Genomic DNA, 71,438 nt, shown 5'->3' on the forward strand with positions numbered 1-71,438 from the left:
GGATTCCACGTCGGCGTCATGGCACCTGTGCGTTTTCTGGTGAATCTTGCGGGTTCCTTCCTACCCTTGCTCGCCGGACCGCGGCAGGCTCGAACTCACATGCCTTGCCTGTGAAAGATGGACGGGAAAAGGGAGGTCTACTGCAGCTACTTGCCTTGGAGATGGCCTTATGGAACCAATGGACAAGACGGGATTGGATTTGACATTGAGGGGTTCGCCTTGCCATTGTGTTGTCTTAATCAAGTCATTATTTCGCCCAAGCAATCGAATGCATGCACGGTCACCTGTTGGCACGGCCATCTCTCTCTCACAGACACAAGAGAGACAGCTTTTGATAGGTACACGGGAGGAAAGCGTGCGTGACCCCGGCATGGCGGCATCTGTATGCTCAGCTGCGCACAAGGCCTCGCTCTTACCACCACTGGATCAGCAGAGTCACTGGAGTATTCTTCAACACAAAAGTTCCGAATGCGACCGATCAAAGGCAGGTAATTAACCTCGTCGGTCCAGCGGGCAAGCCGAAACAGACGGCGAACACGACGCAGTCGGTCTGTGTTCTCCTTGGAGTAGTTGGCTCCTTCTGCAACGGCGGCACGGGGACAGGCTAGCGGGCGCATGCGCGCACCTGCGCCGAGCTTGTTGCCATCCGCGCCTGATAGGCTGGTGACAACCGACAAGTGACAAGCGCGCGATGTGATGAAGCCAAACATGCAATTGACTAATCGTGAGTAAGGTGCCAAACAAACCAGAGCTCCCCGATCGAGGTGCATGTCGCTCTCCCGTTCACTGCTCCCTCTTAGTCTCTTACTCCCATCGTCCCATGCACTGCACCACCTTGCTACTAGTTTGTGTCAACGATTCATTCCAATAGGTTATGAAATAAGGAGCCGATGCATTGCATATTTGATGGTAATGCGATCGCTCAAATCAAATGCAAATGCAAATCCAAAATGTTTTTTTTTTAGCGCTTCCTCACGATGCGATCTTTGTTGAAGACTTAAGGTACGGGATAAGTGCTCAAACCCATCAGCTCGGCTCTATCCGAAAGTGTTTTTACCTAGGTCCATACTAATGCTTTTCAGTCAGTGTTACAAGCTTAGTGCTTCAATGGAATGATATTTATTCCTGAAAGACGGGCACTTTGTACAAGCTAGTAGTAGCAGGCAGTGCCGACCATTGATCCTAGGCTAGAATTCAGATGGCTAGGAGAGGAGGCAGGGAGAAATTATGGCAATCATGAGGAGGAGCGAATGGAGACAAGGCAGGGTGTCTTTATGCCATGCATCGAGAACAGAGCGAGTGGGGGCGCTGAAATCTGCTGCGGTTCTGTTTGTGCACGAGTAAATAATGACCGGTCGGTGTACCACTGTACTTGTACTCTTCTTTCGTACCGTGGCAAAAAAAAAAAAAAGATGCTCTAACACAAGGAAGGTGATTATTAAGACACGTATAGCAATCAATTCATTTAAAAATCTAAACTGATGAAGAAATATAAGAAATTTATTTAAATTTTAACACTCCTCCTTACATGAAGAGCTCTCAAACCTTAAATATAGAAATAGGAATCAACTATTTTTTTTTTTTTAATTACGCTCGCTAGAACTCGAACGTGAGATATCTAGCTCTGAGATGCATACACTAACCAGTTTAATAAAATCCTAAGTTGATAGGAAAAGATGTTCATTTATATTTCAACAGTGATCAAACTATAGGAGTATATATTTTACATTACTTTTGCAAGATTCTTCTTTAACAATGAAAAGTTCAATTTCAGCAGAACTCAAAAAAAAAAAAAAAAAAACTAGCGCAATCCAGACGTTGCCGACTTGCTGTATCTTGAAAGGCCTGACCGTAGAATCTCATGGATCAGTTGTACATCTTATGGGAATGCAAGAGCAGATAAGAGGGCGTGTTCTCTGAAGATTTGTCGACAGAGGCCGATGGGGGAAAAAGATGCAAAAACAATCTGACAGCTTGCTGTTGACGACACTCAATAGGTTGCTCTTGGAGGCGGCAACAATAATTTGATTTGTGACCATTCACTTGGCGCTTGTTTGTTTACTTCAAAATAGGAGCAACTTGCCGGTTGCATGCACAATGATTCATGAGGTTGCTACATTGGCGCCACTGTGTTATAGACAAAACGTACGACCCTGCTTTTTTAAAATCTCGCTGTGATCTTGATGATGCATGGAGACACTTGGTCAGTGCACTATTCTAGATTTGTGAAGAAATGGGTCACTCCACATGCACTTGTTTTCTTGTAGGGTCTTCGTAGAAGTAAAAAAGTGGTGTCATCTCCTTGTTGCCAGCCAAGATGAATGAGTCCAGAAATGGCGTACCCAAGAAGTTTACTATAGAACAGGAAACTGCAGTAACATCTTGTGTTATTATAAGCACGATTGTTACTGCAGAAGAAGCTTCACGATGAGGCTGTGACAAAGCACGAGTCATTCTTACGATTAACTATATAATCCCTGATTTTTCCTCCGTTTAAATCCCATCAAGTATGATTGAACATGGTAAATGACATGAGAATTTAAACTCTGTTACCTCGTGCTACACATATACTGCTACCAGCTCCAGCTGTTCCCAATAGTAGTTCATTTTCTTCCCCTCAAGGCTAGCGATGGTTCATATTGTGCATGGTGGTTTCATCGCACTGCAGCCGGTCAGCCACCAGACACGAAGTATTGTGATATGAAGGATCGTCCCAGGAAGAGCAAGAGCCTATCTCTTCTGAACTAAAAGGGCACAGCCAATTTGTCTGGGCCCAAAGGCCCAATGATTTCTATAGTTGAGCCAATACGTTGATCCAAATCAAAGTGCGAAAGCCCGAATTGATCAAATATCGTCCGAGTCACGAGTCCACGTCCAAATAGATGTGAAGTTAGTCATGGAGGATTATAGCCTTTCACAATACCCAACGAGTAGAATTCGAGACTTGACGAAGCAGTGTTAGACTGTCAGTGCTTCTTAGATTTCTTAAATCTTGAGAGAGCCAAGCATGGGTTAGGTTCTGCCTCGGCCTAATGGGCTACTTTGGTCGAGCTAATAAGGTTGAGCCGTTGAGCACACTCCTATAGCCGGCATTTTCAAGTCTTGTTTGGAACGCATGAATTTCATAGAATTTTGATAGCTAACAGTACAATTTTGATAGCTAATAGGAAGGTGGTAAATACCGCACGTTTCAAACCTGACCTCAAGTGGTTAGCGTAGCAGCTCGCTCTCTCACAAACATAAACAGCTTGCTCGTTTGGTTTTGATCCTACAATCCGATGGAGCGTATCACTTCATTGCTCGAAGCTAGCTGGTATTTCATGTCTTCGTAGCTTATGTAATGTCTGGCTGCCCTTTCCTTGTTCAGGAATTCCTGGCCATGGACGGTATTCACTTTATATCACGTTCACAAGCTTCTTCTGGCGTATGTAATGTGAGGTATTTTCTTCGTTCTGCTACTAATTCTCCTGGGCCAAGATTGATCTGAGGCATCATGTTCAATTGTGAGTTGGACAATTCGAGCGTCTATACAACACTTGGGTGTTGTAGGTGTACGGTGGCGGCATTCATTTGGAGCAAAGCAGATAAAAAGGGAAAAAGAAAAGGAGAAAAGGGAAAGAAAAAGAAAAAAAGGGAAAAAAAGAAAAGAAAAGGGGCGGATCCTTCTTGGGCCACAACGGCCTGCTGGCCCTCCTTTTCTTTTTTTCCTTCTTTTTTCCTCCTCCTCGTTGGGTCGGCCCTCCTCCTCACTGGGCTATATATATCTGGGGAAGGGCTTGTGGCGGGGATAGATTGGAGACCGAGCTGAAGCCCTGCCGCACTGTCGATTCGCCGCTACTGCCATCAAGATTTGGCTGTCGCTTTGGCCTTCATCCTCGCGCCGTCGCCGACTAGAGTTGCGCCGATGGCTGGCCTAAGCCCTGCTGCCATTTCTGATCACGAGGGTGAGTCCCAGTTCTTTCCCCTCCTCCTCTAATGCAAGCTAGGCTTGTCAATGTTTTGTGTTATCGCCGGTGTGAGTGCGGCGCTGCCATGTCGCTGCGTGCCGTACATCCATGCTGCCGTTGTCGCTGGCCCCTGCTGCTACCGAGATCATCTCGACCTCTTGTTGTCCTTGGACGGCAAAGTCGGGGAGCCTCCCTTGCCGCAAGTCTACTGATGACGCCGTCGTGTCGCCTCTGCTGCTGGCACGGCGTGTGTGTGCTTCGTTGCTGTGTTGCCGCTTTGGACGCTCTTCGCAGACCTCCTGTGTCGTGCTTCCACCGTCGTGCCGTTTATGATGCTAATGCGGCGTGTTTGTGCCCACCTATTGCTGTGGTGCCGCTCCAGATGCTTCCGCTGGTGCCGGCCGATGATGTACTTGAGGCACGCTGCTCGACGTTGTGCTGCTTGTTCCGTCACCATTTTGGCCCTATGGCTCAGGTCCGTTGCTCGCTGGCACCGCGCATCGCCATGGTGCCGCTTGCCCTCTGACCAGTGATGCTGTCGTGCCGCTTACGCCATCGCTGCTCTGTCCCTGTTGCTGAGATCCGGTGCTCGCTGGCGCCTCGCGTTGCAATTCAATGAGTCCAACCTGACGATGTTTAGCTGCTGGTTAAGGCTACTGTCGCCGTGATGCCCTGCTCTGCCGTTTGATGCTAGTCTTCTTGCTCCTCTGTGCTGCTGACGACGCTGGTGATTTGGCCTTGCTTCTCTGTGGTGGCCACTCCTCTGTGCTGCTGATGATCTCTTACTGTCTGTAGGATCGAGATAGTCGATTAGATTAGAGGGGGGGGGTAAATATAGATTTTATATTATTTTACGAAATGGATAATCTACTCTATGTTCACCTAATATTTTTCAAAAATGTACAAATAGAAGCATAAATTTTAGACAAACAAAACGAAAAAAAAAAGTTACAATACAACATGACTCTACAAATAGAATATGAACCATATACTTTATTTAAGATTATTCCATATGTTTTTAACATAAAAGCTTGAAACTTGAATGAAGAACAAAGCAAAAAGATAGAAATCGAAAGAAGCAATTCTATAAATTGATAGTCTAGAGGCAAAAGGATTCAAGGCTATCTCAAATATATGAGTATATGAACATTTATGCCTCTAGCAATAATAAGAATAACTTCCTAGGGTTGACAAATTACAGCTCAAAGACAAAAACGAAAATCAACAAGAAAATCAAAAAACTTGCACCGAAGGTAAAAGAACCAAAAGAAGGAGACTAAAAGAAGATAAACACAAACTCATGCGAGAAAATAAACTACATTAAACACAAAAACAGTCCTATTTTTAACAGATTATAAAGTTATTTCTCTCAAAAAACTCAGTCTATCACAAAGACTAAGTTTATCCTCTTGTCTCCTCAAAGACCTATCACTAGGCTCTCAAATGGCTGGTTTAAGATTCTCTCATAGCTCTACCCCTCTATTTATAGCTATTGGAAGATTTCTTGACCCTTAAGTTTCCTTGTTCCTAAAATACCCTTCACCGATAGTGCACTCCTACCTACCAGTTAAAACCCTGATGATTTGTGCTAAAAAAATTAGGGTTTAGGGTGCAAGTTGAGTCTAGAACCCTTTATACAGTGTATATGTATGTTTATGTAGGATAAATTTAACATACGAGTTGAATCGGTCGAGGAAAATCATCGAGAGGCTCAAGTCTGCCCAACTCGGAGGTTCCAGGTAATTCGGATGTTTTTAACTGAGCACCCCCGCTTTGAGCCTCACTCGGACATTCCGGCCTAACTCAGAATATCCGGACTCAGCCCGGACCTTCGAGTAAATTCAGAAATGGCTAATCAAGAACCCCCATCTGGAGTACAACCTGAATGTTCTAGAACCCGGATGTTCCGAGTTCAACTCGGAGTCTCCAACCTCCTGTTAGCTTTTCAAAGTTGTTTAGATCGCAAAGTTTGCTAATATTTTGCATGTCTTGCACTTTTAGCTTGTTGTTATGCATATTGTAGCATACATTATTGCACTTCATTCATACTCATCATTGCATGTATCCTTCTTTAGTGAACGAAGATCCGGAACGTGATGCGGGTGTGGTTGAAGGTAACACCGAGCCACACGGGTTCTGTGAATTCTGTGTGGTTAGCATCAGGCAGCCACCGGAGTAGCAAGACAAGCATCTAAGCATGTTTCTCTCATTAATTTGAAGCATATGTGTCTAATGTGATAAAATATGTTTTATGTATGTTATACATGCTTTTGAGTCGATGTCGGGTCTTCTATGGGTAGAACCTATATTGATGCATTGCACCCCCCGTCTTGAGTTATTGATGATCCATATCCTTATAACCGGGGTTTAGATTGTTGTTGTCTAAATTGAAGGTCAATCGAAATTCTTAGCCATGCAAAGATTCTTTGGTAGAAATCGAGCGGTGGTTCAACCCCCGTTCGTGAGCTATAAGCTTAATTACTTTCTCAATGATAACAATATTGGGTTTATGGTGTGGGTTGGATGAGTAGTGAGGATGATACGGGGGTGGTGTTAGGGGTGTTTTCTCCTTCCCCGATGTGGAGTTCCCCGGAGAAGGTCGGGAGAGGAGTCTGGACACTGTAGGCCGCTTGCATCGTTTAAGCACCAATCGTTATTGTAGTTGACTCTAGCACTTTTCGTACTAACCACATATCGATTTATTGGTAAGACAAGCCGATTTTCTTATGCCATGTTGACCCTTGCTTTGCGACCCTATGACTCATAAAAGAAAAAGGAATAGGAGAAGCAAGGTGGCGGGGAGCCATATGTGTCCAGGACATGCTCGCGGTAACCACAGAGAACATCAGAGAGAAAGATACGCCCGGTTCTAGGTATGAAAAAGGTTGACATGAGTACCCCTTCTGTGAATTTGTGTGGTCGCACGAGCCGTATGGTCCTGAAGTCATGTGGGTAAAGTTGTGTCCCCCTGCAGGGTATAAACATATTTTGAAATATCACGCTTTCAGTCATGAGCATGATTTTGTCCATTTGCAGCAGTCATGGAGCTACGAATATGGACTGAGATGGTTGATGGGTTGAGATGGTTCTTTACAGATATTATTATTGTTGTTGGTTTTACATATATGTTCAGTTGAGGTTTATAGTCTAGAATGTTACTTTGGTCTAGCATAGATGCTCACACATGTTCATGTCAAATTTGCTTTCGCGTATGATTTTTTTTTAACCATGTGGTCGTATTCTTGCTAATATTCAAATACATAATCCTTGGAGTCGAGTTATCTATAAGTACTCATTATGGTTTAAGTCTTGTGAGTATCTTCATACTCATGCTGCTCTTTCAGGTGCTACTGGCGGGGAGGGGTTGGTTTTTAGCTACTTCACGCACGCCGAGGGTGATGGTGGGCATGAGTAGGTAACTGCTCGGAGGTCCTGTTTTTGTGATAGAGCCTAAGGGCATGGCTCCATCCTTCCTTTATTGTATAGTCTTTGATCTTCCGCTGCATAGTTTTCTTTTGTTGGTTAGGAGTTGAGTTGTTTTTTTATCTCCTCCTAGCTCTCTTTTGCTAGAAATTGTAAAAAGTTATTGATGCTTAAGAACTTGTAATATAAGTTTAATTCTCGCTCTTTATTAAGATGTATTGTGATGTTAAACGTTAGAAAGGCATGTGTACTGATCTTGGGTACAAAACATGTGCTGAGACTATCGAAATGGTATTCCAAATAATTATTGTAGACGTGACTAAGTAAATGATTGTCATAATGATTAATTGGAATACTTTTTGGACAGTTCCTCACAAGAAAACTCAAAAAAATCAACTCCAAAAACTCTCACAACTCTAGAAATCTTGCAAATCAAAGCGCCAGAAGAATCAAGGACTCGGGAAGTATTGCGCTTGAAGCGCACTTCCAACAACTGAGATACAGAAAGTAAGTTGTATCCCAGATACTCAACCAAAACCACATCTTTGAGAATGAAACTCTCATTTACCTTTATCGTTCCTTTGGCCTTCACTCTACCTTTTTGATCATCCCTAAAAGTGATGTACTCGTGATGCTTCATCGGGATGAGGCTAGAAAATCATGATGAATCTCCGATCATGTGACACAAACAACCAAAGTCGATGAGTCACTTGTTCTCTAGACCTCCGCCTGCCACCTACATATAAGAAGAATAGAATGTGGATGGCTCAATACTAAGGTTAGTCAAAACCCTCCTTGGAATCCAGTACTGGGTCATCCCCCCATAAAGCAGAAATAGTATGTGCATGCAATTCAACACCAACACGCTAGGGACGAGTACCATGATAGGGAACACGTGGTCTGCCAAAGCGCTGGGACTCAAAACCTCTTACACGTAGACCTAAATCATATGAGTCATGGTAAAATTCACGTCGGGTAACGCCTTCAAGAAGAGACTGAAAAGCACTAGAAACTAGTGGGTAGGAGCGAGAAAAACGTTGATATATACCAATAGAAGGGTGGTTCATGACCCGGGTACTCCACTCCCACTCACGCCTCTCATCTCTCCTAGGCAAAAGCAAAAATCAACCAAGTGACCCTCCCTCTGACAGTAGGTGTAATGGTAAAGTCTCTCAGGAGCTCAACTAATGGTCACTCTAGGCTCTCTCACAGGAGCTCTCCCCTTTGGTTGTGGAGCTTTCTTGAGCTACGATGTGGGTTTCTTCTTGATGGGTTGTGGTATGAGCTTCTTCTTGATGGGTGGTGGTGTGACATTGATTTCAGACTTCTCAGCATCTAGAGTAATAGGTGTGGTGAACACAGTCTTACTCCCCCTATTGTACGCCACCCTTTCAAAACCTAACCCAGGAGCCAAACCCGTCTTGTCAACACACATCTTGGTCTTGGTCAATATTAAATTCATTTTTCCTTTACCATTTGAGTACTTCTCCACTAGAGAGAGGTACTCATTTTTAGTCAAAAACTTTTGAACTTGCCCTCTAACTCAGCTGAGCTTGTCCTAAAAGATAATGCAGGTGGAACAACTCAACTCTACATCCTTCGAGCACCCAGCACTCTCTAATCTAGTTTCTAACTCCTTAAGATGTTTGTCTTTCAATTCAACATTCTTTGCAAGCAAAGGGTAATTTTTGCAAGCATCCAAGAGAGTAGACCTAGACTTCTCCTCAAGGAGTTTTTTCTTGACATTCTCAAGCCCGATTGATGACTTGAGTATGCACATTCCGAAGTTTAGCCATGATAATAAAAAAACTCTCACATTTCTCAACATCCGAACTAGACCTAAGCAATGTAAATTCAGAAGGCACGAACTCATCTTAGGCCTAAGATCCTTCAACTTATGTACAACTTTCTTAAGTAACCTATCCTGACTAATAAGGGTATCATTTAAGGTATCAATTTGGATGAAAAGCTGGTCGTAGGAAGACAATACCTAGGAAGGATCAAGCTATAGATCGCGATCATTGCTGTTGTCATCCACCAAGAAGCAGAGGCCGGTGAAGTTCTTGACCTTCTTCTTGTTCTTCACTTGCAGTTCCTCCTCCTTCGAGCTTTCCTCTCCGCTTGATGAGGTGTCGATGTCGCTGAGAGCTACCACAAATACCCTAGATGCCTTCTTGGCCACCTTATCGCAGTTCTTCTTAAATAAGGGTTTCTTGTTCTTTCTTCTTGTGCGTGTTGTAGTTGTGGTCATTGTCCTTCCTTTTCTTGAGCACCTCACTCAAAGCAGGCTCGAGAGCCACTCCTCCTCCGATCTCGGTGGTTGTTGTAGAAGCAAGGTACTCATCATTAAGTACCTTCACCTGATCCTCTGTGATAGAGACAAGGATGACAAAGTAAATCCACAAAATAAAGTGTTAGCACAAGAAACACCATCGCCAGACTGGTTATCACCACTAAGTCTAGAAATCAACACCATGTTCTGAGACAGGGGCTTTTTCCATGACCAATCAGAGTCGCCTTGGCTATCTCAGTGGACTTGAGCTTGCTAAAGAGTTTATCACAAATTAACATGTCATAACTTGGTGACTCTTTAATACTCGAGATCTTCACTTCCCATATGTTACGATAGAGAGTAGAGAAGCTTGATCGTCCTCTTATAACCAGAGTAGGTAAAAGCACCAGTGGATCTAAGGTTGCTTATAATTTCATCAAAATGAGCAAATATAGCATCTAGAGATTGACCAGGCCCTTGCACACATATTTGATATTCTTGGTTGTATGTACTTTGATGTCTGGCCTTAATCTGATTAGTGCATTCATGTAAGACACTTAGAGTTGTCTAGATCTCTCAGGCAGTACGGAGGTGTTGGATCCTGTCAAACTCATTCCGACTCAGGCTAATTAACAAAATATTTCTAGTCTTGTTGTTGACCTCATATTGCTCGATTTGAACCTGAGTCGTGTGAGCAGCAGGGATCTCGTAGCTGGAATCAACTACTTCCCATATTGCACTTCCTTGGCTTAAAAGATAAGTCTCCATACGCAACTTCCATTACGAAAAGTTCGGTCCATCGAATAACAGAATCTTTCCACTTCTCACCATATCGCATATGGATCACAAAACCAGTTAAAGTCAACTATTGATCAAATCAGCTCTGATACCAATTGTAGAATCGAGATAGAGACTAAAGAGAGGTAAACAAACGTCTTACAAGTTTCTTATGAAATAGATGTTCTACTACTTGTTCGCCCAATACTCCTCAAAAACATATAAATGGAAGCATAAACTTTAGAGAGACAAATCGAGAAAGAAAATTCCAAGGTAACATGACTCCACGAATGAAATATGCATCATATGCTCTATTCAAGATCATTCTATGTGTCTTTGAGTACACAAAGCTTGAAACTTGAACAAATAACAAAGCAAAAAGACAAACATCAAAAGAAGCAACTATCTAAGTTGATGGTCTAGAGATAAGAAGATTCAAAACCCTCTCAAATATATGAGTATATAAACATTTGTGCCTCTAGAAAAAATAAGAACAACTTCCCAAGGTTGAAAAATTACAGCTCAAAGGTAAAAACGAAAATAAACAAGAAAATCACAAAAAATGCACCGGAGGCAAGGGAACCAAAAGAAGGAGGCTAGAAAGAGATGAACACAAGCTCATGTGAGAAAATAAACTTCATTAAGTACAAAGGCCAGTCATATTTTTGATAGATTATAAAGTTGTTTCTCACAAAAGCTCTAACATATTACAAAGACTAAGTTTATCCTCTCATCGCCTCCAAAATCTATCACTAGACTCTCAAATATCTAGCTCAAGCCTCTCTCATAGCTCCACTACTCTATTTATAGTCCTTAAGAGCTTCTATAGCCCTTATGTTTCCTTGTTCCTAAAATACCCTTCACCGGTAGTGCACTACTACCTATCATCAGGATATTTTAGTCTAAATTTTGCTCCTTCCATCGAATGGCAACAGATTCTTCATAACTTAGTTTTGCCTCAATGCAAGCTTCACAATGGTGCCACGTGACCCTTCAACCCTCCCGCGGTTTTGTGGCCAAACGGCAAAACCCTAGCATACTTCTCAAGGTGTGACGAACTGTCACTTGCTTTGCCTCAAGCAAGTGCTCCGGTGTCAACATATGTCATCCGTCTTACGATCTTGACCGTCGGTAAGTCTCTCTCGCTCCCGATCCATCGGGTCATCTTGTCATTTGCACGAACATCCCCTTCGTTTGACTTTGTCACATGCCGTCTTCATCTTTCATCCTCTCCATGCTTTGCTTGAACTCCACATGTACCGCTAAGATCACCCTTGATTCTGCCTGATCTTCTTGATTGTCTGGCACCAAGCACCCGCTTGGCCCTCATCATACCGCCGTCGACTGTCAAGTTGCATCCATCACCTGCACACTATGAAACAAGCAAACACATATCTTCAAATTCTAAGGATATCTCTAGTTAGCCCATAACAATAATCCTTATATCAGAACTCATTCTGCAGAAAACATGAGCATTGGATGTTCTAACGTGTTCACTCACTGAGCACCGAAACATCCGATGAGTGTGTTCCCATTTAGCACACTGAAAAATGCTCTGTGCATTAGTCTGGTGTGAAGCTATCTCCGCCATACTCTCCTTCTGCAACCTCTCTGCAAAAATTAGTCTAGTGTATTATCCGATGTTCACAAACTCGCACATCGACCGATGACTTCTTCAAATTTGGCATCAAACTCGAATTTCAATTTTTTTTCACGCACTGGAAAATACTCCGACGCTATCAGCATTGCATCACCGGATCATCTGGTGAGATCTTCCACTTTTCACCAAAAATTTCTTCTCTGCAGGAAATGGTCTGGTGCTCTCTAAGCCCATAACCGGACAATCTGATGACTCTTTCGGATTTGCTTGAGCACAAAATTGCTCTAGCGTCAGATTTTGCACCACACCGAACCATCTAGTGAAGCCAACTTCCCAGACACTGGATATTCTGGTAAGTTTATTTTTCCTAAACCCGAAATAGAAACTACAACTCCAATTTGGGTTAGCCATAAACAAAATCACGCACAACCAAGTTCATACCAACCAAGTTCAATTCAAATCCAACGTTGTCAATGACTCATCACAATCAAACTAAGACACATATCAACTTGGTTTCTCATTGTCTGTAGCTGATCTCTTAGTAGCGTGAGGCCTATTTCCTACCCTCAAGGTCTTGTTGTCGGATGACTTCTCCCTGTCTACTTCTGATAGCTTGGCAACGGTATCTTCTATTGCCAGTCTGATTGCCAATGTGGTTGGCCTACGGTCTTCACGTAAAGTGGCTAATGTTGGTGATGCTTTGTGCCTGTGAACTGATGATGGCAGATGATGAAGGGTCTGTTCTCAGGACGCTGGAATTTTTGTGATGGCTGCTGTAATGCTATGGGCCTACTTTGATATATCACTTGTTGTCGGTTCGGCTCTATGGCTAGCGCATGTTGCCCTATTTCCTGTTGCTGGATGAGGGATTGCGAGTCGGTGCTCCGTGTATTGCTATGGTGCCCCTATTGCCTATTCCTTTGTTGTCTCGGAAATGGCCAATGACCTTCGTTAAGGCTTAAGGTTGCTTGTTGCCTCTTGATGGCCGATGAAGTTTATATTGAGGTTGAGGTGACTAGTGAGCTAAGCATGATGTTGAGCTCCCGGTCGTAGCCTAGCTACTACACCGGTTGAAGCTACGCATCGTGTTGTGCTCCTAGTATACCTCTGTTGCCTTTCGCTTTGCTAAGGTCGATGATATGAGACTGATGATGCTCCGGGTTGCCTTCGGTCGATGATGCAATGCTGAGACCAACATTTACTTATTCCTTAACGCTATCACTCTATTGTTGATTGTCTTTGTTATAGCCTTGCAGATTCGAAGACGACCATCACACGCAGCCTAATCGGAGGTAGCCCGAGGAGACAGACGTAATTAATCAGAGAGCTTCGTGAAGAGCTGAGAACCAAGAAGACGTAGTCGCCAGATGATCAGCTAGTCAGAGTCAGAGTGCGTGTGTGAAGCAACATGATGTAGCGAGAGAAACTTTGTATTTTGTGAATTCGACGATGAATGAATAAAGATCATTGTTTCCGTGACATCATTCTCCTTTACTTGTATACTTTATGTATACTGGCACACCCCATAGTTTATTCTTTTCTAAGTTACACGATGTCGAGAGCAAGTTTCTCGTTCGCGAAACAGTAGGGCCTTTGACACCTGAATTTTTATTACAACATCATTACTTGAAAATTAAAAAAAGAAGTTATTGTAACTCTATTTAAAGTAATTATAATTATAATATAAACTAATTTTAACTAAGGTATAAAAATAAGGTGCTAGAAGGCCAACGATCGATGATGCAACGCTGAGATCAACCTTTACTTATTCCTTAACGCTATCACTTTATTGTTGCTTGTCTTTGTTATAGCCTTGCATACTCGAGGACTTCCATCACGCGCAGCCTAATCGGAGGTAGCCCAAGGATACATACATAATTAATCGGAGAGCTTCGTGAAGCCCCGAGAACCAAGAAGACGCAGTCGCCAAATGATCAGCCAGTTAGAGTCAGTGTGCGTGTGTGAAGCAACATGATGTAGCGAGAGAAACTTTGTATTTTGTGAATTCGATGATGAATGAATAAAGATCATTATTTCTGTTACATCATTCTCCTTTACTTGTATACTTTATGTATACTAGCACACCCCATAGTTTACTCTTTTCTAAGTCGAGAGCAAGTTTCTCGTTCGTGAAACAATACGGGCTCTGACACCCGAATTTTTACTACAACATCATTACTCAAAAATTTAAAAAGTTATTGTAACTCTATTTAAAGTAATTATAATTATAATATAAACTAATTGTGACTAAGGTATAAAAAAAAGGTGCTAGAAGGCTTTAAAACACATGATTTTTTTATCTCATATATCCACTATCCCTAAAGCACAAATCTAAGGCACCAAAATTGACATGTTGTATCCCTCTAAAATACCTGGTTGAGATTTAGGCCATATTTGGTAAAGCCCTGAATCTCAGGTCCACTTCAGATCAGAAGTTTTTAGACTAATATAAAGTGGATTAAACCTCTACCTATAGCCTAGAATAAAATAAGATGGCTCACCCATACACCATGCACGTACTATCAAGTTCAGTTTCACAAATTTTTAAAGCTAAAAATACTTAACTCTAAAAAAATTAAAACTAAAGCTCTATGAAACAAATCCTTACCATTCTCTTACAAAAACATTTAACCAGATCAAGAAATATATGAGAACGGATCTACGGAACAAGCAAAGCCGGTGATCTTCCGCCGACAGCTCTCTAGCAATCACCTACAGAGAAAACAGAGAGAAGAAAACAGAAAATGAGATTCATGATTCGCTTGCATCCATTGGTGGCATGCATGCGTCCACGCTCTTGCACGGGACTTGGGCAAACCTGGTCACAGAACGTCAAGTTGTTCGCGTGCGCAGCGACGACGTTGCACCCCGCCACTCGCGCGCACTCCTTCTCGAACACGCGTGCGACGGGCGCCTCGTCCTTGAACGCCCGCGGCCCTGTGCGGAACAGAAGCGTGGTCCGCAGGGCCAAAGGGTCGCCGCCTCTGGCTTTCGACGCGTCCATGCCGCAGTAAGCCCTGGCTTGCACTGCATGAAGTCGGCCGCTCGGAGCATCCGCTCTTTGTCCATGCCTGCCAAGTTCGCCCTGAACACCACCGCTTCCTCGAAGCACACCGGGCTGGGCGTGTGAAACGTCTCGATGACCACCTCGACGCCCGTCGTCGCCTCTGCCAGCGTCGCCAGCCACCTGCTCATCTCCGTCCTCACCTCACTGCGGTGGAGCAGCGCCCACCTCGCCGGCGCGAGCGGGACGAGCGACGTGAGCCCGTGCCAGATGTTGGTGTGGTCGTAGGCCGTCTCGGACACGAACGCGAGCCCGGTCAGGAGCGCCGCGCCGTGCGGGAGCGCGTCGCGCCACGCGAGCGCGTAGGCGTTCTTGGCACCGTCGCGGCGAGAAGGCGCCGCCAGGCAGAGTAGGCGGCCGGAGGACGCCGCTGACGGGAAGACCAGGTTCCTGGCCTCGCCCTCCGACTCGGCGGTGGCGTTGAGTGCTGATGAACCAGGTCTCTGCGCTCTCGCGCGTGTCCTTCAGCGCATTGGGAATCTGAATTACGAAACTTGAGTTGGCGTATTTTAAGTCAGACCGGGTTATCCGTGGTACATGTGAAGATTTGAAGTAGAAACAAAGCAAAGCTGCATTGTGATCGGGCATGTAGATCGAAGCTGAATCAAGCACACTATTTCGAACTCAGAACCAATTTGCAGGCTGATCTTCCGTATAAGGTAGTCTGCTGCAACCTGCAAATCTGCCCTTTGGTCTTTCAGTAGTGCACGTAGTACTCGTTTGCTTTTGCTTGCTGCGAGATGGCCATGGCGACGGAGCAGGCCCGCGACGAGGACCGGGCTGCAGGAAGAGACGGCGCTCTGCTGAGAGCCTGAGACAGCGAGCGGCCGGGAAATGAGGACGTGCGCTCGGCCCTGATGGCGAGCAGCACCTTGTGCAGGGCGTGCAGCGCTCTCGGCCTTGATGGCGAGCAGCACCTGGTGCTGAGCGTGCAGCGCTCTCGGCCTTGATGGCGAGCAGCACCTGGTGCTGAGCGTGCAGCGCGCGCGACAGACCGGCGGGAGCACGTCGCTGCCTCGGGGTGGTCAGTAACCGAAATAACGACCAACCCGTCCACCTCCAGATCCCAATTTTCCGGCGGCACAGAGGCGCAAAATCCCGAAAAAACTACATGGAGATGGGGAATGCAGTTACGCAGCGTCTGTTGGAATAACCACGCCATGGCGTGTGTGTCTAGCGCGTGTGTGCGTGAGTTTGTTCTTGTCAAGTTGGAAGTCCAGGATAGGTCCTAGGATTGTGCGTGAGAATAGGCAGGAGAAGGGCATGCATGGTGCCGGTTAGCACGGGAGGAGGCCGAGTCGTCCGTGAACGAGCGTGTGGTGCTCGGGACGTTGAAGACCGAATCATGCGAATCATGGCGAGCTTGCCGGGCAGGGAGTTCGTGGCTCCGAGGTGTGCGTCCCCTGGCTGTTAAATAGCCCTTGTACTCCACCGTTCTTTGTCGTCAAGTCCAGTGAATAAGATAGCCGAGATACAGGCGAGTTCGTCGCCGCGGCGTTCGTCGCCGGAAAATCACTGTTCATCTTCTTCCTCGCGCTGCCGTCGTGAGTGAGAGAGAGAGCAAGCTATCCTAGCGTTCCTGGGCGCCAACAGCGTCACAAAAAAAATCGGAGTCAGATATGATCTATAGGGGTAGAAACAAAAAGGAGAAATTTCTGCATTTGGTGGTCGGTGAATGAAACAACGACCACCCTCTCGCGCCACAAGAAGTGAACGACGCATCGGGCCCAGCTGAGAAGGCGTCGAACCAGCCCAGGACGACGCAGCTCCTCATATCTTCTTCTGAGTTGGCCTTGGCTGCAAGTGAATCTGTGAATGGCATCTCAAAGGTGTGTATGCTTGCACCAGAGGAATTCTGATTCTCTGTGGGGGCCTTCTTCCCACTTAGATATTTGCCATCCATGGGGTGCAAGATATCGTAGTCGCCGGGACAAAATGCACAGCTTCTCTTGTAGGGGCAAAGTGTCTCTTCTGTTGTTGACATCGATCATATAACAGATGGGGAAAAGAGTTAGTAACTTGCTGCTTAAGTGGTTGGTTGTATATATTTAGAATAGATGGATCAATGGAGCATGACGAATAAATAAAGTGACTAGTCCAGTCCAGTCCAGTCTAGTGAAGAAGGAAGGAAGAAAGAAGACGCCGTCGGCGGCCGCGGGTGGCAGAAGACAGCCGGTGGGCCAGGTCGGGGTGAGGGTGAGCGTAGAGCCAGGTTAGCACGGTGAGCGGTGGACGTAGATCCGGCGGCGGGGACGCCCTCTAGAGTGGGGTGGGGCAGAGGAGCGTGTTGCGGCAGCGCTGGCTGAAGAAGAACAGCCGGTCGAGAGAAAGAAGAAAGAAGGAACATCCTCCGATCGTCTTCGTCGACTGTAAAGAAACCCATTTTCATGCAACTGTAAATTAGCATCTCCCTTACATTTACTAGCTACTGCATTACTGGCGCATCAGACGCGTTCAGGGCTATACGGCCTCTTGGTTCAATTATTAGCAGTAGTAATCGGATTTCTTTAAAACATAAGTAATAATAAGAAATTAGACGATGAGAGCATGTATGTTGCATTGCACTATAGATACAAGAGGACCTGCTCTTGCAAAAGACTGAGGAACAACTTATGCTGCCATCCTCGTGCTAGAACAAGCTGATCTCGGCGTCAGAGAACTTTGCAAAGCTGACAAGCAAGAAGTCAGGCAACCAGCCGACCGATGCCACCCCCATCGATGGCAGTGGGAGCAGCTAGCAGTCCCACGACACTGCCGGTGCTCGCGTCATCGCCGCTGAACCCTGATGGGGACTTGACCGTCGCCACCGCTGAAGCCATCCATGATCTCGCCGCGTCCACGGAGAAGTGCTTGACGGCAGGCCGCCAATATTAGCTATCGACCATCTCTTATTGCATGTATATTGACTGCGATATTAACCTGCAACTTAGCACATGTAGTCCATATCAACCAGAGTGCACGAAAGAATGTGTTGTGGGGTTAGTCCATGGAATCCCACCTGAACTATGTCCTGTACCTATCATATAGAAAGACTAGAGTCCACTTGCAAATAGTAGCACTGATCATCGGATTAAGTACAGATGGTATTATAGAGTATCAGATTAAGACAGATACTGTTGACGAAGACTAGAACCCTTTTCAATCGCTTCGTTCTAAACAATGGATATCTAATAACCCAAGAAAACTTAATGTGCAATGGGTCATTGCCTTATTGGATCCATGATGGAGCATGCCAAAAATCATCCAAATAGAATGCTGGAGGATACAAACAATGACACAGGATGGCAGACAGCTCACAATACGTTTATGAGCATTACTTGAAATAGTTCTCAATACATAAATTAGCAACCCAGGCAGCTAAGGGGATCATGCTATGTACAAAATTTACAGCAGCTACTACTGTTGGGTTTATCAGCATCACCCAAGAAAACATACACCATATCAAACACTTGTTTGCTTTGATGAAAACCCGAGTTATCATCCTCAGCTCCGAGACACCAACCAATCAGTCGACCCATCGTAAATCAGACCAACCTTCTCAGTGAGAAAAATGGACACCATTCCAATCAGTAGCTGTAATTGGGTCAGGTCAGAATGCCGTACACAGGTTGCTCTTCAAGTTTGAAGAGCACTCCTGCTGAATGGTAATGGCAGGGCTACACAGCCGACTCCTCTTTGGTTCTGATATCCTAACATGAGTTATTGCTGCTGTCAGTGCGTCAACTATACCACATTCATCCTGATCCTGGCTTGATGAATCTGAAGATGACGAATCACATTCTGACCTAATTCTGTCCCATGGAATTTTGGGCGCTACAATCTTTTTAGTGACACACAAATTAGCAGCTACAGCTTTCAGGGGACATTCGGTGTAAAATAAGACCCATGGATGACCTGAAATTAGAATCAATAAATAGTGGCATCCTCAACATAAAAAGTAAGGCTAGACGAAAAACTCTTTAGAGTTTGAACTTACTAAGAACTTGATCAGCAGTATATCTAGCGGAGACATCTCGATTCAACATATGGCCAATAAGATCCCGTCCAAGACCTGATATTGATTCCCATGGACCACAGTTGAAATCAAGTTCAGTTGTCTTAATAGCCTCAAAGACAGCGTTCAGAGAGCCTCCTTGAAATGGAAGTGAACCAAGCAGTAGTACATGGAGTAACACACCAGCACCCCATATATCTACTTTCTCAGAATAGCTTCCTGAAAGAACTTCAGGTGCCACATAAGCTGGGCTCCCAGCAACGCCAGATAATTTCTGACCTGCTCAATGCATGCACCAAATTAGTTAGTGTACAACATATATAGAGATAAAATTCTACTGCTAAATTCATAAAACCGTGCATGTAAAACACTATATGGATGTCATTATGCTAATCAGGAGATGAAGTGTAAAAATAGAAATACTATCAAATAACAGATTAAAAAGAAGTTGAATCACTTTCAATGCTAAAATGTTTCTCTTATGATGGGATACTACTACCGGAGTATTGAGTGATTTTTAAAAAAAAAGGAAAAGAAAATAGTGGCTCAATTCTTAGTTGCATTAGAAGTAGGCTTGGACTATTCCAATCCAGGCACAGAACCAACAATGCAATAAATTCTGGTTACAAGTGTGGACACATGACATTTGGAAGCAAAAGATTAATATTGCAGAACTGCTAAAATTCATTGGTACCTCACAAAACATAAGCAGCTACTATCAGGAACCAATGCCCCTCTACAACTCCAAATCATAGATACTTCAATACCATCCAAACGTCACACCATTTTATCAGAATGACTCAGCCACATTAGGAAAATCATAACATGAAACATGGCACCATATGGTATGCTAAGAACACTATGTTGGTCTTCAGATAGGCCACAATAGGACTTGAAGGAGAGTGCCATAAAACGTTAACATTACTTAAGGATGATTTTTGTCAACTGATGCAAGTTCTGAACATTAAAAATCCATTTTCTGTGGCAACAGCCAAAAGGAGCTCTAGCACTCCCAACGAAAAACACAGCAATAAGTATCAACTAGCACCGGGCTTCAATTCTCTTGCATGCCTAACAAGATGGAATGACACACTGATGCCCACCTGCTAGCAGTTCATGACTCCAAAAACACAACTTGCGCCCATTTGTTTCTTAAGTGTCTCTTATGAGTATTTCTACTTGAGCCTACCATGCAAAACATCACATTAGTATGCGGCACTGCATCAACCTAAATAGGAGAGCAAGCAACCTAAACGTCAATACCTGGCAGCGAAACAAGGACTAGACAAATGATGGAGCTGATATCTTAGCAAAGTGACCCAAGCTAGCAAAGTTCACTGAAGTACTGAACACATTGGGGTGTCAAGATATTACTTACACTACCACAGTCCACTTAACCTCTTACACCATTTCAGTGCATATACCATCAATATTATGACCAGTGCACGAAACATGAAATTGTCTAAAATGCTCAGGAAGCTGTGTTGACATTTTAATGATTCTCTTGTGCATCAAAATAAGTTCTTAACTTCAAAATTCCATGCAAACAAACAAAAACTCGATAGCAAAAATCACCTAGCACCAGGTCTCAATTATCTTAGCATACCTAGCAAGAGGAGATGACACGCGAATGAACACTTGCTATCAACTCATGACTCCAAAAACACAGCCTGCACTCATTTCTCTGAATAAGTATTTCCAAAGAGCATTTCTTCTTATGGAGTTATGGAGTTCCACACAAAACACTGTATCAATTGTCAGCTCCAACTCAGAAGGGACACAAATCAGACCACACATTGACTGTCGACAACTTAAGGAGGACTCCAGGGATGATGGCTTGAAGTAAGGTTGAGTTAGTCTCGTTTGTTTGTTAAAAGACCGAGCCAAGAAGACCAAAGACCCAAGCTAGCAATGCTCACTTAGGTACCTAGCCCATAAGAGTATGAATTAGTTGACTCCCAACTCATTTACATCACATGAGCTGATACTCACAGCCACATATATCAGCAACCTGCAAAAATGCTAGTAATCATGGTAAAAACGAAAACATAGATGAGTATATAATGAAGCGGAATTGTGGAAACCTAAGACCTTGGAACCCACCTTTTAATCGGAATAACATAAAAGAATTTGTTGAAATTTTAGACGCAGGGCATGTGCAGCCATCAATTTTAATCTTTTTAACACCACACTATTATTTAAAGGGGACAGAATCTCCTATGACGCAATGTTGAACTTCCAGTTGATCCTCCACTACTTCTAAATTCCTGTTCCTCACTAATTGTTGGAACCGGGAGTAAACACGATTTATTACCGAGTGACCCATCACAGTGTAACCTCAAGAAACCCATGTTGAAACTAAAAGCTAGCAACATTGCATGACAGATTACCGTTAGTAACCCGTGCAGCGAGTCCAAAATCGGCGAGCTTCATCTTCCCGGCCTTGGTGAGCAAAATATTCTCTGGCTTAATGTCTCTGTGCACGACGCCCATCTCGTGGCAGTACTTGACCACGGCCATGAGATCCTTGATCACAATGGCGGCGCGCTGCTCGGAGAACTTCTCCTCCCTGGCAATCTCGTCGAGAAGCCGCCCTCCACTGCAGAGCTCCATAACGAGGTAGAACTTGTCGGCGTCCTCGAATACGGACTTGAGCGTGACGATGCCTGGGTGGCCCGAGAGGTGCTGCATGATCTCCACCTCGCGATGGACCGTTTCCTCGCCGTTCTTGGGCAGCGCCTTGCAGGCGAACTCCTCGCCACCGGCCTTGGCGCGGCAGATCCGGACGGAGCCGAACTTGCCCTGCCCGATCTCGCCGCCGAGCTCGTACTCGCTCTCGAGCCGCTTCTTCCTCCCCATCCGCGTGGCCGACTCGATGCAGCCCAGCTTCCGCTTCAGCCCGCGCCCGGGGCTGTCCGGCGCCGCCCGCCCGCTCGCGGGGGGCGCCGTCATCACCACGCCGCCCCGGACGGAGGCGTCATCAGCGGCATCGCCGCCCGCGGAGGGCGGCTTCTTCTTCTCGGGCCGCGGCTTGGGCTCCCGGCAGGTGCGCTTACGGGCGGCGGGCGCGTCGTGGAGGGATCCGGCAAGAGAGCATGCGGCGCGCGCGCCCTTGCGCTTCCGCGGCAGCGACTCCATGCGCGGAGGTCGGAACCCTAGGCGGCGGCGTGCTTGTGCCTCTTGCGGGTCATGGGGGTGTGTGGATGCGGGCTGGATCGGGAAGGTTGGTGGTGCGAGATGGGATGGGATTGGGAGCGAGGGGCTCGAGGAGGCGAGGGGACGGGAGGAAAAGCGTGGTAGATGAGCAAGGACGGTGGTGGTGGGGTTGGCTGCTTCTGGTGTCGTGGCCTCGTGGGGCGTCGTCGGATCGGGGTGATGGGGAGCACGGGAAGGGAGGGGCGCCGCGTGCGCTTGCAGCGTACGGGCGGAACCGGGCGGCGTGATGGTGTCGGACGGGCGATCTGCGGGAGAAATCGCGCGTCTTGACGCGAAGCGACGGTTCCGTTGCGGTGCAGTTGGGGGCAACCGGCGACGGACGGGTTTGATTGTGGTCGGGGGATTTCTTGTGCGCCGGGCCGGATTTTCCAGGGGCGTGTGCTCGGAACGGAGCTGGTTTTTTTTGACCGGCGGACTCCGCGGATAGCGTGCGGCGCTGGGTTTTTGTGTTGGAGCTCAATGCAGTAGTAATTTCTCCTGCTGTAGTTTATATAAGGTGCGTGTGTATCCTTAAAATTTTAAGGTTTTTTATTTTATTTTTCTTGTAATTATACCGATGTTAAGTAACAAAAATACGAGTTTGAAACCTAATATTTGAATTGACACTAGATCCATACATAAAATATATTTACGATAACATATCAACGATAAATAGCAATAGAGAAAAGTTCAAATTTAGAATGTTGTTATATTAGATATGGAGCATAAGGTATGTATTTTGTCTGTTGGGATGATTTCTCGCTCCCCCTCTTTGGAGGGTACCACGGAGTCTACTAGAAATATTGCATGCCTGTCATTGCGGTTTTGTTTCAGGGACTTCATCTGCAAGCGGCGAAGATGGTGAAGCGCCGTCGGTCGAAGGGTGTAGGCACACCCACACCTTTGATCTCCCGTACCGGCGAAGACGAGGGCGACCTTCGACCGATGGGCGAAGTCCATGCCCGTGGTTCTGAGCGATCGTGGCGGGCGAAGATACGAGCCGACCTTCGATCGAGGGACGAAGGCTATCTGACGGACATCCGAGTGGAGAAGGCTTCTGTCGGAGGATTAACTTCAGTCGCAGGGATCTCGAGAGACCCCTTTTTAAAGATTCGACGGGGGGATGATCCTGAATATGTTTGTCGGAGAAATAAATGGGAATGAATGCAACGGGCGGTGGTAGGGGTGTTGACCTAGTGCAAGAAGAAGTAAATGCACCAGAATTTAGATAGGTTCAGGCCGCACGGGGGCGTAATACCCTACTCCTGTATGGATATTATGACTGTCCTGAGGAAGTCCCTCAAGGATGTTGCTGGTTACAAGAATGTTGGTCTATCTAAGAGCTTGGGGCTCCTTGTTCTTCGACTGGGACTGGGCTCAACCTTCCTCACAGTGTTCTCTTGCACTGTGTTCTTGTCTATCCGTTATCTCTAGCCGTCTTCTTCAACTATGCTCTTTCTTTGAAAAATACGGCACACGCTCGGTCACCCGTCGCCATAAATGCCCTGGCAACGGGCGCCATGGAGAGGGCCCACCAGGCAGCCGCAGAGCAGTCCGGCGTGCCCGCCCTGTCTTGTTCCCCTGCCACAGCAGCGTGGCAGACGGAACGCCTTGGTCCTTACGACGTTATCCCGAGACAGGCCAGATGTCACGGGATGGGACCCGTGCAATTAATAACCCCACGCCTCTCTGTCAAAACATAGCAGGAACTGACGCTGAGCGCGGCGGGAGTAGTTGGAGGTGATAGGCCACGCACGCTCATTAAATGCGGCCTCGGGTCTTTGATTGGTTGACACCTCATCGGTGGGCCCCTCGGGTGCCTTTCTGGGTCGTCGGGGTACCAAGTGCTCGGGGGTACTGTTCACCTCCCCGAGCACTCTCTCCCGAGAATGGCTTTCCTTGTCCTCGGGGTACCGAGTGCTCGAGGGTACTGTTCACCTCCCCGAGCACTCTTGTACGGATCCTCGGGGAACTGAGTGCTCGGGGGCTGCCGCACGCAGCCCCGAGCACTCTTGTATGGATCATCGGGGAACCGAGTGCTCGGGGGCTACCGCACGCAGCCCCTGAGCACTCTTGTACGGATCCTCGGGGAACCGAGTGCTCAGGGGCTGCCGCACGCAGCCCCGAGCACTCTCTCCCGGAACTTAGCTCTCCTAGTCGTCGGAGGACTAGGGTGCTCGGGGTGACCATACACCTCCCCGAGCACTTTCTTCCCCGCACTTGGATTCCGTGGATCATCGGGGAACTGGGGTACTCGGGGGGCCACTGACTGTGGCTCTGAGCGCCTTCTCCCGTGACTTGATCTTTTCTCATCCTACAGGAGAGACCCCGCGGGATGGCGCTATGTGGCGGATGGCTGGCCTGGCCTCGGGATTCGGGGACCCCCGGTTCCTGATACACCGACAGCTTCGATACATCTTCGGAGGCAGAGATCGCTGCGGGGCAGCGGGTCCGTTTTCGATCGTTCGAGGTAAGGTTGTAATTATGTAATTATGCTCATTTATACCATAATGCCCCCAGATATTCTAAGAATGTAGCAGGTGAGAGGGTAGAATTTGTAAACCGCACCTGTGGTGGTCGGGTACAGGTTATAAATAGGGCCACACTGTATTCGAAAAGGGAATTGAAAGACTGTTCCACCTCTAACACGTGTTACTCGGAGAGCCCTTTGATATCCCCGTATCCGAAGATCCATCTTATCTGAGATTTCGGTTCCAACATTGTCCTAGATATCTTTTTAGGTATGGAAGTGTATTCACTAGCATAAACCCTTGAGATTTAATCCACCTTGTATCCTCAACTTATTTCATGCCCCTTCTGCTATTTCTAAAGTACAATCATAGCTAGTCCACCACATTGGCCAGGAAAGACTAATTGGATAAGTGTTCCTGCCAGCGATTGGTAAAGTCAATAATGTAAATACTTATTTAAAGTAATGGTACATGATCATCAAATGTGTATATTGAGAAGAATGACACAAGATTTTATACAGATTCAAGCCTCTTTTAGAATAATAGTCATAAACCGTGTCATATTTTAATTAAGCTCAGGAGAAGACAATTACAATAGAAAATGTCTATATCTAATCCTAAGGATCACAACGAGCTCTCTCAAATTCTAAATCTTGAAGCTATTATCGAATAAATCTAATCGTGACTTGAATCTGTTGTAGATTTTAATAGGTTGTTTCTACTTCCTATCAAACTATGTTTGCTTCATATTGCTTGTCTGGCTTCTAGCGCCCAACCTCGCTTCCCTTTTTTCTCTTTCTCTTTGTACATACCTCATTCCCTTCTTATATAATCGGGTCAGGGAGGCGTATTGTACTCAGAATCTTTAGGTGTGAAATTTTTGGATTGTACTACTTCCGAATATCTAGAGAATTCCTTTATAATTCGGGGATGATTTCGTGTGGAACATAATGAAGTGTCTGGAATATCGGTTAATGTCTTATATACCTTATGACGGTTGTAAAACCTACTGTATGATATGAAAGACATGAGTATGATGGTGATATATTTCCAGAATATATCATATTTTTAGTAAATCCTTAATTATCAATTATTAAATCCTTGTAAGTCTCCATACCTCTTGGTGAATGAGGGGTTAATGACATCGTGGGAGGTGGTGCATTGCAGTAAGGTATGAGTAACAATAGGCATCTAACGTAGCGGTGTCTGTTACATATCTGACAACTCAAATCCATAGTTACATAATGCGTGCATGATAAGTTAATTTGCATGATCTAAGACATTGAAGTTTGAGAAGTGGGCCAATAATTAAATTGAGATTTTCTGTTGTGAGATTGTCGTGATACATGATGTTAAAGATCATGATCATTTTTGGAGTTAACCATCCAAGTATCACATATGGAAACCCTTGATTAGAGACCGCACTTTGCCAAACTTCTATGGAAACATATGGGAAATAAATCTTTTAATATATATATGTCATATAAGGCAGTGCCTCAGATAGGGTGTCACCTCAAAAGTATGGCACCAAACAGAACACAAACCTAAAAAAGTCAAATTTGCCAAATTTAAAGAGTGGCAAAGTGAGAGACAAGCCAAATAGGTATGCAAAAGAATGAGGTGACAGATTTGTACACAAATGACCTACTGATAATTTTCTCATCATATTTGCTAGCGGTCAATCAACTGAAATAGCAAAAACTTTTAGTCGCCGTTGCCACATCCGTCGTTGCCTATGAGGATTAGGGTTTGAGATTCGAGGGTTAAATGAGGGTCGGACTTAGAAGGAAGAGGCATTGGGCGGCAAGCCAGCCACGTGGAAGCGACAAGAGGTGGATGGGCGGCAAAGGATTGTTGATGGATAGGATAGACGACGAGGGCAACTAAAATTGAGTTGTTACTGTGATGGAGGGCCACAGGATCGGATCCGATAGTAGGAATGTTGCCGGAGATGAATGAGGCTGACGGAGCAAAGGAGCGTGGCCACACAACACGGTAGAGAAGAGAGAATGCTTCCTTTCTGATGAAGAAGAAAGAAGGAAGAACATTTTAGAAACCATAATCTTGTCCGTCACCGTTACAACCAATTATCCTATCAGAAACCACAACCATTTAGCTAGATTTTTTTGGCATTCTTTAGCTCGAAAGGCATCATTCTTCAGCGCGAGGTTGAGATTGAATTGGTTGGTACGTGATGAAATCTCAACATAGGTGATGAAGCGGCACAATTTCAACCAGAGAATCGCCGGCCCAATCCTATCATCAACCGGAGCAGGGCGCCACCCAAAACCCCGCGCCGCAGCAGCAACAGCAACCAGCCGAAAGCCGAAAACACCCGCCGCAAAAACCTCGCCTTGCCCATGTCCCCCTCCGCGCCGCCCGCCGCTGCCCGCGCTGCTTACCCCTCCAAAACGCTCCTCCGGGCCCCCTCCTCCTCACCCCCCGCTCGGTCCCCCCACCTCTCCATGTCCGACTCCTCCTCTCCTCCCCGCGCCCCACCGCTCGCCGCGGCGGCCGGCAGGAGCGGCGCGGCGGCGGCGCCCTCCCTCCTCGCCGCCGATCCGGGACACCGCGACGCCGTCCTGTTCGCCGCGCGCGCCGCCATGGGGAACTGCCTCGGGGAGACCCGCCTCGACCTCGCCGTCCCGGGGCTCCGCCTCGCCGCCAAGGGCAAGGCGAGCAAGCAAACCCCGCCGGCCTGTCGTCCATCGTGGCGGATTCTCGATGATTCTAGTGATTGACCGTTGGTGTTTGATGCGAAGGTGAGGGACGTGTACGAGAGCGGGGATCACCTGGTTCTGGTGACCTCCGACCGGCAGAGCGCGTTCGACCGCGTCCTTGCTTCTATCCCGTTTAAAGGGCAGGTATGCTCCGTCAGTTTTTGTTATTGAGTGCTAGCGTTGATACGCATATGTCAGATTTACGTGCCAATTTCATACTGCCTTGCTGTTGAGGGGTTGCCAACCTACCATTCAGTACTGCTCCAGATGCTCCTTGTGTTGGCTACTGCATTTTATGTTTGATGCAACTTCAGTTACTTGCTACTGCAATCTGTAAAGTTGTTTTTTATGCTCTTTGGGTTCAGGGTCATTCTCTACAATGCATGTTGCAAATAAACACTTTTTTTTGCAGTAGTAGGTGCTGAGTTTAATGCACTAACCAGTCAACTCTAGCTGAACCTTTGAGTAGGTGTGGCTAATCTACTCATACTCTAACAGTAAGGTTCAGTCTTCCAAGTGATCAAAATAAGACATTTTTTTTTGTTCATAGTCATGTCTAGAATTTTATCTATGTCTGTTTTTTAAGCTGGATCATCTTGTCTGTCTCTATGCAACAAAGTGTGGGAACAGTGCTGAACATACTGGGACAAGACATTATTGCTTCCATAATAGTTGTTTTGATGTGCTGTCCAATGGATGATTTCAGGTTCTTAATGAGACAAGCCTTTGGTGGTTTGACAAGACCCGTCATATCACCAAATGCAGTGGTGTCTTCTCCTGATAAGAACGTAACAGTTGCCAAAAGGTGCTCGGTTTTTCCAGTTGAATTTGTTGGTGAGACCTAAGGCTTGCTGCATATCAAGATTACTTCTCATACCAGTTTGCAATCATTGCAGAATCTTCTAGGTTGTTCTAATCAATTAATTTATCTCCGCTCTCTGTTTATCATTCTCATGAATCTTATCTTTGCATGTTTATTTTCAGTGAGGGGATTTGTTACAGGAAGCACCGATACATCTTTATGGACAGTTTATAATAACGGTGTCAGGAACTATTGTGGAAATGCCCTTCCTAATGGTATGCTACCCAATAATTATCCAATGTAGATTTTCGTTGTTCTTTCTAGTGACTAATGAGTGGGTTCTTTGGTGCAGGTATGGTTAAGAATCAGAAGCTGTCCTCAAATATCCTCACACCAACGACGAAAGCTGTGGATCTTGATGTCCCTATCACTCCGGATGAGGCATCTATTTCTCTCTTTCTTTTAATATTTTTTTGCATATCAATATAATCTTAAGAATTAGAGCCTCTCATAATTAATTCTGAAGAGGAGAAACAAATGCTCTTAGATTGGTCTAACATTCAAATTCGATAGGCAGCCCTATGACACTTGGGAGTTAACAAAACTACTAGTTGGGGCCCCTCATTCGGGAGAGTCAAGAAAGTTACACTACTGTGTTTGCTTGTAACTTGTCAGATATTGAAGTTTCTCCTCTGTTTAGTAATACTAGTTTGGCAGGAATGAGAAATCTGGAAGTCTTTGAATGATTTCTGGATCTTATTATGAACTGTCTAGGTTGCATTTATATCAGACACAATTCCTTGATAATTTCTAGCTTGTAGACTTTGTCATGTGAAAGTTGCTGCATGCCTGCATCACCTCCTTGTTGTACTTCTTTATTCAGATTTTGGTCTTTAAAAAGCAGGTCCTTACATTACCATGGCATTCAGCAGATAATCAAGTCAGGGTTGATGTCAAAGGAAAATTTTGATGAAGCAAGAAGCAAAGCCTTAAGCAAGAAGTAAAGAACATTGGACTTGTAGGGTTTCAATTTTTGCTTTGATATGCTTTTGATTTTATTGTCTGCAGCTTGTCATTTCATATATTTTAAGAGATTAATTATCTTTGTATTGCATGCACTGGATGTCTGGATGTAATAGTTATTTTGAGATAGTGTAGTTCACTTTCTGGCCAGGCAAAGCATCCTTTTCTAAAGCTGCATTGAGGCTGTGTATTTGTAACTTGCTGATATTCTTTTCTGTTTTCTATTTGCAGCAAGTGGCGCTAGAGAATGGATTAATTCTAGTTGACACAAAGTATGAGTTTGGAAAAACAGCTGATGGGACAATCATGTTGATTGATGAGGTTGTGTTTTTGACATGATTTTATCATCTCAGTATTTCTTATCTGCAAACTCTATGCTCATTGCACCCAGAAACTAATGAAAATTTGTGTATGATTTTACTTCTCGTTATACTGCCTAAACATTATGCGGAACCAAACATTACTAGCATGCATTTATTCGTGCAATCAAGTCGTACAATCAATAGAATGCTGTACATTGAATAAAGAAAATCATTGCATCCCACTTCTAGTCCATGAATAAGCCTGGGGGAGCCCAGATGTGAGGAGGAATGTTGAATAATTATGATTGATAAAACTCATTGTTTCCTCTTTTCCACAAGCAGGTTCATACCCCTGACTCCAGCAGATATTGGATTGTTAGTTCATATGAAGAGAGATTCAAATCTGGTCTTGAGCCTGAAAAAATTGACAAGGTAAACTACCCTTGAGTTCATACACAACCATGTGTGGGTAAATTACCTTGATGCGACTTAATGCCTTTAAAACCTTATTGACTCGTTAAATGGAATTTCTGAAGAGGGTTTTTATTTTTCACAGGAGTTCTTTGAGGCTGTGGTTTAAGAACAATTGCAATCCATATGAAGATGTGGTATATTTGCTTCATACTCAGCTATTAAAACAATTTGTAAAAAATTCTCGTTACGAACCAGCTTAGTTCTGTTGATTATATGCTTACATTTACTCTAAAACACTCAGGTTCTGCCAGAAGCACCAGACGAGCTGGTTTGTGAGCTAGCATGGCGGTATGTCTATTTCTACAAGTTCCTGCTAATATTTTCCACATCAGAGCAATTTTTTTCCACGTTATATTTTGCAGCCTGTCCAACGCCAATTTTCTGTGCATTTGCATGACATGAAACTGATGCAAACATGATATTCTATTCTAGTTGAATAATAGTTTGCTTGAATATCCACTATAGGTACATTTTCCTGTTTGAAACAATTACAAATATAAAATTCGAGTTCCCAGATACACAGGTATATATAAGACATTATTTATGCTTCAAATTTAGCAGATAAACAAATACTTACAGCAATGTTTTGTAAAATGCAGGAACCGATCCACGAAAGGATATCAAGGAATGTCGCCCAAGCCTTACAGAATCTATGATTGCTGATGGAGGAACCTGGAGCAAAACTCGCTGATGACAATAACTCAATAAGAGGTGCATTTCTGGTACCGAAATTCCCGTGGTAATGCCATATACTCATCCAGTGAAGTGAAGATTGACATGGCTGTTTGATGAAGCAGGACTATCCACATGCACCGTGATGTAGCATGGTAATGAACTAATAACTGGAGCCAGTTGTGTTGACGCGAGCAATTGTCATGCTCTTCTGTTAAGCTTTGTCCTGCTTGGGGTATGAGAGGAGATATAGAGAAATGCAATATGCATACTTGTATCAGACAGGGAAATGCAATATGCATACGAGTCTTCTCTTCGTTTTCCCTTTTCGTGTCAGTGCAACGTAATCAAATGGCTGAGCTCGCCTAGTCTTATTTATGCTTCAGAACATACCATTTCGAAACGATAAATCCGCAAATAAAACCAATCGTTTAGTTCACTGTGTTTCAGTGTAACTGGATTGTAGTTTTCCCCCTGAAGTCAAATTTCCAGAAGGTGTCTCTGTGGATTTCGTATTATTTCCATCACTCTCGTGTCCCTGTCTGTTGATTACTAACCTCTAAACTACTATTTCCGATTGGAGTGTCGACTCCTTGGAAGGCAACCATGACACGGAATCAAACCGTTGACTTCTCCAGGCTTCCTGATCTATAAGGCGGCAAGATCTCTTGCAGGAGCAGCAGCGACAGCACGGAGCTCCAACAATGGCAGAGAAGGGCGTGAAGGTGTTCGGCATGTGGGCCAGCCCGATAGCCATCCGGGTGGAGTGGGCGCTCCGGCTGAAGGGCGTCGAGTACGAGTACATCGACGAGGACCTCACCGACAAGAGCGACGCACTGCTCCGGTACAACCCGGTGACCAAGAAGGTGCCCGTTCTGGTCCACGATGGCAAGCCGATCGCCGAGTCGACCATAATTGTCGAGTACATCGACGAGACCTGGAAGGACGGCTACCCCATCATGCCGGCCGACCCCTACGAGCGTGCTCAGGCGAGGTTCTGGGCCAGGTTCGCCGAAGAGAAGGTACGCGCACGCTCTGTGTGGTGAAAGAGAAATTTCAGTATTTGCCATAGAATTCGTGTCTCTCTGGAATTAACATCCAATCCATGTGCCTTTCAGAATATAACACTGGACACGTGAATTTTTTCAGAATATGACATCCGTGCTAACACCTTTTGCGCGGAGGTGCTCTCTCCACCGGGCCGGACTATTATACCCTCGTGTACTGTGCAATACCCGCGCCAACGCCAAGCGGATCCTCCCGCGCCAAACTGTTTGACGTGGAACATTCTCTGTAGGAACAAATTCTTCACAGCATTCTCGAACACATAAAAGTTCCGCGCCAAACTGCTTGGCGCGGGAGGGTCCGCGCCAACGCCATTAGCGCGGGTATTGCACAGTACACAGGGGCATAATGGTTCGGCCTGGTGGAGAGAGCACCTTCGCGCCAAAGGTGTTGGCGCGGATGTTATATTCTGAAAAAATTTGTGTGTCCGGTGTTATATTCTGAAAGGCATATGAATTGGATGACAATTCTAGAGAGAGACGCGAATTCGATGGTAAATACTGAAATTTCTCGTGGTGAAATAGTCCTGGATGCAACAGACGATTCTAATGGCAGGACTGGATATGTACACTCTCCAGTGCAACCCTGCTCTGTACCCGGCCTTCACCACTACCGGCGAGGCGCAGCACAAGGTGGTTCAGGAGGCCCAGCAATGCCTGAAGACCCTGGAAACGGCCCTGGATGGGAAGAAGTTCTTCGGCGGCGACGCCGTGGGCTACCTCGACGTCGTGGTCGGGTGGTACGCGCACTGGCTCCCTGTCATCGAGGAGGTTTCCGGCGCCAGCGTCGTCACCGACGAGGACCTGCCCCTGCTGAAGGCCTGGTTCGACCGGTTCCTCGCCGTCGACGTGGTGAAGGCGACCCTGCCCGCCAGGGACAGGCTCCTCGCGTTCAACAAGGCCCGCCGTGAGCAGCTCCTCTCCGCGTAGACCAAGAGTACTTTCTGTTTCGCTTCACCGAAACCGTATAGCTGAATAAGTGTTGCACCTGTCTCGCACGATCCGTTTCACCTCAGAATTCAGACATATAAACTCCCTCTATAATGTTGTATCATATGATATGATGTTGCCTACTTATTTCCTCAAATACTGGGTAAAAAGATCAAGGAAACGCACAGTTTAGACGTATCCGAATGCGATCATCTACGGTTCTAAATGCTCCCCATTGGGGGGCTTATCGGACTGGTGACGCGCCTTGGATGTCTGGACCTCGCCGTAGAAGTAGGAGACGAAGCCCCAGAGCGAGAGCGCCAGGGCGACGCCCTTGGTTCTGCTGAACGGCTCGTGGAAGAGCATGACGGCGAGCACCTCGGTGATCGGGATGAGCACGGTCATGATGACGCCGGCGAGCAGCGCCGAGCCGTAGAAGATGGCGCCGATGGTGCCGAGGAAGAAGCACTGGTACATGGCGGCCGACCCGCACAGCAGCAGGTAGTAGCCCGACCGGCCGAGCCCGAACTCCCGCGCCTCTCCCGGGATTGCCTGCAATTTTCATTGATCTGCGTCTAAATCAGTGTGAGCTAGCACCATTTCAAAGGAACTTGTACTGGTAGTGGCCCAGCCTTCGAAGGTATCACAAGTGGAGCTTTTTTTTTTGAGAATATCACAACAAGTGGAGTTGTGTTTTTGCAAGAAACATTTATAGTTTTACACTCCTAACAATACAAGCATATACTAGTCCATGATTCGGTTTACCCGATAAGCCTAGCCTACGCATTCAACTTGTTCAATCCAAAGACGAAATCTGGATACATGCATCGAACATTTTTTTATTAGGAATTGATTATGTCGCTGTTTTTTTCATTGTTTTGAGCGTCTATCTTTCAAAAACGTACATGTCGTGATCTTACATACATTATTTTCGAGAATGCGTTCAATCTTGCACAAGCTCAACTACGTGTAGACTTTTACGGATAAATTGAAGTTAAATTCCTAAGTGGCCTAGTAGTTTACAATATCTGTGTAGTGTGTTGATTGCCTATTACTAGTAGTCTACTGATGTGATCTAAGGATGACAAAAGGAACTCAACTCGTTTACTTCATTGAAAACAAGCAACCTTATCTTGACCAATGTTACTGCCAAGAGGCCCCATTCCAAGCACTATCTAGAACACATGAATTGCACATTATCGTACATTAATTTATGGAAATTCCCGTGTTAAGAAGTTTAGAAAGTTGAATTGCCGATCCTGAATTGATCTATTTTTAACGGGAAACAGTTCGAAGTTTTGGCCCTAAGTTATGGTGCCAGGATTCATGGTTTTGCTTTGATTTTACACTTGCTAAGTGTCTGTTTGGTCTGTTACAATTAGGAACCAAAACCAAATATTGATAGCGTCTACAGAAAGTGTGTGATATTTAGTTTGCCAGCGACTTATGTTAACGCTCAGGTATATTTTGCAATACCAACAAGATCTAATTGGAGTAGTCTTGGAATAACACCTAGCCCCCGCGTCGCTCCTATGGTGACTCGGGCAGCCTCCCCATCCCTTAGTGTCGTCACCACTCTTCCTCCTCCCGTCTGTCTCGTCGCTGCTTGAGCAGGCCGCCGAAAGTCCACGTGGATGCAAGGATGACGGCGACGGGGCTACATCCCTCTCGTGGTGAAGATGGAGTGGCGACACAGCGCATGGTAGTGGCGCTAGTTCCACTCATGGGCAGCTGAATCTACCCGAGGAAGGTTGTTTCCGCTTGAGGGCGGATAGATCCACCTCGGGGACGGTTGAATCCTGGGCGGCGGAGGTTGTGTAGGATGTCGGCGGCCGCATGTGGGCCTTGAACGACGCGTAGGACGCTGATGCATGTGGCAACAGTTCGGAGCAGAGATGGTGAGCGACATGGCAACGAAGTGCGTACGCGTAACAGCATGTCGACAGGCAGAGGTGGCCTGACTTGGCTATGATGAGGCGTCGACCGCTGCCGGTCCAGATTTGCACGGTTGGGCCACGTTTGGCTTGGCGGCAGCCAGTCCTGCTTGGCAATGGCATGAGGTGCTGGCTGGCATGGCATTCATGCCCGGTTCAACGAGAACGGGGTCGAAACCTTGCGCACGGTGGACTTTTGTGGTGCAAGTGGTCGGCGGTGACGCCGGACAGTTTTGGGGAGGCGGTGGAGTGTGGTTGGCATGTGTGGTCCACTAGGCGGCTCGGAGGAAAGCAGAGTGTGGAGGTGCGACGCGTGGCGGCGTGGATCAACGGCGCGGTGGCTGGCGACGGTTTGGTTCAACATGTGCGGTGGGTTGGTGTAGGAGCTCCGGGTGAAAACCTGCTCAGCATTTTGGCAGTGCCGACAACGGCGACGCCCTTAGGCGTTGTTCTCCTTCTTGGAGGTTTTGTCGAGGTGCTCCTGTTTCACCCAACCATCGGCGGGTTCTTCGGGTGAAAACCCAGATCCAGCTCGCCGGATTGGGGAACGACGACACCCTTGATGTCGTGTTCTCCTTGGAGGTGTTGCCTTGGAGATTACTATCATGTGTTGGATGTCCGTCAACTTTGTGTCGAGGTGCTCTTATTTCCCCCAACCTTCGCCGTGATTGTCTGCCGGTGTTGGTGTAGATTGACGGCAACAATGACATCTTCCGGTGAAGTCGGAGCTTCCATTTGGCTGTGGTGCTTGTTTCAGCACCTTTGGGTCTGCAGGCTTCGCAGTGGGAGACGATGGTCCGTTTAGATCACTTGACGAGGGTTTTGTCTCCTTGGAGCTGCGCTCCATGAAAAATCACGAAGTATTACCGTGCTTAGAGAAAGTCAAAGTTGTTGCGTCGTGGGCGTACGACGAGCTTGGTAACGATGACGCGAGGTGAGTTTGCTCTTGGGGATCGTGCTCGTGAGATGAAGCGATATCGAGATGAAGACTAAGATCTGTTGTGGTAAAGTCGGAGCTGTTTTGTCACTTGATGACGGGCTTGGCAATGATGACACGCGACGGGCTTTGTGGTATGGTCTCGCAGTCTGTATTGTTTCCCACTGACCGTTTTAGATGTCGTTGTTTAGCTTTCTTTTCCTTTTCTTAATCTATTTGGTGAGCTTTTTCTCATTTGTGATGTTGTTCCTAGCCTTTTTTTTTCTTCCTTTGGTCCTTGTACCTAGCCTTTTTTTCCTTCTAATAAATGAAAATACAGCTCTTCTGTTTTCTCATTAAAAAAGAAGATCTAATTGACACACGGGCACTCTGAAATCGGTCACCGAAATTTTCGCTCCAGCAAAGCTTGGCTTGGCCACCATCTAAACAACGTAAATTTTTCACAAGTGTTGGCTTGCCCAGAAGTGTTGCTCTACAGCAGTGGTACGAGAAAGTGTAAATGAAGCCGGGACTAGTAGCAACAGAAAGTTAATTGACACTTGAGAAACTTACGTGGAAATCATTGTTCGCAAGCATGCCGACGGCGCTGAATGCTGTGGCGGCGAGCCCGATGACGAGCTGCATCTCCATGACGAGAGTGTAGCTGACGGCCGCGGCGCCGGCGCTCGCCGCGTGCCGCGCCTGGCTGAGCTCCATGACGGGCAGCACGACTCCGTACAGCGCGGCGGCGCCCAGCGTCATGGCGAACCCGGCTCCGTACTGCGCCCGCGACTCCCCCACGGGGCGGTCCCCACCAGAGTTGATCCCGAGAATCGCCGCGCCGACGCTGAGCAGCACCACGGCGTTCACGGAGAAGGCCGTGAACCGCTGCCGCACGAGCAGCAGCGCGAAGGCGGCCGTGAAGGCCAGCTGCGTGGAGATGAGGATGGCGGACGTGGACACGGGCAGGTAGGCGAGCCCGTAGGCGTAGAGGAGGTCGTCGAGGCCGACCATGAGGCCGATGGCCACGGTCGCCGCCAGGAGGCGGGGCGTCATGAGGAAGAAAGCCGTGGCCTTGTCGCCGCGCCGGCGCCGGGAGAACGAGACGTAGAGCGGTACGAGCAGGAGCGGGAAGCCGGCGGTCTGGAGCAGGCTGGAGAGCCACTTGCGGGTGCCGCCGTGAAGGAAGTAGGCGCGTAGGAAGAGCGGGCCGCCGGAGGTGCCGACGACCATGAGGACGAAGTTGACGACGAGGAGCGGGTTGCGGAGTGGCCTAGTGCCGGCTCTCTGGCCGAGCCGCGTGGCGTCAGCGTCCTTGCATGTCTGCTGCGCTGGAGTTTCCACCTCCATGAGGCGAGCGCGCGTTTGCAGGGGGAAGGGGGCGATCTTGACTCTTGAATTGCTGGAATGAAGTGCTTAGGCAGCAGTCACCATAATATCGGAGTGTGTGCGCGAGTGCGTTTATATATGGGCGAGATGCACGAACGGAACGGTTGCCTTTTCAGCTTGATATTTTGGTGCTCCGGGATTTAGCGTGTCTGAGCCGCTGAGGGCTCTTTCCTGGGTTAGAGCCCAATCATGTATGTACACGAATCAATTCATATGGCATCAGTGATGCCGATACTATTAAAGAAAGAATTAACTCGGTTTAGTAGAAAAATCGAGTCAAAAATCTTAACAACTGCACGATTGATTTAGACTAACCGACGAAATACCCAACGATGTGAGCGCTCAAACAACAAAGGTTGAACACTACCGCACCTCGGAACAACCAAATGGAGTCCGCAACCGGGTCATCGTTGCCGAGCTCGTTGCACAAAAACGGTCAAGCAGCTCTGACTTCCCAAACACATACCCCAGTCTCTGACATCTCAACACAAAAGAGGTCACTCAAACCAATAAAAGGGACTCTCGAATAACGTCAACATGGAAGGCACAACATCAATAGCGCAGGTATCGACATAAGGTCGAAAGGGCTTTCGCGTGACGCCCGACCACTCAGGGTCATACCACAATCGCATCGTAGCCCCATGAAGATGCGCCAACGACAATAGCCGCTGTAGTTCATAATCTTTCATGACTCGATGAATACCTCCTCTGCCCTCCAACTCCAATATCCGGCGTGGATGCTCGGGATGGCTTCTTGTTCTTTAGTACTTGATGTGTCCTCGAGTTTCAGAACAACGGCAACATGTATGTCAGCGGTCAGCTCCACGGACCGGAGGGTTCTGAGAATTCAGCAACCCCTGCGCGGCGGCTTTGGGCTCTTTCGCTGCTCGGCTCGTGGTACCCCGCTACATCATCCAATCAAACGTCACGTCGATCGCCCAGGTTCAGAGCAGAAACAGATGGAACCGCTACAAAATCCACTTGTTCGCGGCGTGCGACACTCCTCGCGTTCGCGAAACGCGGCCCAGTGAATTCTAGCGCACCTCCTCCTCCCTTTTCCTGCGTGCACTTCGACAAAAAGCGTTCGACCATCTCGGTGCCCGCGACTCTGTTCCACGCAAGCGAACGAGAGATTCTCACCTTTCCGCCGGCCGGAGACGGAGAGCAGCCGGTGCAAGCTACACGGCCGCCGGAGGGCGTCACGGAAAAATTCCGAGATCCAAAAGGACGGAGCCTTCCTGCATTTTACACGGTTCAGATCAATGGCATGCGTGAGGAACGCGTCAAGAAACCCTCGGTGGCCGTGCGAGCATGGACCATGCCGTGAGAGCGGCGGGCACACGGGACGACGCGTCTCGTCGCAAGTCCTCAACTGGATCAGATCACGATTTCACTAGATAGATGGATAGACCATAGGTCAACTATGGCGTCACGTTCGCGCTAGCCACCAGACGAGCAGTCCTGCATGTACAGGGCAAAGAAGAAGGGATGGCAACGGGGCTAATCCCCGCGGGGAATGCTTCCCCATCCCCGTCCCCATTTAGCTATCGGGGGAAAGATTTCTCCCATCTCGTCCCCGCGGGAAATTTGCGAGGATCGGGTCCCCAATGAGGATGTAAAATTAAATGATATTTGATTATTTTTATATATTAATAATACATACGTTGTATAAATAAGTAATTTATTGATGTATACGAGGGTAATGAATACAAAATTGATTAATATCGTTGGTTAGATAAAAAAGAATAAGAGTAATTTATTATTTACTTTACGTAATGTAATGTGTGTACATTTATATACTAAGAAAAATATGTATATATGTGATATCGGGGATATAACGGGAAACGGAGACGGGGAGCGTCTTCCCGTTCCCGTCCCCATATAAGTTCGCAGGGGACGAAATCTCCCCATCTCTATCCCCTAATAGAGGAATTCTCCGCGAAAAATCGAGGATCAGGTCTCCATTGACATTCCTAAGAAGAACACACGACAAACTGGCCGTGGCTGTGGCGTGACGTACAAGCGCCCAGCGCTATCCTTGAGGAACCGATCGCCGAATATGATGTACGCCTGTCCGGCGGAGCTGTACTGTCATACTAATAAGTCACAAACTGCTGCCACCACAAATATCTTTCAGCGCTCAACAGCTCATCGCTGATCAGTGCAAGAACAAAAAACGAGCATTGAAACAGACTTTGTTCGCATTCTGAATTTCAGATCCATCCGGAACACAAAGTGGATCGATTTTGCTACGATTCCAGACGTAGCGAAACGTTCATACGCAGTACATACAGTTGTTGCCCTCCGAACTGAGCTGAAGAGCACGCCACAGTTGCAGGCTACGACTGACGGCTTCATCCACGGCCACAGCCTCAAGCACAAGTGCACAACATGTACAAATAGTACAATGGGGAAAGCCCTTCTCAATGTCCCATCCAACGGCGCAGAGCATACAAATCACGAGGTTTGGGGAACCGGCTCCTCTGCCTTGAGGAAGCAAAGTCACCGGTGCACATGTGACTTTGCTGCCCTTTTCCACCGTTAGATCGGAAATAAAACACTCAGATCTAGCGCTATAGAGGTACTTACAAGCATACAGTAAATTTGGGACCATACTTCTACAAATAGTAATTGTGCTACAGTGTTTTACTGCGATTTAATGCTCACACTCTCACAAAATACTATTTTTTTTTATATTCATCCGTGACTTTCCTTCGACTCGGAACTTTCCTTTCTCAAGTCAGGGGAGCTGATCCGGAGGTTTGGGCGGCAGCTGCAGCTTCCTTCTTCTTGGCCTTGGCCTCGCTCCACTCCCCGTAGGAGTAGGACGCCAGGCCCCAGAGCGAGAGCACGAGCGCGATGCCCTTCTCGCTGCTGAACCTCTCGTGCAGGAAGATCACGGCAGCCACCTCCGTCACCGGGATGAACACCGCGATGAGGATGCCCGCCAGCAGCGTGTGCACGCAGAAGATAACCCCCACCGCGCCCAGGAAGAAGAACTGCCACAGCACGGCCGCCCACACCAGCACCGTGTAGTACCGGGCCTCCCCCAGCTCGAAGTGCCTCGCCTCCCTCGGGATCGCCTGCGCGCACGGACAACAAACCGAGTCCTCGTTTGCTCAAACAAAATATGCAAAACCAGAGGTTTCAGTAATCAGCACAGAGGTAACAACAAAATTCCAGCCTGAATGTGTAAGCTCCCTTCCAGTAAAACCATCACATAATTACATAAAGAGAAAGTGGGAAGTGGTTGAACAAAAACATGATTTCTCTATCATTGTAAAATATCAGTCATGTGCCGAACTGCCGACTTAAAGGTGTAAATTATCTTTTCGAGGGAGAGAGAGAGAGGTGCTGATGATGCATACTTGTTACTGTCAGTGTCCATATAAAAATAAGCTTTGTCCTAGGAAGACGCAAAGTTTGAACTATGAAGTGCGACGATGGGTGAAATGCTTCCATCTGTAGTGCACCGACGAGCCTCAGTGACCAGAGCACAGTTGCTATTGCTCTTGCTTTGCATCACACTCATCACCTTTCGCTATTTGCACTACTCCATTTCTGACGCAGGTTTCTCTGATTCGAAGTGCGTTCTGGTGTACCGTCCTTGTTTGTTTGCTATCTGCGACTAGTGGTGGAGAACATGCTCACCTACCAAATTATGCCGTCCAGACATCGTGCAGTCATATTGATATCAGCAGGGGTGGAGACGGGCCCGTACCAATGGCATGTCCAGTAGGAACGGGATACTCTTATTTATTGCACGGCGTGTAGTAATTAGGCAGTACATGATAGGATCCTGTCCCTAAAATAGGAGATCTCATTTGGGTTTTCAATGCAACACTTTCTAGCAAATGTCTAGATTGATTGTCTGTTGGTAGAGGTTGTAGAAAAATCAATAGTCATGTTGATATTTTAAATTTTCTAAAATGATTATATTATTTTCCTAATGTCACTATTGCATATAGAACTTTGTTGACTACTCTAGTGATTGTGGTAACGACATAGAGAAGTTTTTCAAAAATGAAAATTGTTGAAATCATATCTGTGTTCTACAATTACACATAAAAGACTTAGTGAACGGACTACAATAGCACGGAAAAATAATATTTTAGTGTAAGAATGGCGTGTTTAATCTAAAAAATAGATTATTTATTTAATATCCTGTTTGACATAACTCTAGCTTTAAGATTTATGCATGATTTAAAGTTTGTATGATAAAATAAAGTTATTTAAATATCTATTTTCAGTTCAAATTAGAAACAAGATGTATCAACAAACATCCTCAGCCTCTCTAACTCCAGCTCTAAAACTTTCTGGAGCTAGAGATAACTAGCTCTAGAAAATTTTGAAGTTGAAGCTATACCGAACAGGTCCTCAGAATAATACTAAGATGTGTAGATTAGCAGTTAAAAAATCTAAGATATATTTTCGGATAAGTTGTAATTCTTAACAAATAATTGCTGATATGATTAATAAAAAACTTATATTTGAAAATGTCTTTTCTTATACATAGAGTCTAATTTTAAATTTCGCATCAATCCTCCAATTTATCAGGTACCGCCCTGGGCGGAAACATAGTTGTAGCCATGCCCCCTCCACCTTGGTGAGCAGTTACCCGACTTCAATGGTGGACGTCCTAATGTCCTATGCCTTTTCCTGAGGCCAGTCCAGGAGCAGCTACCCCCTATTGTAGCTGTAGTTGTAGCAAGTACGGATTCACATCTCGGCCGTTGGCTACCTGCTCACCATTTCACTCGAGTACAGTCTATGCGTACTTGCTGGTTCACGAAAGAAAGGCGCAGAGAGTTGCCATAGCTTGTTCAATCTCACTGGTATACACGGAATCTTTAATTAAGTGTTGGAAAAGTTATCAGGTTAACACGAAAAAGATCTATTTTCTATGAGGTTTCTTTACTTCCTAGGATAGTTACGAGCTCAGGAATTCAATTGCGTTTATATTCAATACTGTAGGGCTTAGGTTAAAGCTTTCTGTGTTGCAGCGCCACCGCGGCTCATAATGGTTGCTCAGATGCTTGTGTGAAATGTCATATATTTGTTATTGTGTGCAAATTTGTGTATGTATAAGAAAAAAGATGTTTGAAGCTGATCGTGTAACGTAGATTCATCACAATACTTGTATTTTGTTCTTTAAAAATAGAAAATAGATTAACCAATATTAAGAAAAAATTATACTTTTTACTAGAATCAATTTAATAGCTTTTATAAACAATTCAAATTTCTCTCCTCGACTCATATCGTCCAATCCTAACCCTGCTCCTGAATATCAGGCGCAATTAGGCAGAGAGTATTGTGTGCCGACCTGGGGAGACAGAACACTTAGCGTCCTTTTTCGATTGCGCAAAGTATATACTGTTTCCATTTATAATCTAGCAAATGAATAACCTTTTGAATTGCACCTCAGATGACTGGGAATAAAGCCTCCCCGGGAAGGAGAGTGCAGGAACAATGGTGCGCGGTACTCATTGGGCAGCTCATGATCACCACCAACTAGGCAACTACGTACTCTGAGGTGTTTCTAAATTTCTAAGCTGTTTCAGTTCGACACCCTACGCATGTATAAAGCTAGAGCTGGTTTATATGTTGATCAACGGAGAGAGAAGCTAGTACTGAGTAGACACTTGGGCAACACCATCAAAGGTGGAAGAATTCAGTGGGAGAGCCTATCTTTCCAGGCATGACGATCTTTGTCACAGCCTGATCTCACACAGGCTCTATCAATAATTGATCCCCTTCGGATAAAAACGGAAGGCCACGTACGTCCTTTTCTATCTGTTTCTTGTTGTTTCAAAGTGTGTTTTAGCGACGTTTCCATTAACATAATTTCTAATTTAAACATGTAAATTAAGGCATGAAAGCCATATATGAATATCACACACATAAATATGAGCATTTCAAATATATATAAAGTAAGTACAATGCTACTCATATTGAACATGATATCAAATATGATAATTGACAAAAGAAGATGGGACAACACTATAATTATATAGTTTTTAGTGTGGGTTACTGAATTAATAACGTCATGGGCCTTAAAGTGGCCCACTGGCCGAAGGCCTCAAATCCCCTTCCCCTTTTATTTCTCCTTTTCAATTTCTAGAATTTCTTTAAATTCAAATTTAACTTCAACTCAAACTCGAATTTTAAAGTGAAAACCTCTCAAATTCCAACATTTTTCTCCCTGATGAATTTTAACTGTGATGTACAAATGTCGATGACAAAAATTAAATGTGTGACCAGAGGCGGACCTAGAACAAAATTCGAGCAGGGGCACCAATGTTCCTACGATATGAGATTTTCTGGTTCACAGTCCTTGTGTATTCATCGCGTACTTCATCCTTCTTTAAAAAGTATCCACTATATAGTTTCAACCGCAATATTTGATCAATTTAGAATGGCGGGGCTTTTTTCGTATTGCGGTGACTGGGAGTCGAAACCACATATTTATGTCTATTTTTGGACATGCCTATTATTTATTTATTTGTCGTCAGGAGGAACAAGCCCTTTTTTAGCTCCTCGGTACAACAACAGAATATCAATAATCACTAGTAATGATTCTCTAAGTAGTTGTCCCTCTTTTTTCACAACATTTGTCCCTAGCGCACACCCCGCCTCCACACGCGTGCACACATATATATGAAGTTTTTTTTTTATTTTCGGTGTACATACTTCACCTTTAATAGGTGTTCAGAAAGGAATGCATATCTTTAAAAATTATATATATATATATATATAGCATGTTTGATACTTCGGGAGTATGTACTCTTATTTACGTATCTTATAATATAGGAAGTATCTCATGTAATAAATGGTATGTATATGGAACATGTGAATATATAAGATCATCTAAGTAGTATGTATACTTTTTAAAGTGGTTTGCACATATTTTTTTTAGTATATTACATTTATGTATAAATATAAATGTATTACCAAAATCTATTAAAATCGATTGACTTCTTTTCAATTTTTTCATGTAATTCACATCGGAGTATCTTAGAATGAGTATATAAATATATTTATAGTGATAAAGGAGTATATCCAATTCATTTATGTGGTATATAATAGTAGAGAGTACTACATACTAGTTTTCCTATATATATATATATATATACTGTATGTATATTCTGCAGGTATGCTCACTGTAGTTTAATGTTTGCGCACATCCTACAAGTTGTAACTCAAAGTGTTTCGGGTTGTAACTCATAGTATTTCGGGTTGTAACTGGAGGATGTGCATAGTACGAATAACAAGTTGTAACTTACAGTGTTAGCTTCTCGTGTTACAATTATGTATTTATGGAAGTGAAGTTGTAACTGATCTACCTAACAAGTTATATCTCACAGTGTTTCAAGTTGTAACTGGAGGATATGCGCAGTGCGAATAACAAGTTGTAACTCACAGTGTTAACTTCTCGTGTTGCAATTATGTATTTCTGGACATGAAGTTGTAACTAGTCTACCTAACAAGTTGTAACTTATAGTGTTTTGGGTTGTAACTAGGGATGTGTGTAGTGCGAATAACAAGTTGTAACTCACAGTGTTAGCTTTTCGTGTTACAATTATGTATTTCTGAACGTGAAGTTGTAGCTGGTCTAACTAACATGTTGTAACTGGGGATATACGCAGTACGAATAACAACTGCGCATAGGCGCAGAATTACCTCGCCGTATATATATATATATATATATATATATATATATATATATATATATATATATATATATATATATATATATATATATATATATATATATATATATATATATATATATATATATATATATATATATATATATATATATATATATATATAGACACACATACCATCAAACGACATGGTATGATCATTTAACCTCTTGCTCTTGTGCAATACTAAAACGGTGTAGATATTAAAATGAAAGGAGTATATTTTAGCCATATAAGAGAAATAGTTGGTTGAGCTCTATATGGTATTGTATCAAATTGGGAGATAATATCCCAATATAACTCAGTAGTTCTGTACTAAATATTTGCAAATTGGTAGTATGTCAAGTGTGCAACAATGACCCAATAATGAACTTTCAATCCTTCATGTCTCAGCTCACTCAAACTCTGCCAATGATATCAAAGAATTGGGACAATTTGAACTCCTTTCGTGCCATGACAACAAAGGGGCTACCTAATCCACGTGCATGCCACACTAGTACCGTGTTGCTACGGCGTTGCTTTTGGAATGAGGTCCTATTTGGTTGGATTTCTACTTCTTAAAAATCAGAAGCTTAATCAAATAGACTGTTGAAGAGCTAATTTTTGAAAAACTGAAAAATTGATTTCTGAGAAAATAAACTAAAAGCTAAGAAACTGGTTAAAAAAAAGCTTTTCTAACTTTTGACGTGCTGAGAAGCTACAAATTTATTATAAAAATAAATAGAAAAAACTATCAACCAGAAACTAAAAGCCAGCTTTTTAGCTCAAAAACTAAAAACCTCAACCTAACTAAACACATCATGAGACCATCTTCAACAGCTACCTTAAATTTTCATCCTCAAAATACTATTACAGCATCTCCTATCATCAACACTGTAGCAGTACTGTATCACTGGATACAGGAACCGGGGGAGATGAATTTTCAGTACTACAGTACACCGTGAAATACTGTAGCACAGAAATTTTCAGATTTAGAGACTCTGTTAGAGATGGCCTAAGTCGGAGACACCTATGATTAGCTGAGTGACTAAAAGTTGACTGAGGTCCTGGGCCCCACTCATCCTTGGGTCCGCCCGATGAATCCGCCCATGTGCCTGACTCGATTCGGCAGGCTCTTAATATTACCTACACAGACGCCGCAGGGCACAACTGCCACGTGATCCACGAGCTGCTCGATCCTAGCCACGCCGGCGCATATTCCTCTGCCAGTTTCATGATCCAAGGAAGTAGTACTGCAAGTGTAGAACAAGCCCTATACACGGTCGAAACTCGAAAATGTAATTCTGGTTCTACACTGCTTTAACAAATAAGTTTGATCTTCTCCTAATTTCTACAGCCATGTTTGGAATGCATGGATGATATCATGTGAATTTAGCGGAAATTTAATACGAAACGGTATACTTTCTCGTTGGAATCTTGCTAAATTCTTGTCTTTCAAACGCGGCCTAGATCGTTGCAAATACGCATCTACATCCTCAGCATAGTTTGGTTGTTTGTTGTTTTCGTTTCGTTGGAACTTGGAACTAAACACTAACGCTGAAAGTCATGACCTAGTGAACCAGCTGATGTACAAGTAGCAGGTACGCGGCACGCACCTCGAAGTCCTTGTTGACGACCATGCCGACGGTGCAGAACGCGGTGGCGAAGAGCCCCATCACCAGCTGCACCTCCATCACCAGCGCGTACGTCACGGCGCGGCCGCCGCCCGCGGCGCGCTTGTACGCGAGCTCGACCAGCGGCAGGACGAGCCCGTAGAGCGCCGCGGCGCCGAGGGTGAGGGCGAAGCCCAGCCAGTACTTGCCCCTGGTGATCCCCGCGGGGCGGTCGGACGAGACGTGCAGGCCCAGCACGACGGCGCCCACCGACAGCAGCGCCACGGCGTTCAGGGAGGACGCCGACAACCGCTGCCGCACGATGAGGAACGCGAAGAACACCGTGAAGGCCAGCTGCGTGGAGATGAGGATCGCGGAGGTGGACACGGGAAGGTACGTGAGCCCGTAGGCGTAGATGAAGTTGTCGGCGCCCGTGACGACGCCGAGCCCCGCGGCTGCCAGCAGTATGCGCGGCGGGGTGAGCAGGACCGGGGCGCCGCGGTCACGCGAGCGGCGGCCGAGGTAGGCCGCCACCACGGGGATCAGCAGCAGCGGCCAACCACCGGTCTGGAGCCACGCGGAGAGCCACTGCCGGTGGCCGCCCTTGCTGTAGTAGAGGCGGCTCATGAGCGGCCCGCCCGTTGTGCCCAGCGCGAGCATCCCGCAGTTGAGCGCCACCAGGAGGCTGTGCGCCTTGCGGCGCGCGGGCGGGGAGTCCTTGCGCGCTTCCACGTCCATGGCTACGGTCGCCTGCCTGTGGTGACTGGCGAGCTGTGGTAACGAGGGTGGCTGGCGTGTGTGTGAGTGTGTCTACCTAGTAGGTTTGGCATCTAGCTCTACGCTTTGGATACAGCGGTGACGCCGGCAGCGGACAATTCCACTATTTGGAGAAGTACTTTGTTGCACGCAATCCTAATATGGCTATCTGAAACTTGACCTTTTTTTTTTTTTGAAAAATTGCTTTTTAAAAGCTGCTTATAGTTTTGTGAAAAATGGTTAGTTTATGATTTTAATTTTAGACTCTTAGTATATAGCTTTCTAGAAAATCTATTTTTAAATAACTTATCAGTTTTTAGTTTACTTTATTAGAAACTAATTTATCAGCTTTTCAAAAATCAGTATAAGCCCAATCTATTTAGCATAGCTTATTAATAACTAAGTATAAATTATTGATAAGCGGTGTCAAATAAGATCCATATAGAGGACACATGATTGTAATATAGTATCTAGACTGTTTGTAGATGTGAAGATTGACAGGTTATTTTTTTTTTCCAAAATAATTTGTGCTTTTTACCGTTAGATCTGGGTCCAACAAAGCCACACGTTCAGTTCACGTATCCGCATCCACTTAATTTCAGTAGCACTGAGTGTAACGTAGGGAATGCAGACCGGCCAACAGAATACTGAATACCCATCCAACCTAATTATTGGTTTCCTGTGCATTCAATTTGCGGTCCAGTTTTGATACATGGTTTGTAATTCGAATAAATTAACGGATACCAGTGTAGCAATGAGTCAATGACTAGTTATTACCTGTCTAGTCCATTCCCCTCCAAACCCTGAATCTTGTTTCTCCCTCCTCCCTAAATCCTCCCTACGAAGTAAAATAGACTAATTAGATTTAAATTCTTATATATATTTCATATGATCTTTATATATATATATATATATATATATATGTATAGGATTACATGAACATGTTTAACTCTTTGTTACATGTCCTTATAATTGGTATTTATTTAATTTCATACAATGCCTAGTTGTCTCACTCATATAGTAGGTTGCTATATTTTATTAATTCTCATTCATGAACAATCTACATGACTTATTAGTTATAGATTATATCTTAGCATACATGTGTTAATTCATATTTTTTATATGCCATAAGTCTGAAATATTAATTGTCATTCATGACAAAGTGTATGTCTATCATAAGTAATTAACTACTTATATCCACATATTTATGGGAGCCTATATATCCTATGCATAGTTAATTATTTACTAATCCAAAAATAATGAAACAAAATTTTTTAGTCTTCTTACATGATTCTCTATTTTCTAAAAATACATGAAATCTTGAAATAGTTATTGTAACGTGCATGATTGAGTAAATGTGTTGCAGATAGATTAATTCATAACTAATCCATAGCACCCCAAAAATTAGTGAAACCACTTTTATTAGTTTACTTAAACAATTATTTGTGTAGGAAAAATAATGGTAGACATGACAAAGTTAAAATAATATGAGTTAATAAATGAGCTGCACATTTTTCTTTTTTTTCTTCCAAACTTCCTCTCCATGAAATATGATGCAAATGATATTATTTTTGAAAACAAATTTCACATAAGGTCTTAGAATTGTCTCTAGTTTTTTTAGAATTGTTTTGTGATTTTTTTTAATTTTTTTGAATTTTTGGGGTTTTTTTTGCGACAAAGTCAAATTTTTGGGTTTTTTTTGTAATAAAACAACTTTTTTTTTGGGGGGAGGGAGTCAAAATCTAAGTGACTTTTGGGTTTTTTTTTGCATTTTTTTTCTGCCGTAATATGAAGAGAGATTTGAGTTTAATAGCTTGATCTAATATCTTTAGGGCAGTTACTTTGTAGGTGAGATACATTAGGCTTGGCTAGCTCTAATAGAATGATGTTTTTGCTTCCCAAACCGTATAGAAATCAAACTGCTAATTTTTTATAATTTTTAATTCCGAATTCAGCTATTTATTAATTGTATTTGATATGGACTTGTTGGTTTGCAAATTTAGCTATTTATTAATCGTATTTGATATGAGCTCTTTGGTTTAATCTAAACTGTTAGATGTTCGTAACAATGAGTGGTCTATATTATTTTCTTTTTTTTCCAATTAACGTGGTAATTTCATGATTTTGAGAGCGAACGTGGTGGCTCCTCTTCCCCTTAAATAATTATATAACAGATTTGCTTCGCTGAGATTGTTGTTATGGTTCTTTGTTTGTAAATTCTAGCTGGCACAACTGTTAGGCTCTGTTTGATCCCAGGAAATGATTTGGTTTCCTAGAATTGGAGAAGCAATTCCATTTCCTATGAAATCAGAATTTGATTGTGATTTCAATTTTGATGTTTGGTTGGAACCTAAATTTGCATGTTGGAATCCAACTCCATTCAATTCGTGAACCTGTTTGGATTTGCCATTTTTTGGAATTGCCAGCTTCCTCCACCATTGATTTCTCTGGCATCAACAACCATCACTTTACATGCAAACTGACATCACGATCATACTGGAACAACTGATTGTTGTGCATGTTGATGTTTTGAACAACTATTTGCAAAATGTACAGCCCAGTCATGTTGAATCTCTTCTGTGCTAATTGTTTTACTGATGATACATATATTTGATCCAACAATTAACAAGGTTTCGATAGACTATGTTCTAGTTTTGGCAGAGGCTGCGGCAGCTTCAGTTTTGGCGTCTAAGCCGGGTGAGGAGACTGGCTTAAAAGTTTATGTTGAAGAAGAACCAAAGTTCGATGCAACAGTGACTAGAAGCAACGATGTTGAGATACTACCATCCGATGGGTTGAGATACAGGGGTATGGTCAATGTTCCACCAACTATCGTCACCACCGCCGTCTTGTTTTCCTTCTTTGATTCCTAGATTGATGCGTGTGGAATGTGATAAAACCCTAAGCCTTCCACTGCATATCTAACTGCAGGGTGTCAGACCGCAGGGTGCTGAGCAGTAACCACATCAGCCGCTGGAGATGGCTGAGACACTATCGGCACCGCCATCTGCTCGCCAGGTACGTGGCCACTAGTCCTCAGCATCTGGGCACCAAAACCAGTACCGTGCTGACCATTGTTGCACTGACGATGCCTTCCACGACCGTGTCCGCCATGCCCTCCAAGGTCCTGTCCACCATAGCCCGGGCCAAAGTCCGCGCCAAGACCGGGGTTGAAGCTCGGCGCGCCGTCATGGAAGCCACCGCTGAGCCCCGTGCCAACGCCGAAGTTGGTGGTGTTGTTGTTGTAGCCGAACCCTTGGTTGTAGCCTCCGAAGCCGCCATTGCCTCATCCACAATGGCCAAGCGTATGAGCACACGTCGCAGCAGTGTCCCGATCCGCACAAACCGCGTGGTTTGAATTTGGAACCGGGACGACCAATTGCTCCGTTTACTGATTCTTCTTCTTCTCTGAAGCTTGTGGTTGGCCAATTGCTGTTTGCTTAAGGCTTGATCTTGTCTCTCCTTTCAGATTCAGTAATTAAAAGGGGTGCATCCAAATCGTGTGAGCAGTAATTGATCTATAGAGGATGGCACCGAGTCACCGACTATATATAATAATCCCTCCGGTCATAAATACATATCGTTAAAAAAATATTTGATAAACTTTTAAAACTTTGACTAATAATAAATTTAAAATATTTAGTTTGAAAACTTTAAAATCATGTGTAGATTTATCTTGAAAAATACTTTCATAATTTAATAAATTTAATAAATATAATAATGATAATAAATATACATTAGAGATCATATTTTATCTAAAATAACATGTATCTACGATAACGAAGACTAGTTTATAACGAAGACTAGCAGATAGACTAGTCAAGCCAAGCCAATAATACGCCTTTGTTAAGCACACATGGCTGTCAAATTAAAGCGCACAAGCTCCCAACATGTACTGATGTGGACATTGAATTACACCTGCGCAGCAAAGTCAAAGTTACCGGGACATATAGACGCCACCAGATACTAAATTAAGATCATATAGTAGATAAGGCAGGTCGATATCAGAGTGTTGATTGCAATTTGCAGGCTTGCAACGCGAGTCTGTGAGCCCAAGATATCGGCCACGAGTAACAATTCGTTTGCATCTTTCGTAGATCGATCACCCCAAAGCGTCCTTTTCTACTGCGTAGAGCTGATTAGCCGCAGGTCTCGCAATTGAGGTTGAAGAAGACAACAAGCCAATGATAGTTGCATCTTGTAGAGCTTTCTTTCACATTCACATATCACAAGTGAGCAAGATCTGATTTTGAATCGTGCAATCATCCCGTCGCTAAGTGTTAGAATATATGTGTTTAGCTTATTATATCTATATAATTATAAATAAATTTTAAAGCCTCAACCATGTAAGGGAGATGTATTTTTTTAGTCTCACCTTATTAGTAGATATAGATGGAGATGCACTTATAAGGTTTTTTTTTCTCCACTCACTTAGCATGTGTGGATGATAGGACTAGAAGGACACAAATGCTCTCTCGCTCATCGGGCCGGGCTGTGGCAGGCGTGGGCGCACGACACATGCACGAATGGTTCGTCGAAATCTGGTCCAGTTGCTTGCCTATATCCTACTTTCTTTTACGGTTTTATTTCTTTTGCTACGTGGGTAAATGGACAAATATATGAAAATCATGCTGGTCAAGACTTCGATCGTGGCAGTGTAACCATCTCCGATCATGGTGCGTCTCAACCGCATGACTCTTCCTTTATATATATCTGCCAGCCGCGGTACAAAGAAGAGACGCGAGTTGTATACACGTAATTAGAGTTTTTCCAATTTCTCTTTGTTGCGTTATCGCACGTAGTCTACTCCATCCCGCTATGCTGGCGTGCACCGATGAATGGGAGAGCATGTCTCTGGAACCCGTCGTCCTTAGGATCTTGTATCGGGAGATGACGAATAAGGTTTTTGGGAAGCGCTCGTCGCGACAGATCATAATCTGCTTCCCTTCCTCTACATCATCGCGATCTACTTCGACTATTTCGTCTTTGTCATCGCCTACTGGATCGACATCACAGTAGTCTCTGCATCGACTACTTCATCTTCACCATCGTCTACTGCATCATCCATCGACATCATGGGGGCGTCTACATCTCACGTCGTCATCGAGTACGTACGTAAATCCTACTCGAGTACCTAGTCGAGTACATCTGCTGGTCGAGTACCTAGTCAAATATCTTGTCGAGGACATGATCTAGTCGAGGCTTGTTGGGACTTCTCGAATCCTACTCGAGGCTAGTCGAATTCAGTCGAGGCTAGTCGGAACATAGTTGATATTGATTTTTTGCATATGTTCTTGTTTATGCTATATTAGGAATTAAATTAAATATGAAAGCCCTATTATTTTCAACAATCCAAAACCTTATTGTAGGCACTTTGATTTAATGATGGTTGGTTTTACCGATGCAATGAGACCGGACAAGTTTAACGGTGTGCACTTTAAGAGATGACAGGTCAAAGCCATTCTATGGTTTACGGCTATGAACTGCTACTGGGTTACGTCTAGCAGGCCTGAAGGAACTCTTTCCTCTGATGAGGAGAAAAAGTTTGAAGAAGCCAACACACACTTTGTAGAATGTGCTTAGCGCTCTTGCCGGTCGTCTCTGTGATATATACATGCACAATGAGTTATGGAACACACTGAATGCAAAATTTAGTGCGTTAGATCCAGGCAGTGAACTGTATATCATAGAGCAATATCATGACTATAAGATGATCGATAATCGATTGGTAGTCGGGCAGGCTCATGAGATTCAATGCATTGTAAAAGAACTCGAGCTCCTAAAGTGTACTTTACCCTACAAGTTTGTGGCTAGGGTATCATTACCAAATTGCCTTCCTCGTGGAGGAATTTTGCCACTACTCTAAAACACAAGAGACAAGAGATTTCTGTTGAGAACTTAATCACGTCTCTTGATATTGAGGGGAAAGCTCGAGCTAAGGATGTACATAACAAAGGAGGCGATGGACAGTCTAGCATAAATGTGGTGCAACAGTTCTCTAACGACAAGTACAAAAGGAAAAATAACAAGGTCAAACAAACCACCAACTTCAAGAAGAAGATGAACAAATATGATAAACTTTGCTTCATGTGCGGTGAGGTTGTCCATTGGGCCAAAGATTACCGAGTCATAAAGGAAGAAAGGTTAATCAAGGGAAGAACACCAAGTCTGTCAACGTGACCATTGGTCGCTATAGATGGAACTAGTGAGTATGATAATCTACCTACTATTTTTCAGTGAATCAGTCTACCAGTTGGTGGATTGATACTAGGGCTAATGTACACGTGTGCACTGATAGTTCAATGTTCTCTTTTTATCAAATCGCTAGAGATTCTTCTATCTTAATAGGGAATAAGTCTCATGCTACTGTTCATGGTGTTGGCATGATAGATCTGAAGTTTACTTTGAGAAAGATTGTATAGCTGAGGAATGTATAGCATGTCCCTTCAATAAACAACAATCTAAGCTAGTGGTTACCTTCTCTGTACAGACGGGTTTAAGGTGGTACTCAAGTCCAATAAAGTAGTTATGTTGAAACATGTACTTTTTATTGGTATAAAGGCTATGAGTGTGGAGGCTTATTTCACTTTTCTCTTTCTGATTTCTGCAATAAATCTGTGAACCATATTTGTGGCAATATTAATGGAGATGAGGCTAGTGTTTGACACTCATGGTTATGTCATATAAACTTTAGTTGTATGACTCAGCTTTTTAGCTTGAATTTAATTTCGATTTTTTCCATTGTCAAAGGTTCTAAGTGCCAAAGTTGTGTGTAATCTAAGTAATTTCGTAAGCCTCACAAGGCAGTCGAGGAGAGAAATTTGACAACATTAGAACTCATACATTCAGATCTTTGTGAGATAAATAGTGTATTGACGAAGGGTGGAAAAAATATTTCATGACTTTAATCGATGATGCATCTAGATTTTGTTACATGTATTTATTGAAATCTAGAGATGATGCTATAGACTAATTTAATATCTATAAGGCAAAAGTTGAAAATTAATTAAAAAATCAAAAGGCTTAGATTGGATCATAGTGAAGAGTATTTCTCAAGTGATTTTGACTTATTATGTAAGGAACATGGAATTATTCATGAGAGAACGCCTTCTTATTCGCCCCAATCAAATAGGATAGTCGAGAGGAAGAACCGCACCCTGACTAACTTGGTTAATGCCATGTTAGATACTACAGGTTTATCTAAGGCATGGTGGGGGGAAGGCTTATTGATTTCGTGTCATGTTCTAAACAGAGTTCCTACTAAGAATAAGGAGAAAACCCCATATGAAGAATGAGAAGGGAGAAAACTATTACTTTATTATTTGCGCACTTGGGGATGCTTCGCAATAGTCAATGTACCAACAACAAAAAAGAGCAAGTTGAGACCTAAGATAGTACATTGTGTCTTTCTAGGATATACTCATTGGAACATTGCCTATATATTTTTAGTAGTTAAATTTGAGGTATCTGACATGCTATTCGATACAATTATGGAGTCTAGAGATGCCACTTTCTTTGAGAGAATATTTCCTACATAACACTTCTAATCAAATCTCTAAGATAATTTCTGAACCTATCACACCACTTGAGTATTCTGAACAACAACTTGAGCAAGTTCCTGAGGAGGATGACAGTGAAGCTCCGAGAAGGAGTAAGAGACAAAGAACAATAAAATCTTTTGGTGATGATTTCACTATGTACCTTGTGTATGACACTCCCAAGTCGATTTCAGAAACTTATGCATCTGCAGATGCAAACTGCTAGAAGGAGGTTGTTCGTAGCGAGATGAGTTCCATTCTCGCCAATGGGACTTGGGAAGTCACAGATCGACCTTATAGTTGTAAATTTATAGGTTGTAAGTGGGTGTTAAAAAGAAGCTTATGCTTGATGGTACTATTAAAAAGTATAAGGCTCGGATTGTGTCCAAAGGTTATACCCTAAAATGAGATGGAGATTTTTTGATACTTACTCACCTGTCACTAGACTAACCACGATAAGATTACTACTCTCCGTGGCCGCCTCACATGGCCTCCTCGTTCATCAGATGGATGTTAAGACATCTTTCCTTAATGGAGAGTTGTATGAGGAAATCTATATGTATTAGCCTGATGGGTTTGTAGTAGAATGTTAGGAGGACAAGGTATGTAAGTTGCTGAACTCTTTGTATGGCCTTGAGCAAGCTTCTAAGTAATGGCATAAGAAGTTTGATAGAATGTTAACATCTACAGGCTTTGTTGTTAATGAAGTTCATAGATGTGTGTATTATCGTCATGTGGGGGGGGGGGGGGGTGAGGGAGTTATTCTGTGCTTGTATGTTGATGATATCTTGATTTTTAGGATAAATCTTTATGTGATTAATGAGATCAAATTATATATGCCTAGAAATTTCAATATAAAAGATCTAAGAGAGGCTGATGTGATCTTAAATATTAAGTTGATCAGAGATGAGAATAAAATTACACTTTTGAAATCCTATTATATGGAAAAGATCTTGAGCCGCTTTGGCTACATGGACATCAAGATCACTCCAACACCTTATGATCCTAGCTTAATACTTCAGAAGAATAAAAGAATTGCTAGGGATCAACTGAGATACTACTAGATAATTGGATCACTCATGTACCTAGCTAGTGCTACAAGGCTTGACATCTCATTTGCTGTGAGTAAATTGAGCTGGTTTACTTCTAACCCGGGTGATGATCATTAGCATGCACTACTTTCTAGGTACTATGAATTTTGAACTTCACTATACTGGGTACCCATTATAGTGATTCAAATTAGATATCCGATATTGATGAGATCAATACCATAATTGGATATATATTCACTCTTGGTGGTGTTGCTATTTCATGTAGGTCTTGCAAATAGACCATATTGACGAGGTCAACCATGGAAGCATAACTCACTGCATTAGACACAGCTACTATTGAGGTGGAATGGCTGCGTGAACTCTTGATGGATTTGCTAGTGGTCGAAAAATTGATACCGGCTATTCTTATAAACCGTGATAATCAAACAGTTATTGTCAAAATGAACAATTATAACTACAACATGAAATTCTCAAGACATGTAAAGAGAAGATTGAAATCTATTAGAAAATTGAGAAACTCCGGGGTGATAGCATTAGATTATATCCAAATGACTAAAAATCTAGCAGATCGATTTACAAAGGGACTATCAAGGAATGTGATAGATAATGCATCGAAGGAGATGAGTATGAGACCCATGTGAGTTATACAGTAGTGGTAACCCAACTTATATGATCGGAGATCCCGTGAATTAGGAACTGAGAAGAATAAGTTATTGGTTAACTAAAGCAGAGTACCACACAACCACTCAAGTGAAGATGCAATATTCTCGAAATCTGTAAGGCAAGTTGTCTATTGCCTTAATATGTTCTGTTGGCTTTAATTACCGAAGATGTTAACCTACAAGGCATTCTTAACCTACAAGGCATTTTTGAAAGAACACACCTATATGAGTCTGACTGCTGGTCGCAATCTATGAGACTTGAGTGATCTCTAATAAACCCATGAAGAGACCATATAGTATGACATATATACTCACCCACAGGGTAGCCTACTGATAGCCAAGTATCAATTATGACTTTAAGTGAATGCACAAGACTTGCAATTCAAGGCTTAGTCCATTATCCAAGTTATGAATGAGTATAGCTTGATGTTCTAGGTGGATGTTCAACTTAACAGTCTCCACTAAAACACTAGTATATCAAACCGTATTGAGAAAAAAAGGTAAATCTTTGTGGGACATTAAAATCTGGTGGGGGATTGTTAGAATATATGAGCTTAGCTCAATATATTTGTATAATTTCAAATAAATTTTAAAGGCCCAACTATGTGTGGGAGATGTATTTTTTTAGTCCCACCTTGTTAGTGGATGTGGATAGATACCAATTTAAAAGGGTTTATTTACTTTACTCACTTAGCATGTGTGGATGAGAGGACTAGAAGAACACGCGTGCGTGCTTGCTCGCTGGGGCGGGGAGGGGCGGGGGTGGAGGGTGCGGACGCAAGACACCTGCGTGAATGGTCTGCCGAAATCAAGTCCAATTCTTGCGCAAGTCCGGCTTCCTTTTGCGGTTTTATTTCTTTTGCTATGTGGGCAAACGGATAAATATATGGAAATCGTGCTGGTCAAGACTCCGATCGTGGCGGCGTAATTGTCTCTGATCGTGGTACATCTCAATGCCACGACTCTCCCTCTATATACATCTACCAGCCGCCGCACAAAGGAGAGACGTGGGTTGCATACACACAATTAGGGTTTTACTAATTTCTCTCTGCTGCGCCGTCGCACGTAATCTACTCCATTCTGCTACACTGGCGTGTATCAACGAACGAGAGAGTAGGTCTTTGGAACCCATCGCCTTTGAGATCTGCATTGGAAGAGGACGAATAAGGTTTTTAGGAAGTGTTCGTCGCGACTGCTAACGATCTGCTTCCTCTATATCATCATGATCTATTTCGACTACTTCATCTTTATCATCGCCTACTAGATCGACCTCGCGGTGGCCTCTGCATTGACTACTTTATCTTCATCATTGTGCATCGACATCACGGGGGTGTTTGCATCTCACGTCGCCATTGGAAACGTATGTAAATCCTACTCGAGTATCTAGTCGAGTACATCTGCTGGTCAAGTATCTAGTCAAATATCTTATCGAGGATATGCTCTAGTCGAGGTTTGTTGGGACTTGTCGAATCCTACTTGATGCTAGTAGAATTTAGTCGAGATTAGTTGACATATAGTCGATATTGATATTAAAAATTAAATTAAATCTGAAAGTGATATTATTTCTAGCAGCAAGCACTTCATATTTCGTGGAGTATGCACATCATTGTTGCTTTCATTTTAAAAAGAAAAACAGCACGCAAATGTCCTAATTTATGAGTAACGTGAAAATACAACGAAAATTCTGCAAAAATTTGCCTTCGGAAATTCTGGGTTTGTGAGTAACATTGCCCTATCTCCATGCAGAAATTGTGCCAGCCGACCGCGTGGATCCGAACCGGATGGCCTCGCTACCACCGGAGCAGATAGGCAACAGGACGCGCGCGGACGCGCTGGGCCCGGCGTCCCTCCGCACCACGCGCCTCTCCTCCCCGGTCCTCCGCAGCACCACCTCCTCCGCGCGGCCGCGGAGCCGCCGCGCCGCGCAAACGACGCGCTCGTCCAGCGCCGCCCACTTCCACTCCGGGGGCAGCGATGACGACGCCGCGCTCTCCTCCACTCGCCTCAGCACGCACACCAGCTCCACCGCGTCCGCCAGGGAGAGCGTGTCGAGGCGCTCGCCCATCTCCTGGACCCGCGCTGCGACGTTGCGCTCCGCCGCGACGCGGTCCTCCTCGGAGAGACGGATGGCTTCCCAGATGAGGGCGTTGTGTTCCGGCGCGGAGGAAGGGGGCGGGGCGTTGCGGACAGCGTCCGCGACGGCGGCGAAGGCTTTGAGCTCGGCAACGAGGTGCGGGTTGGGGAGCGCGGCGAGGTACTCGGCGTCGTCGGCGGGGGCATCGGGGAGAAGGAGGAGGAGCTCGAGGAGGCGCGCGGAGAACCGGACCCATGACGCGGCGGCGAAGGAGGAGCGGCCGAGCGGGAACGCGGCGAGCGCGAGTGGGTTCCGTCCCGAGGCGGGGTGCCGGACGAGCTTGGCGAGGAGCTGGTCGCGGAGGATGAACGCGCCCCGCGCGAGCAGGACCCTGAGCGCGACGAGGCACTTGAGCGCCACCGGGGCGTCGCCGTCTCCCGACGCCGCGGCGCGGAGGCGGCCGACGAGCGCGGATGCGAGCGCCGCGGCGGAGAGGCGCGAGCCGCGGCCGAAGGCGAGGAGCGCGTCCAGGTGGTGCGCGGACGGCGGGGCCGTGGAAGGGTGGTGCGCCGTCGCGCGTGCCACCGCGTGGTGCGCATCCGCAGCGGACCCCTGGGAGAGGAGCCTGTCCGTGAGCCGCCGGAGCTTGGGAGCCATGGCGGGCGCCGAGGAGGCGTCGAGGGTGCGAACTGCCAAGACGTTGGGGATCGCCGGATCGGAAGGAAGCTTTCCTTAGCTTTCTCGTGGCGGGCCGCAGGCGGGATAAGACGCAACCAACGGGGTGATCTCGACCGTCGGATCGGTTTGACCGGGTAAGTTTGGGTCTTTGGATCGTGAGAGAGAAGATTCTAGTACGGAGCTCGTCATGTGCGTAGAAGAAAAGTTAACTCGTCCTCGTCCACCGCTTTCCTAGGACGTGGTCGACCGCAGAAACGCTACTGTTTTTTGCATTCGTGATTTCATACTCAACCACAATCATGGAACGTTTTGAACTTTTGATCCTATGTTCGTCTTTATTTCTTCACTGCATTGTTAACCAGCTTACATGATTTGATTTTGCCACGATTTGAGCTTGATTGTTGTAGTAGAAGTGTCAATTTTTATCAAGATAGTTACTACTTCTCATTAAATCTATTAGGACATTGGCATGGTTTTTAATACGGTATTTTGACTATAATATATAAAATATATATTATATTAAATAGAAAAAGTCATATATTATGAAAATATTTTTTTACAATGAATCTAGTAATATTAATCTTATGTTATTATTTTATAAGATTTTATAGCTATTGATAGTACAAAATGAAAAGATTTGACTTAATACATACCTAAATAAACTTATATTTAGAATCATAGGTAGTATCTCTGTTCTTTTTACTTTTTGTTTATGACATTGATTCTATCTCCAATGCATGTCTTTGGCTATTACTTTTTCTAAGTATTTTTATCTAAAGTTATTGAAAACACAATTATTTGAAAGTATTTTCCATAAACAGTATATTAATATCATTATCATATAACAATTTTTAGTACTTTTGTATATATTAATAGTCAAAATTTCTAAGTTTGATCATACGGATCCTTAAATGCCATCTATTTGAGAATGAAGGAAAAATAATTTTTAGGTTAATGCTTAGTTTTAGTTTAGTTTGTCAAGTTTGTCAAAAAGATCAACGTCAGTTGACTCGGGTGTTTTCCTTAATTTGCCACGTATGAATTCCCTTTTTAAATTTTAAAATGCAACTGAAGCTAGCGAGCAACTTTGCGAAATGCAATCTGCATATGGTTGTTGAGCCGTACCAGTGTGACACGTTACTTGGCTACATGGGCGGCAAACTATTTGCTTCAAGACATGTGTTTTTTAAGTATTTGTTATCAAAAGTTATTAAAAACATAATTATTTGAAAGTATTTTCTATAAACAATCTACTAATATCATTCTCATATAATAAATCTTAATATTTTTATATATACTAATGGTTAAAATTTCTAAAGTTCGGCTATACAGATCCTAAGTGTCATCTATTTAAGAATGTAGGAAAAATAATTTTTGGATTAATGCTTAGTTTTAGTTTAGTTTGTCAAGTTTGTCAAAAAGATCAACGTCAGTTGACAAGCGTGTTTGCCTTAATTTGCCACGTATGAATTCCCTTTTTAAATTTTAAAACGCAACTGAAGCTAGCAAACAACTTTGTGAAATGCAACCTGCATATGGTTGCTGAGCCGTACCAGTGTGATACGTTACTTGGCTACATGGGCTGACTCGCCAAGGAAAATAGGTGCGCATCGATGTCAGCAAATCAATGTGCTCCGTTGCTCACTTGCTCTCTGACGAGAAATTTACAATGGACTTAGGCTTACCAGGTCTTCAGACAGGGCGTCACATTCTTTGCAGCACCGGAGAAACTTCTGCAAATCATGTTCCGTTGATTATTCAGAACTCAGAAGTACCCAAGCATTGGAGAACGGAAGAACTTATCTATATGCCGATGGCACGATTGCAAATCTCTAGGGTATAAAATACAAATTGGTTCTCACGTCTTCGCTTCACTGTTCTCCTTTCATCTAATAAAAAGGTCTAAAATTTGAATAATTTATTCACTTTTTCTATTCACCTAATCCTCTAACCTCCCCATCTTGTTACCGGTTATTGATATGTGACTCATTTTACTAATGAAAATAAATAAAAAATTAGAAAAAAATTAGCGGATAATCTCCTATTTCTTTTTCAGATCTCATCTGAAATCAAACTACGCATCGCTTCTGATGTATTCACTCGGCGACACTTCCATATCTCTATAACATAAGTTTATACTTAATATTACCACGTTAATATATATGTTTTTATTACTAGGTAGGGCGCACTTAGCCCGTGCTCCTTTAATTTTCAGTCGCTTTAGACTTTTCAGCTTTGAAAATGGGCTTGGATCTTTCGGTTTGACAAAGCTCCCTCATATCCGGGTCATTGGCCCTCTTATCGTGTTGGATTTCGTCCCGTGTTGGATTTCGATATCGCCTCATATAGTTATGCTCACCAGGCCATGGGTGGGCCCGATGCTGAGGGCACTAAGATGGGCTAGTTCTGGGCCGATTGTGCTTCGATCGAATTCTGCAAACAGAGAAATACAAATGACATCCATCAAAAAAAGAGAAATGCAAAGCAAAGAGCAAACAAGAAGGCGACCGATACTTATATGTCACGTATGCAACCTCCGGCGCTCGTTCGCATACTCATTGTAAGATTGTGTGCAACACGACTTGCATTGATGTGCTCAGTACAATTTATTCAATGAACAAGCTCAAAGTGAGCCACAAGACTAACTGAAAACAAACGAAAAAGCCTGCATGTAAGCAGGTGTGGCATGAGACTAGGATGGCGTGAGACTAGGATCTGCCGTGAGAATAGCTCAAACTTCGAGTGTTGTGATGCAGATATTAGATTTGTAATCTTCAAATAATGAAGTCGGGAGCCCTTTCATCATAATGCAGCAATAACTCAACATGTTTTGTCTCGTCATGGTGGATTGGATTCGCAGAGAGGTAGACGGCCAAGATATTATCGCAATAGACCAACGTGGCTTTCTTGACGGGAACATGGAGTTCACAAAGCAAGTTCCCGAGCCAGCAACATTCAACTGCAACATTAGCGACATCCCTGTACTCGGCTTCCGCACTTGACCTAGACACGATGGGCTGCCACTTGGAGAACCAAGATACTAGCAAATCACCAAGAAAAACGCAGAATCCAGAGGTAGAACAATGCGTATCCGGGCATCCTGCCCAGTCCATGTCAGAGTATGCAACAAGTGATATCAAGGGTGAAGCCTTGATCTACAACCCTTGTGTTGTTGTACCATGGACATACCGCAAAATCCGCTTAACAAGGTTACAATGCAAATCGCGCAGCTCGTGCATGTGCAATGTGCAAGTAGACCTGCTGCATGGCATACGCAACATCGGGCTGAGTTAAGGTGAGATATTGGAGGGCACCCACAATACTAAATGATGGATCAGTCACCAGTGTGCCCATAGAGGAGGAGATGTTCTGCTTGGTATCCATATGGGTGGAAGTAGGTTTGCGGTTGAGCATGCCTGCGCAATGAAGAATATCAGTGGCGTACTACTCTTGCAATACGAAGAAGCCAGTGGTAGAATGCTGAACCTGGATGCCAAGGAAGAAGTGCCGAGGGTCGAGATCTTTCATGGCAAATGCTTGGCGAAGCTGAGCAATGATCTGACCAAGGACTGACGTTGAAGAAACTACTAAGGCAATGTCATCGACATATAAGAGGAGAAAGTCCATCTCATTGTCGTGCCGTAAGATGAATAGGGATGAATCCAAGAGCAAGGAAGTGAAGCCGATGAGCTGCAGATGATTGGCAAACGTATGGTACCAAGCTCTCGGAGCTTGTTTAATCTCGTAAAGAGATTTAGAGAGCTAGTAGGCATGGTCAGGGTAGTCAGGATCAACGAAACATGTCGGCTACTAGCAGAAGGTGCGTTCCAAAAGGTCACCGTGGAGGAACATGTTCTTCACGTCTAGCTGGTGAATAGGCCATTGCCGCGCAGCAGCTAGATAAATCACTGTTGCTGGCTTCACCACTGGTTAGAAGGTTTGGTCAAAGTCAATGCCAGGACGTTGTGAGAATCCGCGAACAACCCAACATGCCTTGTGGCACTCCAGTGTGCCGTCAGGATGAAGCTTGTTGCGGGAAACCCATTTCCCACTGATGATGTGGGTGTGTGGTGGTCGTGGAACTAGGATCCACGTGACATTGGCTTTGAGAGCATCAAATTTGCCATTCACTGCCACATACCAGTTAGTATCACAGAGCGCAACACGTAAAGTGGAGGGCACTGAGTCGATGGAGTGCGCGACACGAGCATATCGCAGATTGGGCACCGAGACACCAGCTTTGACGGGAGTAATCATGTGATGCGTTGACTGGACTTGTGGTGGAGAAGGTGATGAATGATGTGATTTTAAGGCTGGTATTGTGTGTAGATGTGCAGACACTGAAGAGGTAGAAGCGTCAGGTTGTGAGGCACGGTCACCACGGGATACAAGCAACAGAACTGGAGGAAGAGGAGTGGATGTAGTCTTGATCGGTGGTAGAAGCAGCAGGATCATGAGCCTGTGGCGATGTCGTGTGTGCACGACACGGTACTGGAGGCAAAGCTTGATGATGCACTAGTGCAGAGATGACGAGAGGCACATGTTCTTGATAGGCTATAGGGGCCACATGGCGTTGGTGCTTCGATGAAAACGAAAAATTGTCTCATCAAAGTAAACATGCCTAGAGGTGAGAACACATTGAGATACGGGATCATAACACATGTAGCCCTTGTTGTGCTAGGTAGCCTAAGAACACGCAAGCAACTGATTGGGGTGCAAGTTTACGAGGCACAATTGAAGTGGTATTGGGGTAATAGAGACACCCAGAGGTACAAAGATGAGCATATGTTGGTGGTGACACAAACAACAGAGCGTGTGGTGTGTTGTTTTGGCGTGCTCTACACGAATGTTGAGCAAATATATGTATGTAGAAAGGGCATCAGACCAAAATTTGCATAGAACAGAGGAGTGAAAAAGAAGAGCATGCAAACAATGGTTGAGAGTCTGAAGAACATGCTCGACACGACCATTTTGCTGCGAGGTAGAGAGGCAGATGAGACGCAGCAACATACCATGGGAGGAGAGGAAAGACCGAAAAGCGTTGCTATCAAACTATTTGCTGTTATTGATTTGAAAATGGAGCACCGGACATTGAACTTGAGTTTGGACGTAGGAATGGAAAGAAATGAGTGTTGGCAGTACATCTGACTTAGACTAAATAGTATTGTAGTCCATAATTACTTAAGATAGGAGAAGTCCAAACATCACGGTGCAAGAGCTCAAAAGGAGAACATGCAATATTATTGGAATCATGAAATGGAAGGTGAACATTTTTGCCAATGTGACAAGCATGACATGTATGAGTGCTGGACTTATTACATGAGAAAGAAAATGAGCTCAAGATGCGAGACAGAGAAGCTTCCCCTGGATGGCCAAGCCGAGCATGCCAAAGATCAATATCAGTTGTGGGATGGAAGACCTGAGTAGAGTCAGCTGGAGCAGCAGTGTGCAGGGGTATAGATTGCCAGAGCTCTCACTGCGGAGGAGATCCGTCTCTATGCGAGGATTCTTGATTGAAAAACCTAAAGGATCAAATTCAACCGAGACGTTATTTTCTTTGGTCAAAGCACACACATATATCAAGTTTGATTAAATCAGGCGAAATAAGAATATTACTGTGGTGCGGAAAGGAGGACGGAGTGGGAACAGAGAGATTGCCGATGAAATGAACAGGTAAAGAGGCATCGTTTCCCACGACAATATGAGAGGTAGAAGGAGTGAAAGAAGAAGTGCTATCAGGGTGTGAAGCCATGTGTGAAGTAGTGACCATGTTGAGTTACCAGTCGTGGTCGGAGTAGGGAGCCTGCGTCGTCAGACCGTGTAGCGCGGAAAAGAGGGTAGGCATCATTGCTGGCAATGTCAACGTAGGCATGTACTACATGAAAGGAAGCTATAGGTTGGACGAAGGCGCGAAACCAATTGCGAAAGAGTCCGTCAGTGCATGTGGCAGCCCGATGCCAGGACCAGCACCAAGAATCCCTGCACTCGGCGGCTGGATTTGTGGCATATGCCAGGCCCAGATGACTCCAATCCATAGATTGATGCTGGAAAACCATGCGGTTGGTGGTGCAGGAGTTGGTACAAACTCGCCACTGGTGTTGCTAGAGGAGGAGCGGCCGCGCCGTTCCTTTGATACCATGTAAGATTGTGTGTAACAAGACTTGCATTGATGTGTTTAGTACAATTTATACAATGTACAAGCTCAAAGTGAGCCGCAAGACTCTAACTGAAAACAAATGAAAAAACTTGCATGCAAGCAGGTGTCAGACCCCAAAATTCCGATTTTGGGTTGTGAGCATTTTAAAACAATAAAATAATCTTTTTCTTGAAATTTGAAAGCTTTTCCAAAATTTTGTTTAGAGTTTAAAAATAATTTGTTTTGTGTGATGCAACATGTATTTATAAAATATTATAATAGGTTAAGGAATTTCAAGGTTGGATAAATCCTTGTTCCATTTTTCCCATATCATCCAAAAATCCTCCATGGACAGTATCATCTCACGTCTTTGTGATCCAACCCAACGCGCACTACCTTTCCTTAATGTTTTTCTCTCTAGCCCGTGACTCCAAACCAACAGCATGCCATCAACCTTGCATCACGTTGGACTGCTAGCAGAATGGCCCACATGTGTGCTAAAGCCAGCCAAACCAGCTCGCTTGCATGTGCATGTATCTGATCATTTCCATCCACCTCCAAACGACGTCGTCCCTTCGCATGGCAGCCATGGCCGGTCAACTAAGCTTGAGTAAGTGCCTAATCAAAATGCATTGACATCCATCAGGTAAGTAAAATCAGTGGTCACTCTATCCTCTTTCAATTCCCAGCAATTGAGAGTGGAAACCACCGCTTTAATGGAAATAATGGCAATTGAAGCCAGTTGCCGTTACTCCTCATCGCCAGCCTCATTTTCTCACACACTTTCGGAGTTCAATACAACCTCAAATGCAAATCTTGACAACACTAAAGTGGTAGGTATCGTCGAGAGCTTCTATTTGCACCCATGGAAATCCCTATTTGGATAATGGATCTAGGAGTTATTACCTCCGAGATCAGTGCTGCGCAAATAAGGCTGAATTCAAATAGTTTATCTTGTGATGTATTTTTGAAAATCAAGATGGTGTTTCCAGAAGTTCCAAAGAATACTAAAGTTGTAGATTTTTTCGAGTACTATGAGATAGAATCAAACAACATCCAATTTGGAGTTTGGGCAGTGAAGATGTCATCCTCCAACCGAGCTCTTTGTTTCATCTTCCTGCACCAGTTCGCTTCATCTTCCAACTCCGGATTCTTCCTCTCCCCCTTCTTGTCCAGCGGCACCCAACAACATAAATAGGAGCTTCACTGCCTCCCCTGCCTCTTACCCTTCCCCCAAACCATAGCAGCACCACCTCTTCCCACCGATATCTCTCTCACAACGCCATCTCTCTTTCTTCCTCTCTGATGTTCTCACCAAAGCAGATCAACGAAGCCCTGCTAGCTACCGCCCTTGTGCTGGCCGCCGTTTCCACTCGCGCGCCACGAATGTCCTATTGCTGTGTGTCGACATCCTATTGCTACCTTCGGCGTTTGGAGCAGTAAGGCCGTGTCAAGCTTTCCATCAGGGTCAACCCTAAGCGGCAGCCACACGCTGACCTCTGCCTCGTGCATTGCGTGTTACACGCTCTGCCTTTGGATGCCGCCCTTCGGAAGAGCTCACCGAGGAGGTTACCGTCGAGCCCCCATCCTCTCTGCCGACCAACTGAAGCACCGTTGGCTGGAGCTCTTCTATGCAACCATGGCTACGTCGCCGTGCTACCGGTACCGCTGCCACCGGTGCCGTCGTCGTCTCCGTGGATCTTCTTTTCACCGATCATCGCAGCAAGATGAGAAATCCCAGACCAGCCCCTTTCCCTCCTCTTTTACCCTATATGGATGCCATTGGTGATCCCTAACCGAACCCCTATCCCCTCGAATCCATCATTGCGCCGCCATGGTCGTCGCCATCGCAGATGGTATCGGTGTTCCCTGGCCGATCAGAGCTCAGATTGCCATGCCTTTTGACCAGAACATGTCCCTAGATGTTACCCACACGTTCACCAACTAGATCGGTTGTTAGATCCCCAACGTCACCAGGATCACGATCGCCGTGTCTACTGCCCCCGTTCGGATGATTTTTGCGTGTGCAGCGGGTTCAAATCGTGTTCCTGGGCGAACCGGCACTCCAATCCCTGAGTCCTTTGGCCAAGATATGCCTCTGATAGTCCTTAACATCCTCCCAATTTGGGTTGTCCAAATATGCACCAGAGCCGCCGTTCTCGACGTCGGCGTTTCCACTACCCTGTCTGGATAAGTTCTATGCATGCACTGCGGGTTTAGTCTGCGTTCCCCATCAATCTAGCAGTGGTTTTGATGTATCAACTGCGTCACGGTGTGTTACATCACATATTATTCATGTACACATTAGGTTCCCCTAGATCTGGAGCGACGCCACCAGGAACGCAATCCCAACCTCTAACTTCGTTGCACAATCTCGCAAAAGTCCCTGATTGATCTCCCTCGATGTGGATGATCTGTCCGAACCACCATCGCGGCATCGTGTTCCAAGGAAAACACTTTTGTTCAGATGGTTCCCCAAAACACAACCGATCTCCGATAACACGCACATATTCTTCGATGTGTCTATTTGCGACCACCACCAAACCTTGGAGCATTTGTCGTTGATTTGCCGCTATCTAGGAACCTCTCTACCAAAACCAACTATAAAACCGAGCTTATCTTCTCGTGTTCTACACTGTTCTCTCCTTGATTTGTTGAAACACCATTGCTTGCCATCGTGCGCCTCCCCGCCTTTAGCTTGCTGGTGTGTGTGTTCTTCTATACCTCGGGTCAAGCTGAGCCCTCTATGAGTTCATGGTTGCGATGCAACCCTGTCTGCACCATCTCGTTAACCCCGGGCCTTTTCCTCCACCGACAACATCGAGAGCCCACTGCCGGTCGACTCCTCCACGCCGAACTCCTCTGCTCTACTCTCTGATCTCTCTCTCTCTCTCTCTCTCTCTCTCTCTCTCTCTCTCTCTCTCTCTCTCTCTCTCTCTCTCTCTCTCTCTCTCTCTCTCTCTCTCTCTCTGAGAATCCTAAATAACCCCTCTAGAAGTCCTTTATTTATATCTTTACTTTCCTGTTTAGGATGCTTACACGTTAGCCCCTGCCTTCTATAGTTAATTTTGTTCCAGCCCTTATAATTCGAATAGAATTCATCTTTTCAGATCTTGTTCAGCGAATTTCATTCAAATCCAAGCAACACTCCTTGGTTCATCTAATCTCATGACCTATCCAACCATAGAGTTTTTATGATGTGATGCCCCTGTTTGATATACTGTTCTTAGTTGTTTGTGTTTTCTCTTTTGTCGGTTGTTCCTGCGAGTAGACGACGATGTTCCAAAGTGTTACGAGGATATCCAGGAGCAACAACTTGAGATAACTAAGCAACATCATGAAGGCAAGTGTCCTTGCTTAATTTGCACCTAACTTAGGGTTTTATATTAGTTGTTTATCCTTAATGCATGCTTGTCTAAACTGAAAGCCTATGATTAGGGTTTACTAGATTTTGTATGATTATCCTTGTCATCGTTGATGAGTCATGGGAAATGAAGGGTAGATATGTTAGTCGCTGTCATGGTTGAGGTGGATGTTAAACTTGATTAATGATTATATAATATGAACCGGCTATGGTAATTTTGTAGTAACATGGTATAGGGATAATAACAGGATGGATATCCGATGATGATGTGGGTATGCACTTGTGCGTGGAATGCATAGTTAGTTTGTATTTGTTCACTTTTTATTTTCTAATTTAGTAGAAATATGTGTTTCTTTCAAAAAAAATTACAAAAAATAGTTCCTTCTCACCTATTCAGCAAGAAAGATATAAATCTCGTTCTTTCAGCATGTGAGATTTAAAAATCGACCGTTGAATAGGCAAGAAATGATGTGGCAGGCTATATGCCTGTGTAGAGATTATTCTCACCCTTTGAGTTGGTGAGAAATATTTCCCACCTTCCCATCTGGGTGAGCAAGAATGGTGTTTTTATAATCTCGTCATCTCAACGAGTGATCCATTTCTTGTCCTCAGTGAGGACGGCCGTGAAAGCCACGATGGCAGGTCAGGTGGAATCCCCTTGCCCTCTAGTTAGCCTATTTTTTGCTCTCTAATGCTAAACCTTTTTTGAAACAGGCATCTATTTATGCTAAATTAGAAAAAAAAAATCAGGTGGAAGGGGTTAGAAAAAAAAAATCAGGTGGAAGGGGTGTGCGAGCAATACCTACAAACTGATCTATTACGCGAAGTATAATAATCCCTCATCTATTTGAACTAACCAGGAATTAGACTTGGGCTTTCTGATGTGTTAACGTTATTACTGCCTTTTGAGATTCTGTCCCTTCACTAGATTATCCAAGGTGCTGTATGTCTCTTCAAGTTTGGACTTTAGGGGCATCCCGTGTGAATATGTGATGAGCTGATGATACTTGGAGGTACAGAAGTAAATGCTAATTTACTTAAAAAAAGAAAAAATATCTAATCTGAAGGACCCTTTTTTCTTTTTTAATTAACCAAAAGGGTTTGCAAATAAAAACGCTAATGCCACAACCAGTACATAAATTGTTAAAATTTCCATAAAAACAAACTAAACAATTAAATATCTCGTATTTTCCCTTTTGCCTCTGGCTGTCTTGTAATACCTTCTACAACTTGTCTTGAGCACTACCTAGGGATGAAAACTATACTGGAAAATCCCGTCCTGTCCGATGCTGTTTCCCGTCTGTTTCCGTCTTTCGGTTCTTATTCGAAATCGTTCTGAAATCGGGATCCGACAGCCGAAAATGGGATTGAAATCAATTTGAGCCTCTTCCCGACCGAATTGTTGGTGTCCCATTTTTTATCCGAAAAATCCCGCCAGGAATCTTCCTAGGCCTACCTTCACATCTCGCTCGATGCTCAGGGCTCAGCTACACTCGATTTCGCCTTCTGCTGCTGCTCGATTTCACCTTCTGTCGCTCGATTTCGCTGGTGGCCTGGTGCTGAGGTCGATTCGCCCTGGATCTGAGGGTTTGCTGATGTTGAGGTCGATCCACCATGGATCTGAGAGAGGCGTAGTGACCAACTTCCAGGCCCAGTAGGCAGCAACATATTTCTTTTTTTTAAGATAAAAGAGTTCTATTTCATCCTCCACATGCATAGATATATATGACTGATATTTACTACACAGTTCAACAAAACATGCAACCATAATTGGTTCGACAAAAAACCCAAAATTTTCATCACACATGGGTAGAAAATTATTAAGCACAGATGTGATTACTAAACTTGTATCTATTTTTGACGAAGATCTCCATTTTCATGGTCTCCAATAAGTTTTATGTAGCTTTCATACATTGTATTCTTTTCGCCTTTTGAATCAAAACCCAAGAACGAATCTAGTACGTTCATTTGAAGATCACATGCAAATAAGATTTAACATTTGTATTGTTAAAAATTGCATCATTCTGATAAATTCAAATTGTGAGGAACTGTCCAACTTGTATTAAAATTAATTATTAGGGCAACCATTTACATAACCGCGACCACAATGATTAATCAGAATCCAATTCCGGCAGTCCCGCCAAGTGTTATATACCCAATATTAGAACACAACCCTTTACAACATGATTCATCGTATCAAGGTATAATAAATAGAAAGTAATTAAATTATGTTATAAGTCTTTAAGTTGTTATAAATTTGCATCCATTTACATAAACATATATCAGGAGGACAAAAGCACAACTTAACCTCCTAGCCGCTTAGAGATACTACGCAGCAGAATATAAAGTCTAGTACAATAAAAGATAGGTGAAGTCTTTTGTACAGAGGCACCACCCCAAAATGACATCACCCGAGTAGATGTCACTGCTCTCGCCCGTTGCCAACATCAGCGAGCGTGAAGTAATCGAAAACTACCTCTTCCTCACCTGCAAAACTCATCAAAGCAACATGAGTACGAATGTACTTGCAAGACTTAATTCATAATGGGTGCATATAATAACCCGACTTCAAAGATAATGTATATAGATGAATTAGCAAGAAATCGACCATAAGTTTATGTGGATTTATATGCAAAAGCAAAATTTGACTCAAGTATGAGTAGCTACACCTAACCACTTATATCCTTCTAACTTGAGATCAAAACATATATGTAATTTGAAACATCTCAACTCATCATCAACCATCACAACTACTTCCCAACATACAATAATATCATTCCACATCGGGACTTTACAATTGATACAAATGGACAGAAGCGTGATCATAACCAAGAACGTGGCAATTCAAATTATTCTTACACTCTATATGGGTACTTCTTTACCCACACGATATGAGACCATCCTCTGTATA

The 71,438-nt window shown here is 44.4% G+C and overlaps 5 protein-coding genes and 2 pseudogenes across 5 annotated transcripts; 2 read left to right on the forward strand and 5 right to left on the reverse strand.

The window, feature by feature from the left end:
• Nucleotides 1-14,334: 14,334 nt before the first annotated feature.
• Nucleotides 14,335-15,817, reverse strand: LOC133897801 (uncharacterized; annotated as a pseudogene).
• Nucleotides 15,818-18,370: 2,553 nt separating this feature from the next.
• On the reverse strand, nucleotides 18,371-22,588 carry LOC133896827 (serine/threonine-protein kinase PEPKR2-like). Its single transcript, XM_062337476.1, has 3 exons — nucleotides 21,468-22,588; nucleotides 19,060-19,356; nucleotides 18,371-18,977 (listed from the first exon to the last, which is right to left on the reverse strand). The coding sequence occupies exons 1-3, from the start codon at nucleotides 22,213-22,215 to the stop codon at nucleotides 18,673-18,675; spliced, it is 1,350 nt and encodes a 449-aa protein (XP_062193460.1). The 5' UTR covers nucleotides 22,216-22,588; the 3' UTR covers nucleotides 18,371-18,672.
• A 4,405-nt stretch (nucleotides 22,589-26,993) lies between these two features.
• LOC133896829 (phosphoribosylaminoimidazole-succinocarboxamide synthase, chloroplastic-like) lies at nucleotides 26,994-31,175 on the forward strand (annotated as a pseudogene).
• Nucleotides 31,176-31,440: 265 nt separating this feature from the next.
• On the forward strand, nucleotides 31,441-32,730 carry LOC133896993 (glutathione transferase GST 23-like). The gene is made up of 2 exons (XM_062337599.1): nucleotides 31,441-31,758; nucleotides 32,326-32,730. The coding sequence occupies exons 1-2, from the start codon at nucleotides 31,441-31,443 to the stop codon at nucleotides 32,728-32,730; spliced, it is 723 nt and encodes a 240-aa protein (XP_062193583.1).
• An 88-nt stretch (nucleotides 32,731-32,818) lies between these two features.
• On the reverse strand, nucleotides 32,819-37,031 carry LOC133896828 (purine permease 3-like). The gene is made up of 2 exons (XM_062337477.1): nucleotides 36,154-37,031; nucleotides 32,819-33,282 (listed from the first exon to the last, which is right to left on the reverse strand). Exons 1-2 carry the CDS (start codon nucleotides 36,928-36,930, stop codon nucleotides 32,944-32,946), a joined length of 1,116 nt encoding a protein of 371 aa, XP_062193461.1. The 5' UTR covers nucleotides 36,931-37,031; the 3' UTR covers nucleotides 32,819-32,943.
• Nucleotides 37,032-39,184: 2,153 nt separating this feature from the next.
• Nucleotides 39,185-47,108, reverse strand: LOC133896630 (purine permease 3-like). The gene is made up of 2 exons (XM_062337226.1): nucleotides 46,271-47,108; nucleotides 39,185-40,052 (listed from the first exon to the last, which is right to left on the reverse strand). Exons 1-2 carry the CDS (start codon nucleotides 47,003-47,005, stop codon nucleotides 39,705-39,707), a joined length of 1,083 nt encoding a protein of 360 aa, XP_062193210.1. The 5' UTR covers nucleotides 47,006-47,108; the 3' UTR covers nucleotides 39,185-39,704.
• A 10,675-nt stretch (nucleotides 47,109-57,783) lies between these two features.
• LOC133897387 (putative clathrin assembly protein At4g40080) lies at nucleotides 57,784-59,140 on the reverse strand. The gene has a single exon (XM_062338110.1). The coding sequence runs from the start codon at nucleotides 59,004-59,006 to the stop codon at nucleotides 58,008-58,010; it is 999 nt and encodes a 332-aa protein (XP_062194094.1). The 5' UTR covers nucleotides 59,007-59,140; the 3' UTR covers nucleotides 57,784-58,007.
• Nucleotides 59,141-71,438: the final 12,298 nt, after the last annotated feature.

Source organism: Phragmites australis, chromosome 17 (genome assembly GCF_958298935.1).
Source record: "Phragmites australis chromosome 17, lpPhrAust1.1, whole genome shotgun sequence".
Classification (NCBI taxonomy): domain Eukaryota; kingdom Viridiplantae; phylum Streptophyta; class Magnoliopsida; order Poales; family Poaceae; genus Phragmites; species Phragmites australis.

Coding starts and splice junctions, on each gene's coding strand:
- LOC133896827 (XM_062337476.1), bottom strand. CDS start 22,215: ATGGAGTCGCTGCCGCGGAAGCGCAAGGGCGCGCGCGCCGCATGCTCT. Junction 19,357..21,467: donor CGCTGCACGGGTTACTAACG/GTAATCTGTCAT, acceptor TGCATTGAGCAG/GTCAGAAATTATCTGGCGTT. Junction 18,978..19,059: donor TACTGCTGATCAAGTTCTTA/GTAAGTTCAAAC, acceptor TTCTAATTTCAG/GTCATCCATGGGTCTTATTT.
- LOC133896630 (XM_062337226.1), bottom strand. CDS start 47,005: ATGGACGTGGAAGCGCGCAAGGACTCCCCGCCCGCGCGCCGCAAGGCG. Junction 40,053..46,270: donor TCGTCAACAAGGACTTCGAG/GTGCGTGCCGCG, acceptor CCGTGCGCGCAG/GCGATCCCGAGGGAGGCGAG.
- LOC133896828 (XM_062337477.1), bottom strand. CDS start 36,930: ATGGAGGTGGAAACTCCAGCGCAGCAGACATGCAAGGACGCTGACGCC. Junction 33,283..36,153: donor TTGCGAACAATGATTTCCAC/GTAAGTTTCTCA, acceptor TGAAAATTGCAG/GCAATCCCGGGAGAGGCGCG.
- LOC133897387 (XM_062338110.1), bottom strand. CDS start 59,006: ATGGCTCCCAAGCTCCGGCGGCTCACGGACAGGCTCCTCTCCCAGGGG.
- LOC133896993 (XM_062337599.1), top strand. CDS start 31,441: ATGGCAGAGAAGGGCGTGAAGGTGTTCGGCATGTGGGCCAGCCCGATA. Junction 31,759..32,325: donor CCAGGTTCGCCGAAGAGAAG/GTACGCGCACGC, acceptor GTGGTGAAATAG/TCCTGGATGCAACAGACGAT.